This window comes from Anser anser, assembly GCF_964211835.1.
Source record: "Anser anser genome assembly, contig: HAP1_SCAFFOLD_213, whole genome shotgun sequence".
NCBI lineage: Eukaryota > Metazoa > Chordata > Aves > Anseriformes > Anatidae > Anser > Anser anser.
In genome coordinates, this window is record NW_028153731.1 from 2,797 (window position 1) to 74,337 (window position 71,541).

Sequence of the window (71,541 nt, forward strand, 5' to 3'; positions counted from 1 at the left end):
TACGCCTTTGAGAAACAAATCAGATGGCAAATAATCTGTTAAGAGCTGACTGCCTTCTTCCCCCCAGACAGCTGAGATGCACCTCTTTTTCCCTCTCCCAAGCACTTGCTGCTTTGCACTTCCTTTTCTTTCATTGGAGAGTCAGATAAATCGGTTGCTTTGCACTAGTATATGTTCCTTGGAAAGCCGCTTAAACTCTCTTCAAACACTGCACTACCTATAAATTGATTGCTTCCTCTAAGTGGCGCTTCTGCTCTAGCCGGATCCTCTAAATCCCATTTTACTGCTTCTGCTTACTAAGCAGGTGAGAGAAACTTTCATAACCGGTGAGCAGAGAAGAAGGAGCTGTAGTTCTGTATAAAGGAAATGTTTGGAAGTTTTGAAGATGTTTCCCCTGCTCAGCTGCCATCCCTATGTTAATCAATTGCCTGATCTTTTGCATTACAGCAGAAGTCTTGATTCAGTTATTAAGGAAAGTTATTTCTGAAAATACTCAGCCCCCTCTGTGCATGCCAAACCTTTAATGGCACTGTGCAATACGCACATTGCAGTGATAAATCAGGTTGTGGAATGAATGGCAACATAAATATTTGGCTCCAGATCCAAAATGTCATTTATTTGGCCATTTTATTTAGGGTAGCACCCCCCGCCCCTCCCATTCCTTCCACCTCCCTTCCCTCCCCTCCCCTCCCCTACACTCCCCTCCCCTCCCCTCCCCCCCCCTTACACTCCCCTGCCCTACACTCCCCTCCCCTACACTCCCCAATACTCCCCTACGCTCCCCTCCCCTATACTCCTCTCCCCTACACTCCCCTCCCCTACAATACCCTCCCCTACACTCCCCTATATTCCCCTATACTACCCCTCCCTACACTCCTCTCCCCTACGCTCCCCTATACTCCCCTACACGGCCCTCCCCTCCCCTGCCCTCCCCTCCCCTGCCCTGCCCTGCCCTCCCCTCCCCTCCCCTCCCCTCCCCTTCCCTCCCCTTCCCTCCCCTCTTGTCCTCTCTTCTCCTCCTCTCCTCTCTTCTTCTCCTCTCTTCCCCTTTCTTTCACAAACTTGAATGCCGAAGAGGGAGAACCGTCACTTCAAATCACTTCAGTCATTCTCGTAGCTTATATCACTGCCTGATTCATGGGAATCCATCAGCGGTAATCATAAGCGTTGCAGCTGCTGGGTCACTAGTCAAGCAAGAGTCTCAAACTGGGAATCGCTGACTTCTTTCTGTGGCTCAGACAGGTGACTTTCAATTCCACCCTGCCTTGGACACGTCCTCTTGCTGTGTCCCCACCTACAGTGCAGTTTTGCTTAGAAGCAGAAGCACGGTTTTGAAGTAGTTCCACTACTTCCATTTTCAATGATTTAGCTTGGCTAGCCAAGTGGCTTCTGTAAATAGAACACAGTCAAGAGATTTTGGTTAGAAACAACTAACTGAGCAGTTCCTTTCCACATGGGCAATGAATGTTTACCCTTTCCTAATGGAGACTACAGTGTAAGAGATAATGACAGATCATTCAGAGAGCTTTGAAATAGCCCTTGGGGATGCTTAGTCCAGAGGACCAGAGTAAATCCGTCTAAAATACACCATGGAATCACTCTGAATTACTTCCTAACAGAAGCATGTCCTTACTATGTCTGCTATGGCTTCAGCTGGTTTCAGTGTTCTTCTTCACCTAATACTTCAATTAAGAGTTCTAAAGGAAGACGGAAAGATGGAGAAATATCTAAATCACGGATGAAAAGTGCTTTGAGAACGTTGGTCATTAGCCCCATAAAGCATCAAAGTGCTGTCCTCTGAAGCAAATGCTTTATTCTCTTGATATCGAAGGAGGTAAATAAATCCAATGTTGTAACATTAAGGATTGGTTAGAAAAGTAAACCTTGAAAACAAGTAAAGGAGAAGACCAAGTAAGCAATTGCAGTGCCTGTGGGGTAACTGCAGGGTTAGGCAAAGAACTATTGTGCAATGCAATCTTGTTATAAAAGAAGTATTATGTGAATTTTTACTGTTTTATTTCTTGAGTGTTCTATTTGAAAGGGAGTGAATCTATCAGGATTAGCTGTTTAGTTTAGAAATGTAATGAAAATTGGCTTCTCTTTCCTTTTGAGTTCACCCCTTTTTATAGGATTTTATAATCGAGTAAGTAGGTATTTTTTTAAAACAGGGTAAAAGCGGGTAATTATGTGCACAATTATTTTTAAAATACAGTAACAATAGCAAGGATGAGATGAAGGGTATTTATACACTATTATACTGTCACGGTATGTGCCGTACATTAGTAACAGTCAGAGGATTCATGTTAGTGAACAAAAGATGTCTTTAAATAAGTAAATAAATAATTAAATAAATATGCATATAGGTAGATAGATTGACAGATAGATAGACAGACAGACAGGCACCTAAGAAACTGCTGTGAAGCTTCTTGCTCTCTTTTCTAAAAGTTAAAGTGAATACAGCATCAGGGTGTGTTAGAAACATTACAAGCATTACCTTCAATCCACCACAGGTACACACGAGAGGTCAGTCTGCAGGTTGTGAAGGCAAAGAAACTGCTCTGGTTTGATGTGAAGAACCAAGACGTAAGTTGCTGTCAGAGAAAAGATGCTGTCAAAGTGCGTCACGTCTACGCTAGAGCATCTCTGCCAGCATCTGTAGTGCATCTATATGCACCTATAGTGGAGCATCTCTACTTATCCAGTCTGGGTGATCTTAGGAGCATTCTGAAGCCCCAGAGGAGGGTCTGTTTGTCTTTTTTGCTTTTATAGCCAGTGAAAATTCTTATAATTTTACACAGAGTGGATGAAAAACACTGAGTGTACTTCCAATCTTCACAGCTTCTAAGCAAGTGGAGATGAGGTTGCGGAATAAGCAAATAAAGTGTTGATCTGGAAGCAGCCTAAAGATTGTCTTTAACCAGGGCCTTGCATTCTTCATTTTTATACCATTACTTGCCTTCAAGTGCACGATCATGATTTTATTAACTTTCTACCACTACAGAAATGCACCTGAGTCTTTCACAAAACTTACGGGTGGTAATTGGAAATATTCATCAGCATTCTCTATTTCCTTCTTCATCTCAATTCTCTTCTGGCCTGTGAAGCTTTTCAGATCAGAGATGAAGATCAGCTATAATACAGAGTTTTGGAGACTGCAAAGGAAAAGAAGAATCATACTGAAAACTCTTTTCAGCCTCACGTGCAATCATCAAAGAAAAGAATACCAAAAGGATACTGCTTTATCACGGTAAGCATAAATTTGAGCATAGGTCTCCTATAAGTGAAGCGAGGTTAAACAGGTTCCAAAGAAGGTGAAGGAGCACACCCAAAATCATTTCCATAAAACCGTGGTTTCAAACAAATGGTTTAAAGATTTAGATTTTCTTACAGGTGAAGAATGAAAATATAAAATAAAACAAAATAAAAAATTACCAGGACATACAGTTTTCTTCTAGCTTGCTTTGCTTCATTCAGAATCTGAGTCTTGGGTCACAATCAGGGAGCAGCATTGTACAGAAATGCCAAAGCCTCCCCAAGCTTGTTATATCTTCATCAACAGGGCTTTGATACTGCTGCCTCCTCAGCAACATCGGCAATTTAGTAGGAAAGTTGGTGTCCACCAGGCCAAATTAGGAAGAGGAAATCCCTCTTGCCACAACTTCACACTCACAGCAGAGTTGGCAGGACAGAGCGATGGACAGAGAAGTATCTATGAGAGTGTTAGAAAACAGACTTTAGAACAGATTTCCATCAACCCAGGAAAAATTACTTGCTCATCCCTTCAAACTAAACTCTAAGTAGAAGGAGGTGATCCCAAGCTGCATTCCTGACATCTATGCTGCAAAGTCATCCAATGTGACATGTTACTATACCAGCCTGTTAGGAAGACAAACAAGAGTTTTGAGTTTATGATGTTTGCTTAGAATTAAGCTCAAAGCGTTAGTCCTTTGATATGTTTTTGTCTGCAAGTGTTTTCACTGTTTCCCAGACAATGTCTCCAGCAAGCTAGCTGCTTGTTTCATTTGGCCAGATATTTGGCCATATCTGGCCAGATATTTGCCTTCTTAGTCAATAACCAAATCTGTCAAGTTAAGAACATGTAATTAATGAGAAGGAAATCCTTTTATTTTGATCTGAGTTCACTTTTTTGTTTTTTGTTTTTTTTTGGTTTTTTCTTTCTAGACCAAGAATGAATCACGGAGAACCAGCAAAACTGAGGTGAAAAATGAAATGAAAAATGTTAAGGTCAGGCAGCTTGCTCACTGCAAGTGCTAATCTGGAAGCAGATGGAGTGCATCTTCATACACCACATCCTGAGACGCTCAACAGGTCAGCCCATTTGATGAAGTACATTGCTGTCCTGAATTTTAATGTGACAGGGGTACTTTTAAGTCTCTTGTTTATGCTTTAGTACTTGAGGCGTATGGCAGGAGCACAGCACACTCTTATTTGTCCACCCTTATTTGTTGATGGTGTGTAGGAAAAAGAGAACGTGCAGAGGCCCTCACCCATACATTGCATCTGTCACTCTGTGCAGCTACATCACTGAGCAAAAGTACCAAACGTAATGCTTGTGAAAGGACTTTACACAAACTACAGAATACTAAAACGAAGCATTCACAATAAAAACACATTTTTTGCCTCAGCCAAGCATCAAACCACTTACAGAAGGGCATGGGCCCTCTCTGTGCACCTCAAGGTGGGATCCACAAATCCTCACGTGGTTTCATCACATCCAGCACGCTTCTCTGTCCCTCCTAGCTAAACTTGCACAGAGGCAGCTGCTCCCAAATTGCCATGGTGACATCACTCAGTTCTGTTTCTGAAGTCATCACCGTAGGCGCCTTGCAATGACAACAGAACACTCTCTGTTGCTAATGCGTATGTCTCAGAAACAATTAGAGAAGTGCCACTATCCCCAAGTTGACTTGAATTAGAGTAGTTCAAAAATGATTCTCTGCTACCATACATCCGTGGAAGGTGTGGGATAAATCTTGTCCTTCAGCAAGGATTACAGACAAAAGGAGCTTGATTGTGATACGTTCCCCTTACTTCCAGAGCTGTTGACTTTTTATTTCCGTGTAAGAAAAAAGAAGGTGAACTCAACAATTCTCTTCCTCCGAGTTGGGAATATGAAATAAGCCCAATTATCCAGGAAGCCTTAAAAAGGAAACTATATTTTTCCTTGTTAAACACCTTGTTTCTTCTGAAAAATTTTCCAGTACTTTGCAGCTGCGGTGGTTTTAATCGGGTGGGCAGCCGAGTTCCACCACGGCCACTCTCTCACTCCCCTTCCTCAAAGAGAAAGGGGGAGCAAATGCGATGCAAAGGGCTCAAGGGTTGAGATAAGGACGGGGAGATAGCCCCCTGCCCCTGCTCCACGTGGGGTCCCTCCCACGGGATGCCGTCCTTCCCGAACTGAGCCTGCGGGGGCTGCCCGCAGGCAGCAGCTCTTCAAGAACAGCTCCCACATGGCTCCGTACCACGGGGTCCATCCATCCCCCAGGAGCAAACTGCTCCAGCACGGGTCCCCCACGGGTGGGCGGCAGCTCCCCCCAGCCCCCCTGCTCCTGCATGGGCTCCTGTCCACGGGCTGCAGCTCCGGCCCGGGGCCTGCTCCTGCGGGGGCTCTCCATGGGCCGCAGCCTCCTCCAGGCCACATCCACCTGCTCCACCGGGGGCTCCTCCACGGGGGGGCTGCAGCGTGGAGATCTGCTCCGTGTGGGACCCATGGGCTGCAGGGGGACAGCCTGCTCCACCAGGGGCCTCTTCTCATGCTGCAGGGGACTTCTGCTCTGGCACCCGGAGCACCTGTCCCCCTCCTTCTTCGCTGATGTAAGTGCCTGCAAGGCTGTTTCTCACTCCTCTCTCTCTCCCTGTGAAGCAGCCTTTTTTGTTATTTTTTTCCCACTTCCTTAAATATGCTCTCACAGAGGTGCAAACAACATAGGTTATTGGCTCGGCTCTGGTCAGCAGCAGGGCCTTTATCTGACATGGGGCAGCTTCTAGATTCTTCTTACAGAAGCCACCCCTATGGCCCCCTGCTACCAAAACCTTGCCACATAAACCCACCAGAGCAACCCTTTTGGTGAAGAAATTTTTCCTAATAACCAACCTAAACCTCCCCTGGCGCAACTTAAGGGTTTTTGCTCTTGTCTTGTCACGTGGGGCTTGGGAGAAGAGAACCATTCCCACCTCCCTGTGTTAGTAATAGAAGAAGAAATAATACAATATTGTTTAATATGTTACATTTGCGATGTACTGTTCCGAGGCTGCGCTTGGAAGATACAAAATATATGTGTAAGGGTAACATGAGAGAATGCACCGATTCATGATGAGTTGTAAGGCGGATTAGAAGAATGCTCAATTTGCAAGACATCTGGATAACTGGGGCTTCTTGGACTCTGGGAACTGGATCAAACCAACCTTGCGGTTTGGACTGAGACCAAGGGCTCAGAGAGCATGCGTGAGAAGGAAAGGTTAAAAAGTTCAACTCTGATGAAGACATCTTACTTCATCCCGACGACCACCCGGACGACCACCAGAGAGTAGTACGCAAGCGCAGAAGGACTGATAAGATAACTAGCATACGAAGCGAGGCTAGGTGGAGCTAGGAAATGAATATGCATAGATGAGTTGTGAAACCTAATGCATATGTAATATCTTAGGGGATAAAAGAGAACTAAGAGAACAAATCAGACGAAGTTAGATTTGGGCAGGCATGCCCCTAACTTTCGGCGCCTAATAAAGCACCTTCATATAATCACTCTGTGGATCATGTGTTTTCATGAACGCTAACATTTTGGCGACCCAGATGGGACCTCGTGTTCACTGCTGAGGCGGCTCGCGAACTGATCACGCTCCAGCCGGCACCGAGGAGTTTCTCGGGGAGCCATCGGCCGCGACCGACCCCCGCTGCTCACAACGTACCTCTGAAAGGGTAAGAAAAAGGTGCTTTCTGGTAATCGGTACCGATCTGGTCTGGGAGCCTGCCGGTCAGACGCGGCGAAAGCCACGGACGGTTGGGCTAGGGAATTCCCGTGGTAAGCCTAGGCGCCGTCCGTCAGACAGTCACGAAAGCGCTGCAGGTTCGGCATCAGTGGTCTGGTTTTGCTGCAGGCTCAGCATCTGGTTCGGTTCGGTAAAAGCTATAGCTGATAATGGAAAAACTTAAAAGTATTCTGGGCGGTAATGCTTCAGTACCGCGATCCTCCCCTTTGGGCTGTTTACTAGCACACTGGAAGGAGGGGTGTTTCGGGCAGGAGTTACGAAAGGGTAAACTGGTTGATTACTGTAATGTTTGGTGGCCACAGTATGAACTAGAAGATCAAGAAAGTTGGCCAGAAAACGGAACCTTACAGTACAATGCTATCTTACAATTAATGTTATTTTGTGAGCGAGAGTGCAAGGGGCCTCTCTGTGTGATTGCGTGATTGTGTTGTGAGTGAGACGCAGCATCGCTGCGAAGCGAGTGCGGAGTTCCGATCCGCGGTTCCGTATTCTCCGCGAGGGGAGCGGCCGGAGACGAACGAAGGGCATGACAGACCGAAAAGAAGTGCTGTTTTATCCAAATGTTGATTGGTGGTGCCCAATATACGGGACCGACGGTGCATCTTGTAATCCTATTTCGTTCTTAAATGTTTTGAGTGTGACAAGGAGGAAGGTGGGAGCATTATCTAAGTAACAGTTTAAAAGTTTCGGTATATTCGCGGTGGTGTTTGGTCGGTTTCCCAAGTATCAGGGGAGGGGGGCTGACTGATTATCAAAGCGGTAGAACGGAGAGTCACTTCTTTGGTGGTTCGGGCTTGAGCCCTGGGAATTTGGTAAGAAGGGGGAGAGCGAATTTATTTAGGCCTCAATACCTTTTAAACCCCCGTCTTGATGGATACACAGGAGTGATTCCTTGTTTTGTGTAGGCTTACTAACAAAGTGCATGAGAAAAATTAGCATTCGGCTTGAAATTCGGCCTTGCTGAAATGTAAATTTTGTGGAAAAGGTGGTATTGTTTGTCTAGAAGACGGAAGGCTGAGTGCTTCAGGTGTTTTTCCGAAGTCCTGTGGATTTATGATTGGAACGGGGCTCATTAATAATCTGAAATAGTGAAGTTTGTATGTGGAGTCTAATCCTAGAGAATTGGGACATTTGAGAAGATTAGGAAAACACAGTAAAAACCTGCAATAAAAAGGTTTGCGTGGAAATTGTAACAAGGGACAGTAATTAATATAAATAAATAAAAGGGAATGGGAAATCAAGGAAATGGGTAATATCCAAAACAAAGACGTTTTAAAGAAAGCCTCCTTGGGTGTATATTGGCACATTGCAAGGATATTGTCGGAACGGGGAGTGGGGGGGGCGCGGAAAGCAAGAGGATTTCCACTAAGTATTGCAATCAATGGTGGCCACTATATAAACTAAATGGCCACTTTATGGGTCAATCGACTATAACAGTGTCTTGCAATTAATGTTGTTTGTGAGGAGAGAAGGAAAATAGGATGAAATGTTGTATACTGGTATGTTGTTTCAGCATCTTGGAGGGAAAAGGTATGGAATTAAGTTGGCCCCTGACTGAGCCTTTGGTGTTGGCATTAGAAAAGTACAGGCTGGAGGAAGATAAAGGAAGTGTTAAAAGGGTTGTTGAAGGTGTTAAAGGTTGCGTGGCATGTAGTATTTAACAGAGCTCTTTGAAGTTGAATGAGCAGGGGAAGAGGATGTAGGAATGTTAATAGTTCCGCCTCAACCCGAGGCTGAGATCTCGAAATCACGGTGTGAGCCCTCTGGGGCAGAGGGACCATGATGGGTCCGGGAGAGATTTGTCATGGAAACAGAAAAGCAGCTAACTCTTAAAACAACCTGAGTTCATGTGTGAGCTCAGATTGCCAACGGGACCGCTCAGGGAACTTTCAACCATTGCATTCCCCTGACCGACCCCCCCCTCCCCACTGAGACCCTTACCACCCCGGAAATTATGTAAATACCAAAATCTGTTTAAATTAGGAATTGAGAATCTGTTCCAACAAGGTCCAAAAGAAAACCCTATGGAATTTTTGAATTTTTGGACCAACTTTGAAATGCAATGGAAAAAAAAAAAAGACAGAAAATTTGGACCTGGCTTCAGAAAACAAACAGAGGCAATTGGCTAGCCTCTTTCTAGGGCAATCGGCCCCTGATATCAGAAAGAATTTGTCTTAGGCTGCAGGATAAACTTACAACAGTCAGAAATGACGGGGACCTGGGGCATCTACCCTAGCAGGTCCACTAGTTGAAATAAAGCTAGGAAACGAAGAGAGAGGCTTGAATTTTTTGTTGTTGTTGGTTACAGGAGCTTCTTTCTCTGTGTTAATTAGTCTGTAAATGTAATAGGAACAACATATTCAGTGTTAAATAGTTTAAAAGGACGATTAGGAACTAAGACAACTACAATAATTGGAGCCACAGGGAAGGAGGAGGAACGGCCATTCTTACAACCCCTTGATTTGCGTTTTGGGGGTAAGGAACTAAACTATGATTTTTTGTATGTACCAGAATGCCCGATTCCACTCTTGGGACGAGATCTATTAGCTAAATTAGATGCAACAATAACCTTTGAGGATGGAGAATTAATAATGAAGGTACCTGAGTCCAAAGTAGGACAAATCCTAATGATCAAAGATAAACCCTTTGTTAATATTCCAAGAGAAGTAGAAAATGCAGTTATACCAACAGTATGGGAAACAGATGTACCAGGGAAGTCGAAACTGGCACAACTGGTAAAGGTGGAATTATAGGAAAGAGCCAAACCTGTTCGAATCAAACAATATCCACTTAAGATAGAAGCTAGGCAGGGGACAGTGAAAATTATTGACAAATTTCTCAAATATCAGATTTTGGAAGAATGTAAATCGGAATACAATACTCCAATTTTTCCAGTAAAGAAGCGGAATGGCGAATATAGATTGGTACGAGATCTTAGAGCAATAAATGAAATAACAACGGACATTTACCCGGTAGTGGCTAATCCTTACACATTGTTAACATCTGTGAGAGAGATATATAAATGGTTTACTGTGATAGATTTAAAGGATGCCTTCTTTTGCATACCTCTTGATAAAGATAGTAGAAAATTATTTGCCTTCAAATGGGAAAACATATTGAAGTTTTTGTACCACATATGGTAACAACTGTTTTAGAACAAAAGGGGGGCCACTGGTTATCACCCAGCCGAATGATGAAATATCAGGCAATACTAACTGAACAAGATGACGTAACCTTGAAAACGACTAACCTGTTAAATTCAGCAGTATTTCTAGGAACTGTTCCAGAAGAAGGACCGTTGGAACACAACTGTGTGGAAATAATTGAACATACCCATGCGAGCCGCGAGGATTTGAAGGATGTACCCCTTGAAAGGTATGACTGGGAACTTCTTACTGATGGTAGTAGTTTTGTGGAGAACGGAACACGATATGCAGGGTATGCAGTAACAACCCTGAAGACAGTGATCGAAGCAAAACCTTTACCACCTGGAACATCAGCACAGCGAGCGGAACTGATAGCCCTGACTCGAGCACTGGAACTGAGTAAAGGGAAGATGGTAAATATTTGGACAGATTCAAAGTATGCTTTTGGAGTAGTCCATGTTCATGGAGCATTATGGAAAGAAAGAGGGCTGTTGTCCTCACAAGGAGCCAATATAAGATATCAAGAGGAGGTGTTAAATTTGATAAATGCGGTACAAAAACCAAACCAAGTGGCTATTATGCACTGTAAAGCTCATCAAGGAGGAACCTCAAAAATATCAGAAGGGAATCGGCTGGCAGATCGAGCAGCTCGACAAATTGCTCGGGAGGTGTGGAATGTAATGGCTTTGGTACCACTCAAGGTAGGCCCCACTTGTCTTAATCTTCCCAAGGAACCAAGATATTCACCAGAGGATGAGAAATTAGCAAATCTCCTAAAGGCCCGAAAGAACTCTGATGGATGGTATGTAACTGCTATGGGCCAGGTAGTAATACCCCCCTTGGTGATGCGAGAAATACTTCAGATGAGACATAATGAATGTCACTGGGGTGCAGAGGCAATGGTAACATTTTTAAAACGTAGCATCATCTCTACACACATGTTAACAATGGCAAAATCAGTAATGTCAAAGTGTGAGATTTGTCTGAAAAATAATCCAGTAGCAAGAAAACATGCTGAAATGGGAAGAGTTAGAGTAGGAATAGAACCAGGAGATTACTGGCAAGTTGATTTTGTAGAGTTACCTAGGACCGGGGGATATAGGTATTTGTTAGTAGGGGTTGACACCTTTTCCGGATGGCCGGAAGCCCTTCCCTGTCGCACCAATCAAGCTAAAGAGACAGTAAAATGGTTACTGCGGGAAATCATTCCGAGGTTTGGGGTACCATTAGGAATATCCTCGGATAGGGGTCCGCACTTTGTTTCATCTGTGGTTAAAGACGTAAGTCGACTATTAGGAATTTCTTGGAATTTACATACTGCATGGAGACCCCAATCTAGGGGACAGGTAGAAAGGATGAACCAAACTCTAAAGGGACAGATCAGTAAAATCTGCCAGGAAGCCAAAATACAATGGCCACAAGCTTTCCCTATAGCTTTACTGAGAATAAGGATAAAGCCAAGGAGTGGAATGTCAGTAAGCCCATACGAGATAATGTATGGAAAGCCTTATGAATCCCCAGAACCAAATCCTAACATGCATATAACAGGGAACCAGGATGTTTATAATTATGTATTGTCTCTTGGTAAAACTTTAGCTCAACTTCAAAGTGTTCTGGTGTGGAAGCGACCGTTGGCACTGGAAAATCCTATCCACGACATTCAGCCAGGTGACCGAGTGTACATTAAAAACTGGAATGAAGAACCCCTGAGAGAACGGTGGGCCGGACCTTATCAAGTATTATTGACTACTTTTACAGCTGTAAAGGTAGAAGGGGTGGATGCTTGGATTCATTATACTCGGGTGAAAAAGGTTCCCGAATTTTGGTCAGTGCGAGCAATCGGAGATACAAAACTACAGATGAGGCGCGTATAACCATACGATGTTGGGGTTCTTAACAACAGTATCGATAACAGTAATTGTTTTGTGTAAATACCTTGTAATTGAGTTCCTAGAAATACCAGAAAAATATAAGAAAGAGGAAATATTCAGAGGAGAAAATGTTACTTTGGAATGTGGAATGCACAACGATAAACCAATAACAATTAGCTCTCTACAGGTGGTGTGGGGAAAAATAAATGACTCCAGACAGAGCCAGGAAATATACGTAGACACAACCAGGGACAATACAGGACTGAAGGCTGGATGGAAGGGGAAGGCGTACGTAAGTAAACCCATAGAATTGGGCCAACAACTGAGAGGAGCTACCACCTGAACCCTGTTTAGTGTTACTAAAGTCAACAAAGGAAACTACCGGTGCATGGTAACACGTGAAAATAGCACAGATTACGGGATAAGAGAAATATTGGTATATCTGAAATTGGATAAAGGAATATTGGTAGCCCACTGAAAAGGATCTAGAAGAAAAAGAGAGGGCCAGGTGCCATGGACACAAGTGGTACAGATCCCACACAGGCAACCATCAGAGAATTTACTGGTAGGATTGATTAAAGATTTTGCCATAATGAAAGGAACTGATAGAATTACTGCTTGTATGCCCATTCCAAAAGCAACAGGGGACCCGCTTGAGTGGGGTATAACCACCTCCCACTGCCCCAAGTAAAAGGAAATGAAACAATTCAATGTAAAGAAGTGAAAGTTTTAGAGAGGATAAATGTTACACAATACTACAGGAAACTGAGCCCCCCAACATCGAGGTCTGAATGTGAAAAGAAGAACTATCATTTCATAACGATAGGCAGATTTAAGAATGTGGGACAGTGTCATTACGACGAACTACGTGTAGTAGAAGGAGTTAGAGAAAAGATTGTTTGGGAATGTCAAGAGAAAAATAAGCCAAAAGGAATGAAAGGGTGGGATAGTGATTGGACAGTAAGTTTATTGCAGAAATTCCAGTATGGAGGGAATACATCATGGTGTATTAAATGGCAGGGAAAGCAGAATGGAACTGATCAGTTTTATACAGTAAGCCGGGTTGATAGGAGTGGTAGACAAGAGTCAACAAAGGTAGCTTGGTGGACTTGTGAGAAGAAATATACTTGCGACAGCAATAATGAAGATGTTGAGCACTTACTTCCGGTATTGATAGCTCTTAGGGCAGGATGTGCTTGCCGAGGAATTAAGTACAATTCGGAAAGAAATAGCCAGGCTAGTCAAGTCGCAGTGGATTGTAGCTATAGTACCATACAAAGTCCAGGACAATTTGTATGGGCAGCCAGTAATGGAACTTGGACTACACACCCACCGATAGATGGGGAAGTAAAAGAAATAACTCTAGGACTCCCTCCCCACACTGCGTCCAATATGGAAAAAGTCTCCTTTTAAGGGAAAGTTGGAAACCCTACAAATTAGTAGGGCAAAAAGAAGTTTAGAAGAAGGGGCAGATGAAGATATATGGCATGAACCCTCGGATGGAGTAAAATTCAATTGGGCATTAGAATCTCTATTTGCAAAGGTAGCTACTTATCGAAATAGGGAAATGATTTATAAACTTACAGGACAAGTGAGTAGGCGCACGAGAGCCACGAAAGAAGGCTTTAGAGACCTTAATATCCAACTACAAGCTACAGCTAAAATGGTGCTACAGAATCGATTAGCATTAGATACACTGTTATTAAAGGAACATGGAGTATGTGGATTTCTAAAAGATCGTATTGATCATTGCTGCATCCACATTCCAAATGTGACTATTGATGTAGAACATGACATAGAACAACTGGCTCGAGTGGAACAAGATGCAGAACAGGAAGAGAAAGATATGACAACAAGCTGGTTGGATAACATTTTTAGTGGATGGAATATTAGTAATTGGGTTAAGTCCTTACTGGAGACAATAATTATATTGGTGATTGTAGGGGTACTAATTTGGTTAACATTTATAATGCTGAAAAGTCTGGTTCTAAGGAAGACAACCTGGAACCGGACAGTGATGCAAACTATTGCTCGGCAAATGGAACCACATCCTCAATATCCTCCACCGGCATCTAACAACTTTGGATTTCAGAGAAAGAATCTGAGGAACCCAGGAGGTGAAATGGAATGAAAACCGAATAGACAAGATCAGTTTCAGATCAAGTGAACCCAACCAGAAGGGTGAACGTAACATAAAGCAGAAGTGGTGGACTTATGAAATGTTGTGACAATCCTAATCTTTGTAATTTCCTTGATTCTTAATGATGTAATTTTCCGTGATTATATTATTGGTGAGCACTGAGTGTAAAATATTTTAGTTAGTTAGTGAAAGCATTTGCCCTCCTCGAAAGGAGTGAAATGCTTTCAAAGGGGGGAAATGTTAGTAATAGAAGAAGAAATAATACAATATTGTTTAATATGTTACATTTGCGATGTACTGTTCCGAGGCTGCGCTTGGAAGATACAAAATATATGTGCAAGGGTAACATGAGAATGCACCAATTCATGCTGAGGAGTAAGGAGGATTAAAAGAACGCTCAGTTTGCAAGACATCTGGATAACTGGGGCCTCTTGGACCCTGGGAACTGGATCAAACCAACCTTGCGGTTTGGACTGAGACCGAGGGCTCAGAGAGCATGCGTGAAAAGGAAAGGTTAAAAAGTTCAACTCTGATGAAGACATCTTACTTCATCCCGACGACCACCCGGACGACCACCAGAGAGTAATACGCAAGCGCAGAAGGACTGATAAGATAACTAGCATACGAAGCAAGGCTAGGCGGAGCTAGGAAATGAATATGCATAGATGAGTTGTGAAACCTAATGCATATGTAATATCTTAGGGGATAAAAGAGAACTAAGAGAACAAATCAGACGAAGTTAGATTTGGGCAGGCATGCCCCTAACTTCCGGCGCCTAATAAAGCACCTTCATATAATCACTTTGTGGATTATGTGTCTTCATGAACGCTAACATCCCCAGCCTCAAAAACTGCATTGCCCACGACCCCCAGGCAGCTGACCCCCTCTGCAGTTGCAGCACAGGTGGAAATGGGCGCATGGCTGGAGAGATGCACCTCTGCTCTGCTGGAGCTCTGGCTGCAGAAGACATGCCCCATGCCTTGGACCCATGGGCGTGAGGGCAGAGGGTTTTCTGGGTGGGAGAGGAGGCAAGGGGGCATGTTCAGAGGAAGGGGTCTGCACTGAATGGAAAAAATATGGAGTTTTCTGATGAATTCTCCCTCTGACAAGATTTCTGATTAACTTTCCCCTCATTCCTTGATCATATCCCTGATGCCTGAAGGTTTTATTTCTGGGAGTTGTTTCCCTGTCTCATGTCTTATTCCTGTTTCTGCTCACAGCCTCAACCAAATCTGTGTGCAGTAATCGTTGCCCTTCAGAAACCTGCCTGTATGCAAGAGACTGCCTAGGTGCATGTGCATCTTTGCAGGTGCAAAAGGACCTGTCAGAAAGCCCTGCTGGGTTCAGCAAAGTTGATGCTGTCGCTTTCAATATGAAGAGGAGAGGCTGAAGGTACATTTGGGGCAGCTCACAAACATACTGATCCTCAGAGTTACAGTTCAGGAGTCTCAGCAATGTGCTCAAACTCACAGCTCCTCTTCCACTTCTTCCTGCTTCCCCTCCTGTCCAGTAGAGTAGGCAATTGAAAAGAGGGCAGAAAATCCCTATTTTGACCTTGTTTGCTTAGAAAAAATTGCTTGGGAAATGCCCTTGTCGTACAATGGAGCTGTGAGCAGGCTGCCCCAGGCAGCAGCCTCCCGCCAGCAGCAGGACCCTGCCCTGCCGGGGGGGCTCCTTCCACCCGCAGCTTCTCCGCGCAGCGCCCTGGGCAGCTCCCCGGGCAGGCTGAGTGCTGAGCCTGGCAGGCGGCAGAGGCCCTGCCCCGGCACACAGCCCCTGGGGCACAGCAGGGACCCTGCTCTGCACCACAGCCCCGGGCACCCCTGCCTGCACCCCAGGATTCACAGCCTGCAGCTGGCCTGCAACAAGGGAGCCCTCGGAGGCCTGCACGTTCACCCTGCAGCAGGGAACCTTAGCAATGGAGCTTGTGCTTCTCCACACTAAAGAAATACCAAGTGCAACCAGCCAGATCTTCTGTGGGAAGTTCTGGGTCTGGAAATCTTCCCTGATACTCCTGTGCACTGCACTGCAGAAGGAGGCTTACCCTGTTATGTGCTATGAAGATTTCTCCTCCTCTCAGCTCTCAGTATTCTCATATTCCACTCAGCCGGTAACCTCCCTCTCCCTTCTCTCCCCTACCCGTGCCAGCTGCAGGCAGTGCCCCCAGCCCTGCTGCGCTGGGCAGAGGAGCTGCTCCTGGGCAGAGCTGGCTCTCTGCAGCGCTGCCCGCTTGCCAGGAGCTCCCCTTGGGCCCAGGAGCCCGGCCCAGCTCAGCAGCAGAGGCCCAGCCCAAGGCCTCCCTTGCTCTGCCCCCCACCAGGCTCCCTGCCCATGGCCCTGGGGCTGCAGGGGAACCTGCTGGGAAACAGCCTGAAGGGATCCCTGGGGTTCCGTCCCTCACCTGGCACACACACTTCTTCACACCTGGGTCATTTCCCCTAGCAGAAAACCACTCCTCGAAAGGAGTGAAATGCTTTCAAAGGGGGGAAATGTTAGTAATAGAAGAAGAAATAATACAATATTGTTTAATATGTTACATTTGCGATGTACTGTTCCGAGGCTGCGCTTGGAAGAAAGGTGCAAGGGTACATATGAGATATGTGCAAGGGTAACATGAGAATGCACCAATTCATGATGAGGAGTAAGGAGGATTAAAAGAATGCTCAATTTGCAAGACATCTGGATAACTGGGGCTTCTTGGACCCTGGGAACTGGATCAAACCAACCTTGCGGTTTGGACTGAGACCAAGGGCTCAGAGAGCATGCGTGAGAAGGAAAGGTTAGAAAGTTCAACTCTGATAAGACATCTTACTTCATCCCGACGACCACCCGGACGACCACCAGAGAGTAGTACGCAAGCGCAGAAGGACTGATAAGATAACTAGCATACGAAGCGAGGCTAGGCGGAGTTAGGAAATGAATATGCATAGATGAGTTGTGAAACCTAATGCATATGTAGTATCTTAGGAGATAAAAGAGAACTAAGAGAACAAATCAAACGAAGTTAGATTTGGGCAGGCTTGCCCCTAACTTCCGGCGCCTAATAAAGCACCTTCATGTAATCACTTTGTGGATTATGTGTTTTCATGAACGCTAACAATAAGACATCTTACTTCATCCCGACGACCACCCGAGAGTAATACGCAAGCGCAGAAGGACTGATAAGATACGAAGCATACGAAGCGGGGCTAGGCGGAGCTAGGAAATGAATATGCATAGATGAGTTGTGAAACCTAATGCATATGTAATATTTTAGGAGATAAAAGAGAACTGAGTGAACAAATCGGACAAAGTTAGATTTGGGCAGGCTTGCCCCTAACTTGCGGCGCCTAATAAAGCACCTTCGTATAATCACTTTGTGGATTATGTGTTTTCATGAACGCTAACATGCCCACCTCCCTGCCCTCTGCCCAGCGCAGTCCAGCAGCTCAGGCTGGGCTGGCCCCAGGGCAGTGTCCGGAGCAGGCTGCTGCAGGGCTCTGGGCACTGCCACCACAGCCCCAGCCCCTCTGAAGGGCACAGCAGCTCCTGGGGGCACAGAGGGCTCAGCCCCACAGATGGGACATCCAAGGCACAAGACAGCCCCCGGGAGGCCCGCAGCCCCTCCGTGCCATCCCTGGGGGTCTTCAGGCAGCTCCTCCTGCCCCAGGGCCAGGGCAGCCGGGCCCAAGCTGCTGCAGCCAGAAAGGGTTTGCTGGTCCCGTTACTTCCTCATCAGCTGCGATCCGGTCTCAGACAAAGAAGAGGCTGTAGCTGCATTTAGTTTGCTTAAATATGCCGAGAGCCTGGGGATAGCTTCTGCCGAGAGGCAAAACCCCTCTCTCAACAGAAGGGACGAGGAACAAAGCCTTCATCCTGTTAGCCTGATCTCACAGTGATACCCAGGCACAAAGCTGCAACAAGTAGCATTCCAGGAGCATCCGGCCCTATTGCTTCTTGTGCAACTGAATGGCCGCCTTCCTGAGCCTGTCGGGCTTCTCGGGCGTTCGACACCGCAAAGAAAAGGGAAGACGAGGTGGTGAGGCACAGGGAGCGAGCAAAGGCAGGGGCGGGCAGGGGCGCCCCGGGCACACAGGCCAGGTCCCCCCCTCAGGCCCCGAGACGCCCCCAGCCCGCCCACGACTCCTAAGATGGCGGCGCCCGCCCTGCCTGGTCAGGCGGTTGCACGGTTGCCATGGCAGCGAGCCCCAGCCAGCCGGCAGGGGGTGGGGCTCCGTTTGCCTGGCGGCTCTGGCAGCCAATCGGAGCCCGGGCTGAGGAGAGGCGAGCCCTGAGGGAGGAGCGGGAGGGAGGAGCGGGAAGCACTGAGGGGAGGCAGAGGCTGTGAGGGGTGGCTCCCAGAGCCCCGGCAGCGTGAGGGCAGCCGCTGCCCGGCCCTGCGTCGTGCCGTGGCGTGTTGTGTACCTTGGGGCGGTTCCCCTGGCCTGGGGACAGGCCGTGGGCAGCCCCAGTCAGGGGGAGACTGGCCCTTTAGCCCCGGCTGGGGTCTCGGAGCTCTTCTCGAGGACTGTTTCCTGGGAGAGCCTCGACGGTTCCTGGGATGGCGGAACCTCAGGCAGCACCGAGCGATTCTCGGAGAGGACCCCGATCCCCGGCCTGAAGAGCCCCTGAGCGAAGACCGCTGCTTTTTAAGTACAAGGGCAGTCTTTCAGAAATTGTTGGCCCCTGCCCGTGAGACACCGTGGAAGCTGCGCAGGGCTGTGGTGCCCGACAGGTAGGTACCTATCAGGTCCAGCAGTGGTACCCTCTTCCCTTACAAATGGTCTAGTGAAGGAGGAGCATAATGCTGTGCGCTGGGGCAACAGAACATTTGCTAAAGCATTTAAAGAAGTCATTTATACGCAGGACTATGGTGGAGACTATTAGGTCGGTCACCAAAAGGTGTGACATATGTTGGAGAAATAATCCGATAAACATGCAAAACTCCACTGCTGAGGGGCAGGCGCCTGGAGAGTATTGGCAGATAGACTTTACCGGACTGCCTAGAAAAGGGGGGCTGAAGTATTTGTTAGTCAAATTTGTTAGGTGTGGCCTGCAGCTCCCACAGGCCTCTCAGGAATGTCCCAGGAATGCGTGCGTGGTGTTTTTCTGGGGTGCTTGTGTATGCCTGCATGTGTCATCGCCTGGGTGAGGTGCTTGCCAAGAGGTTGTGAGCTGGCTGGCCTGGAGCCTGAGGTGTCTTTTCCTTGCTTTCCAGGGACTGAGGCTATCTGGGATGCTGTATGCGACTACATTCCGAAAGAGCTGAAGCGGGATAAGGTGGGCCGGTGTCGTGGGCCCTGCATGAGGCAATCCCTGCCCGAGCAGCATGGCGGTGCACTGAGACTGCCCAGGGTGCCCGGAGCAGCTTCTTGGCCAGCTGGGAGAGAAACCAAGGCCAGATGTGCTCTGCCTCTCAGGTGTTTGGCACACCCTAGGGCTTCCCTCTTCCCTGCGGTCTGAGTGGGGAGGGCGAGCAGAGAGAGGGGGGAATATCCTGGGTCCGTGCCTAGGACAATTGCTGGGAATCAGTGCCAGGTCTAATCCGTGTGCTGGAAACCTCTGGGCGCTTCTCTAGCCAAGGGATGTTGGCAAATGCTGTGAGGGGGGAGACGAAAGAAACTGAGGATGCGGCTCTTTTGCAAAGCTTTCCAAAGTGCCCCACCTTGCCCCATTGTCCCTCAGGAGTGGGCAGGGCACAGAGCAGTGTCCCCCTGCTCTGACAGCCATCCCTTTTCCCGTCTCTCAAGAACTCCCTCATCGGCCTTTCTGTCTTTTCTGTGTGCAGGGCGTTTGGGTTGCGGGACTCGGGACCTTTGGTGTTGTCCGAGAGCAGTTCCATGGCAAAGAAGGGCTGCTCTTGGTTCGAAGACCTTTCTTCCAGCTGGACATCGATGAGTTGTGGCTGGAGGAGATCTACTGTCCCACTGAGCTCCTCCCTGGTGAGAAGGCAGCAGCCCCCCTCTTCCTGCCCCATGTCCGGAACGGTTTGTTCTCCCTGCTCTTTGGAAAGGCCTGGGAGAAGTAGAGGATTGTCTCCAACGGTCAGGGTACAGCTTGAGTTCCCCCAAAAGAAACCGTGCCCCAGGAGCTCTTTCTCTTAGCGACCCTTTCTCTGGGAACTTGTTCTGAATGTTGCAAGCAACTTGGGCTTGCCGTGTCGCTGAGGATGTTGCTTCTCCTTGCAGATGGTGTCAAGATTGAGCCGCTGAAGTACGTGCAGCTATCGCGAGCCACCTCCTTCCCGCTGCACGTGGCGAAGAACTGCGTGCAAGAGACCATCCTCTTGTACTGCTTCCTCGTGAGGAACAAGGAGCACGTCCCCTTTGCCGTCAGGGACATTGGAGTTCTGCCACGCGAAGATGGTTTTCTGTGCGTGAAGTCTTATCTAGACTGCGTCAAACGTCCGGAGAGCGCCGCGGGCCTGGTTGCACTGCTCCACAGCGTAAGTTGGTGAGGTTTTGGGGGCTACTTCCATTTCTTTGGGAATCCTAGCAAAGGGTGAGCAACCTGACTGCTATTGGCCAGCCCGGACATGGCAGGCCAGTCAAATGCCTTTCCCCACGCTTGCCCCCTTAGCTGCTCTCTCCACGAGCAAAGAGAGTTTCTTCTGAGCGTCTGGATGCTTGCCCCTGCAAAAAGCCTGGCAGTGTTACTGTACAGCCTCCATATTCTGCCATTCTTGTGCCCGTGCTGCCGCGATTCCCGTCAGAGAGAATTGCCTGCATGTGGAGGGGAATTTAGGCTACCTTCTGTGGTGCTGCGGGAAGACTGACAACAAACCCCATGCATGGACATGACGGAAAAGGGATGCCATGCCTTGTGCGACACCAGGAGGATTACTGCCAGCAAGCTGCAACGGGTAGGAGGCCAGCCTTCTTCAAGCCCGTGTCATCGTTTGTTTTCCAGGTTTCATCTGACTGTGAGGAGAAGGCCGGAGGCCAAAGTTTCCACCACCTCGCAGGAGGAAGCTGCAGGAGAGCGCAGGATCAGAAGAGGTAAGGGAACAGGTCCCTGCTGTCTGGGGGTGGTCCCTGTCCCGTGCTGGCTGACTTGAACCAGGTTAAAAGGCAGTGCCCACGCAGCTGCTCGGAAGAGCTTCCTCCTTTCCTAGTTTCAGAGTGCCATCCTGGCAACCTGCTGCAGAGGAGGAAGTAGCTTTCCCTCCCCATCCTGACAAGCTGGGAGCCAGGCACAAGGCAGCAAGATGTGGAGAAGAAGCCTTCTACCAGGTGAGACCCCTGGGGGAAAGGAGGAAGGAGCCCCTTGCAGCCACACTGGAGAGATGTCCCCTTTGGACCCACCAGCCGCAGGGTGGCTCCTGACACACGTCCCAGCGGAGGCCGCTCTCTCAACGGATGGCAAGCGTGCAGCACGTTTGCCTGAGACTGGCACACCAGCTTCATTTTCCAGCAGGGCCCCGATCCTTGGGGGAGCTGAACGCAGAGCCTTGTTGCAGAAGCTCTTCTCCCTTCAGGAGCCCCCCCACATTGCAGCAGAGCCCATCTTCTTGTCTGTGGGAGCAAACGTCCCCTGCCTTCATTCTAACATGTCTCACCGTGTCTTAGGATTGCCGTGGCCCCATCTCCCCTGCTGTTTCTTCCAGCCTAAGGAGCTGTGATACCAGATGGAAAAGTTTCTTTCAGGCATTTTTTTCAAACGCTATCCCAAACGTTGTGGCAGGCACAAGAGAGTGCTGAGGTAGGGAGATGGCATGACTGGCCTCCTTACCTGACGGCTTTCTCCAATGGCTCCGCTGGCTCCCCAGCGATAACCTGTTTTCCACCCATAAGCGCACCGTGTTTCAGGGCCACAGAGGAGAAGCTGAAGTAAAGCCCGGGTGGGCCATAATGGTGTCTCTCGGATCCTGTCCTTGCACAAGACACCGCTCCCCTCCTTCTTCCACCAAAAAGGGCCTGGATACGGGCATCCCGAGCCTTCCTGAAGGCAGGTGGTGCCACAGCTTCGCGTTTGGCTCTCTCTGTCTCCGCTGAAGTGAACACGGCCAGTCCAATATGCCCACTCGCTGCGGAAGTGCCGTCTGCTGCAGAGGCTGACGCAGCTTGCGAGCGCGGACTGGAGACCGAATTCCCCTGGGCTCATGCAGCCTCCTCCCGGCGTCTGTTTGCAGCGTGCTCCCCCCGTGTCCAGGCAGCTCCCCCGGGACGAAGAAGGCAGACAGGCAGGAAACAGCTCCTCAAGCCAAGTCCACCACCACTGCGCTCCCTGCTCCTGAAGCCTCCAGGAGAGCGCTGCAGGTACCTGCTCTGCCTTGCTGCAATGACTGTGCTGTTTGGGCCTGTACAAAAGCCTCTGTGTGGAGCGATCCCGAGCAGGTCCCTTGGGATGCGTTCGTCTTCACATTTGTTACCTCCTTCATCTCTTCCTCAGGAGACGGAAGGTGGCGTCCCGCACACCTTCCCTGCCTCTTACTGCCTCCCGTGTTGCCATGAGCCACTTCATTTTGACCAGGGGCCATGGAAAAGGAGCAAGGCCTTTCTGAGTCGTTGATGGCAGAGGGCTTTGGTCACCGCGGGCTGTTCAGCTGTGTTTGTCACGAGTTGAGGAGCCTGGCCTAGCTTCAGGGCCCCTCATCCTTGAGGGTCGAAGCACTGCTGACAGACCGGCTGAGGCGAGGGGGCAGGAGTGTGGGTTAGGCCTGAGGGACAGCTGAGACCAATCCTGTCTGCTGTTGTGTTTGTTTTGTTGTTTTTTTTGTTTTTTTTTTTTTTCCCTCCAGGATGTCTGGAACCTGTCTTCACAGTGGGACCAAACAGACAGCTCATGGCCCACGTACCAAAAGCTACAAGAGCAAGCCCAGGCAGCCATGGCTGCATGGGAAGCCTGGTCTGAGGGGGAGGACCAACAGATACCCCAGGTACTGGCAGTGATCAACACCGCTGAGAACAGCGGCGATCCTCTCTGCCCGGGCTCCGAGGGCGGCAGGTCCCAGGGTGGTGGGAGCAGGACGGGCACGAGGCCGCAGGTCAGGGCTTTTGCTGCTCCTCCCTGTGAGGGAGAGGTTGTCAGCAGAAAGTGAGGGATAAAAGCAGCAGCCAGACGTGGGCTGGCAGCGCTGAGTCGCCTGGTTCGCAGGTCCTGCTGCAGGGTCCTTTCAAGAGGTCCTCTGGGAAAGAGCAGCTGTACGTCCAGTCCTGTTTGATGAGAGGGACTTCTCCTTGCAGCGATTCAACAGCCAACATGCTCGGACTCCCCATCCTCCAGCCCAGCCCAGGAGCAAGGTCAGGAAGAGGTGGAGGAAGGCTGAGAACCCTGCCCCAGCAGAGGAGTTGGGAGCAGCAGGCAAGCTGGAGAGACTCCAGCCTGAGTAAGTGTGTGCCGGCTCCGTTCCCGTCGTGGGGCACTGGAGTAGCTCTTGAGTGATGTCAGGACATGTCCAGGAGCCTGGTCCCCGAGTCCTGGGGTTGCCTGTGACACCCTTTGATTCCTCCTAAAGCGGGCATGACCTTGGTTACCGCCAAGGCCTAAAACTCACCACAGGTTGAAAGGGTGGGTGCACGTGGCACCGCATGGGTGCAGGGTCTGGATTGTAATGGGTAAAGCCTTGTTTGTTCATTAAATATTGCTGATGGGAAGGTTTTCAATGGTTAACTGCTTATACCCCCAATGTCCTGTTGAAGGAAAAAAACAAGTATAGGAATTTCCTGTTAAGTTAACAATTGCAGTAGAAACCAGCTCCAAAAAAGGGCAAAATGGCATTCCCCCTCACATGAGAACACACATATCAGCAGCAAAGTCACGACCCCGACGCAGAGGAAGACAACGATCTTCATCCCCACGACCACCAGAGGACTGACAAAGACCCCGTAGCAACAGGCCTCGCAGTCGTAAGAAGACACCAGGATGTGCCACTAAACCCGGAACTACTAGGCTATAAATGGAGACTCTGGCGGGCTTAGGTGCGCGCCGTTGGCGGAGCAGGAGACTCCCCGGCCGCCCAGCGCTGTTTTACTTATCGCTGCTTGCTGAGTTGCTCAAATAAATAGAAATTCGATCTACCTTACCCACGATGTGTCGGGAATGATTTCTACCAAAACTAATGTATAACATGGATGAGGGGAGAGGCAGAAGGGGTGTCTGACAGAGGCTGAGGAATCCCGTTCTCCTGTTGTTGCAGCCGCCTTTCCCCACGAGCACTCCAAGTTTTGGAAAGGTTGGAGCCGCATCGCCATCAACAAAGTGTATTCAGAAATGTTGCGGAGGCAAACCGGCTGCGGCAAGAGCAGCAGCAGCAGCAGCTCCCCCGGTAAGTATCTCCAAAAAGGGATGGTGCTTCCCGCTGCTGCAAGGCCCATCCTTCCCCTGGGGGCAGCACTGGGAGAAAGAGGGCACGTCTCCGACACCCCTCCCGAGACGGACGCAGGCTTTGGAGACTCTGGAGACTTTGGGACTGGAGCTCCCTGACACCTGACGGGGAGCGGCTGGGCACCCAGAACAGGCTTTCCCATGTGGGATGTGAAAGTCCTGTCTGAAAACAGAGGGGTCCCCTGGATGGCTGCCTCTCCCCTTTCCAAAGCCGAGAGGCTGTCCTTCCTTTGGAGAGCGCTGACGCCAGGACACCTTGCCCTGAGGGGGAATACCTGTGCAGAATACCCAGGGTCCTCCGCTCCACCTGACCCAGCCCCAGGCTGGTGAGCTGCACCCCTGGGGACCCTGTCGTGAGCTCGGGCACGAGGCATCTGTCTCACTTCTCGGCAGCCTTGAAGCTTCCTGGGAAGCAGACCCCTACGTGCACGGCCCGAGCTAAGCCTGCAGTATTTCTCTGTGTTCAGCCTGTACACAACCTGCTCATCCTCTTTTTTCTTTTGACTCCCTAGCGCTAGATGCTGGTACCGCAGTGGAGGGGAAGGTGCTGGGAATGGCGACGGCGGCAGCAGCGGAGCTCTGAGCAAAGGGGCTGGGAAGCTCTCCCGCTTTCCACCCCTGAATGGAAAATAAAGAGCACCGGGGCTCTTCCCAAACAGACTGCTTGTGTCACTTCATCCACCCTAGACTTGAGTACGCATAAGCTGGATCTCTGCTTTGAAAGAGGAATGTGGGTTGAAAGGAGAGCTCTTTCCAAGGCTCCCATTGCTATGCCTGCGCTGTCTTAAGTGTGGCTTCCCGTCATGATGCTCATCGCTGCCAGTTGCGCGCATTTCCAGTGCGGAAGTCTGTGTCTCAGCCCACGTCCCCATAGCTCCCTCCTAGCTAGGGGAGCTCCGTGGCAGACCTGGAGGGGAGGCCCATGGGGACGAGGAGCAGGCAGAGGCATGGGGAATCTGAGGGCATGTGAAAGGACTCTCAGGGCCAGGTGTGCGGGTGTGTATGTGCTTGTGAACCCCGAGAGTGCCGTGTGTGTGCCTGCAGCAGTGACCTGCTGTCTCTGCCAGCCCCAGGGCAGGAGGGGACTCGGCTGTCTGTGCCTGTGTGTTACGTGAGGCCTGTGTGTGGGTGCTGTTGCAAGCAGCGCCTTGTCTGTGGTTGTCTGTGTGGCCGGCTGTATCAGTGTCCTCCCTGAGTGTCCCTGGCACAGGTGCTCAGCTTCGTTACTGCTTGAACCTGCAAAGGGGAAACTGGCGGCGGTGTCCCTGAGCCTGGGCGCAGACCGGCCTGGGCGGAGACCAACCCCCTGGGCTGGGGACCCTGGGCACTGGGCTGGGTTCCAGCGGCCGTGCAGGACCATGCTGGGTGGTATCGGTCTGTACTGGATCATGAAGAATGCTATCAGAGCAATCCTGGCTTCACTCCATTGTTTTAGTTATTGCTGAGAAGGGCTTGCACAGTTTTAAGGCCTTTTCCGTTTTTTTTTTTATTTTTTTTTTCACATTGCCCTGCCAGTGAGGAGGCTGTGGTTGCAAAAAAGCTGGGAGGCAACACAGCCAGGACATCTGAGGCAAACTGGCCAAAGGGCTATTCCCTAGCATATAGAATCATAGACCGGTTTGGGATGGAAGGAATCTTAAAGATCATCAAGTTCCAACCCCCCTGCCATGGGCAGGAACACCTCCCACCAGACGAGGTTGCTCAATGCCCCATCTGTCCTAGCCTTGGACACTTCCAGGAATGGGGCATCCACAGCTTCTTTGGGCGACCTCTTCCAGTGTCTCCTCACCCTCACAGTAAAAATCTCTTCCTTACCTGAGTCTATCCTCAGCCTGTCTTCATAGGAGAGGTACTCCATACCTCTGATGATCATTTTTGTGGCTCTGCTCTGGACCAAGTGCAGGTCCGGGTCTCTCTTGTGCTGGGAGCCCTGCTATTCCATCCCCCGGACTCTGGAGGGCAGAGCAGAGGGGGAGAATCACCTCTCTCGCCCTGCTGGCCACTCTGCTTTTGATGCAGCCCAGGATACAGTTGGATTTCTGGGTTGCAAGTGCATATTGCTGGCTCCTGTTGAGCTTCTCATCGACCAGTACCCCCACGTCCTTCTCCACAGGGCTGCTTTCAAGGTATTTCTCACCTAGTCTGTACTGGTGTTTCAGAGAGCCCCTCTGCTCATGCATTAGATTGGGAGGCTGGGCATCTGGTTTGGATTGTTGGAAGCCCTAACTTCAAGAAGAATTCAAATGGAGCGTTGGACATGTAGAACAGTAAAGAGGCATTTTCTCCTGCTTCTGTGGTAGGCAATGGGCATAGCTGAAACACATCTGAAACAAAACTATTACCAGCTCGTACCGTTCCAGACAGACCCTTGATGATATATGGGTCAACCCCTGTGCTGCCAATTGTACAGACCTCCGAGTATTATTTTTTCAAAGGCAGTTAAACTTAATAAGCAATGACTTTTACTGGAACACTGAAGAAAGTCTATTCATCGAAGGCTGCATCTATATTAGGTGTGGAGATGGAGCAAGAATGTAGTTTTGCAACAAATGAATATTACAGCAAGGAGTATTTGTTATTGGTGCTCTGTGAGTGAATGAATGAAGTGGCCCTGTGGCTGCCACACCTTCTGTGATGATGGTAGCAAGGGAGACCCATGTTCCTGCTGGAGCTCTTTCTAGACTGTGAATTTATCCAAACTGTGTTGTGTTCCCTTGGAGGTATAGCAACAAGCAATGTAGTCCAATTGGAGAAGATCAGTAGATCAAAGCAGCTAAGGCTAAAGGCCTTACATATTCATCATGTGGTTCCAGCATCTAGGAGCTTTGGACTAGATTCGTTTGGAGCCATTGGACAAAAACGCCTGCAAACTTTGATTCAAATCTATCCGAAGAACAGGTGATTAGTTTGGGTTTTTATATCCCCTTTCGGGGTTGCAATACATTGATCTTGCACCTGAAACAGATCTTTAATTTCTGTTTCTTTAGAGAGAACATTCATTCATGTAGCACTAATCCTCTGTGAAACTGCAACTGGATGGAGTAAATGTGATTACTGGAGTTTTATTGTAAAACTACATTCTTGCTCCATCCCAGCATCTAACAGAGATGCAGCCTTTGAGGAATAGATTTTCCTTAGTGTTCTAAGAAGAGCTGCATCCGAAGGAACTGGGGTTCTCCTAGGACCACTACAGAAATACTTCTGCTCTCCATAGCTTGTCCAGCACGGGTAGTGTTGGTCAGAGCACAGTTGCCTCTGACACTTGGTGCATGACACTTAAGATAGACTCACAGTTGACACTGAGGTCAATCTGAAAATGAGAATCATGTTGGAGATGAGAAGAAGGTGACAGAGATGTACTTAGGGTAAATGAGTAATTTCTGTGCCCGTTTCCTCCAAGCTGAATAAGAACAAAGTGAATTAATTTGACAGTTGTCAGTAACTTAGATCACGATAGATTTTATTTCCTAATTGTTCTGACAGTACATTCTCGTGTCCGCTGTGGGTCTGTTCCGCTTCCTAGAGCAGGCAAGCTGGATTCTGCATTTGTCAGCAGAATTTTACATAAACTTTTCCTGAGTGCAGTCTACATGGATAGAATATAAACCGTGTTTAACTTCCTCCATCCAGCCAAATGAATAAGTATTTTATGTTAAAGGACTAAGCATCTTTTTTTTTTTTTTTTTTTTTTTCTGGGTGGGGTGGGGGCTGTGGGAAGGGGGGGTCTTTTTTCTAGACCTTACAAAATAGATCATGGCAACGTTCTATTGTAAAATATGAAAACAGTTATCTTAAGAAACAAAGATGTATAGCAGCTAAGTGTAGTAACCAGTGAAAAGCGTTTTGCCAGTCGAACTTGAACCAAAAGAGATGGGAGAATTCTGCAGAAAGCAAATAAAGACAGGGAATCAGGGTGCCTGATGGAAAGCCAGCAAAAGAGTGAGCGCTTTTTTCATCTGCTGTAATAAAAATGATAAGAAAATCTGTTTAATATAAAACAAATTCAATTCAGATGATCAAGCTGGGGACTGGTCTGCGTGAGAATGATACAGAATCTGTGTTAGCTGTTTTAAAGAAAAAGTTAAATAAGTCTGGGTTGCTGTGATATCATTGACGCTGTCTGAAGAAAGTTATTGACCAGGAGGTTTCTTAAGTTTTTCACGGGTGTCTTAGGAGGAAAAGAAATGAAAAACGGAGGGAAGTGAGAGCAGGAAGGCTTATACAGTGTCGAAAAACTGAACATCCCGGGATAAATGCTTAGTTCTACGGAGAATGTATACTAATGCTTAGTTCTACCAGAGCAACTGGCCAAAAGGAAAAGGCTTTTTTTTTTTTTTTTTTTTTTTTTTTTTTTTTTTTTTCCAGTGCTCAAGATTGGAATTGGGGAAAAAATGATGGGAATCCATCCGTTTTTCTACTTACCCAATTTGCTTAGGCCCTTCTTAGGAAGGGACGTGCCGGAAAAATTGGATGCAAAAGTTTCTTTGGAACAAGGGAAAATGGAAATCAAAGTAACATCTTAAGCTCTGAAGTCTATCTATCCGCGGCGAGTCCAGAGAAAGCTCCAGATAGGACTCCCTGCAACTGTTGGTGCGCAAGTTAGGTGGAGCTATCCCCCTTGTGCCCGGCGTGGGTGCGCAGCGCCGAATAAACAGACCTGCTTTATAACCATTGTGAGGTTCTAGATAGAGTCTGACTTCCGCAAGTCAGTAGCTGACCAATGCTGTAGAGCTCAGAACAGATGTCATCAACAGACTTCAAGTGACTGATCAGGGAATTTGATTAGCTAATATGACTGATTAGCTCTAACTACCAGGACTAAAAGTTTGGTATTTCTGGAGAAGATCGTGTAGACGAAGGAGTGCTCAAATGATGATGTACTAGTTTTGAAGTCTACAAGTATATTCTACCAAACTTTTTAAGAATAAATTCCATGCTAGGCCAATTGTAATGAAATTTTTCTATTATTTCTACAAAGCTGTCTCAGTTTGAAACCTTGAGACAGTTCAGTGTTGGGTAGTCATCTGTCTCAAAATGCTGAGAAGATGGGGCTGCATTCATTTGCAAACTGGCTGTCCTAAAGGCCTTAAACTTTGCATTATGTTGAGGCAGTGGTGATCTCAGCCTTCTTGTATTTCTCTGAGTAATGTAGCTCCCAAAAGAGATCCCAAGGTCCAGAAAAGACATGGAAATAATTGGTGGCTTGTAAGGAAAAATCACATTCCATCACACAGCACCACCAGAGCTGTCTGTAGAGTTTAGAAGTCAGCTGAAGTTATTTATGTTTCATCTGAAGGGAGTAAGAAAAGAGCAGTTAATATAAAAGAATGCATGTCTGACAATCATACAAGCGGATGGGAGCCTGTTTTATCTGGGTGTCCTGGTTCCAGTTAGGACAGAGTTAATTTTTCCTCATTCTAGCTGGTAGGGTGCTATGTTTTGGATTAGGATGAGAAGAGCGCTGATAACATGCTGATGTTTTAATTGTTGCAGAGCAGTGTTTACACCAGGCCAAGGACTTTTCGGCTTCTCGCTCTGTCCTGCCAGCGAGCAGGCTGGGGGTGCAGCAGGAGCTGGGAGGGGACAGAGCCAGGACAGCTGACCCAAACTGGCCAAAGGGGTATTCCATACCATCTGACGTCATGCTGAACAATATATAGGGGTGGCTGGCCGGGGTGGGGGGCCGGCTGCTCGGGGAAAGGCTGGGCATCGGTCAGCGGGTGGTGAGCAATTGCATTGTGCATCACTTGTTTTCTTACACATTATTATTATTAATACTATTATCATTATCACTATTATTATTATTATTGTTATTATTATATTCCTGTCTTAATAAACTGTCTTTATCTCAACTCACCGGCTTCACTTTCCCGTTTCTCTCCCCCATCCCAGAGAGGGAGGGGGGAGGGTGAGCGAACGGCTGTGTGGTGTTTAGCTGCCAGCCGGGTTAAACCACAACACTGGGTCTGTGCATTTTGTATCTGTATGCTGTTGAGGAGATTGTCAGAATTCTGATTAGAGAATAAGGAACCTACAGAAAGTGCAGTACGCAAATGCTGGAGAGCACGGGTCAAAGTTTTACGCTTCCTGGGACTGCCTAGCATATTAAGAGGTCTAGGGAAGAAATGGCTGTGGTTCGACATTAATAGCACATTGACAAGTGTGATTTAAACCTATCCACATCTAAATCAGTCAGCCCTACTGAAATCTTCAAATACTTAAGAGGTAACCCGTAGCCAATGGTGTCAAAAAGTGCTGTGAGATTTGAGAAAGTAACCTGCATTTCTCTCCCATAACAGTTTTGTCCTTGTGTGAGAAGCGAGTGAGGGATTTTGCTGCCCTTGTGTCTTTTGTTTAACCTCTATCAGCACCACAGGTAGTAAACTGCCACTGTCTTAACTAAATGTTACGCCTTTGAGAAACAAATCAGATGGCAAATAATCTGTTAAGAGCTGACTGCCTTCTTCCCCCCAGACAGCTGAGATGCACCTCTTTTTCCCTCTCCCAAGCACTTGCTGCTTTGCACTTCCTTTTCTTTCATTGGAGAGTCAGATAAATCGGTTGCTTTGCACTAGTATATGTTCCTTGGAAAGCCGCTTAAACTCTCTTCAAACACTGCACTACCTATAAATTGATTGCTTCCTCTAAGTGGCGCTTCTGCTCTAGCCGGATCCTCTAAATCCCATTTTACTGCTTCTGCTTACTAAGCAGGTGAGAGAAACTTTCATAACCGGTGAGCAGAGAAGAAGGAGCTGTAGTTCTGTATAAAGGAAATGTTTGGAAGTTTTGAAGATGTTTCCCCTGCTCAGCTGCCATCCCTATGTTAATCAATTGCCTGATCTTTTGCATTACAGCAGAAGTCTTGATTCAGTTATTAAGGAAAGTTATTTCTGAAAATACTCAGCCCCCTCTGTGCATGCCAAACCTTTAATGGCACTGTGCAATACGCACATTGCAGTGATAAATCAGGTTGTGGAATGAATGGCAACATAAATATTTGGCTCCAGATCCAAAATGTCATTTATTTGGCCATTTTATTTAGGGTAGCACCCCCCGCCCCTCCCATTCCTTCCACCTCCCTTCCCTCCCCTCCCCTCCCCTCCCCCCCCCTTACACTCCCCTGCCCTACACTCCCCTCCCCTACACTCCCCAATACTCCCCTACGCTCCCCTCCCCTATACTCCTCTCCCCTACACTCCCCTCCCCTACAATACCCTCCCCTACACTCCCCTATATTCCCCTATACTACCCCTCCCTACACTCCTCTCCCCTATGCTCCCCTATACTCCCCTACACGGCCCTCCCCTCCCCTGCCCTGCCCTCCCCTCCCCTCCCCTGCCCTGCCCTGCCCTGCCCTGCCCTGCCCTCCCCTCCCCTCCCCTGCCCTCCCCTTCCCTCCCCTCTTGTCCTCTCTTCTCCTCCTCTCCTCTCTTCTTCTCCTCTCTTCCCCTTTCTTTCACAAACTTGAATGCCGAAGAGGGAGAACCGTCACTTCAAATCGCTTCAGTCATTCTCGTAGCTTATATCACTGCCTGATTCATGGGAATCCATCAGCGGTAATCATTAGCGTTGCAGCTGCTGGGTCACTAGTCAAGCAAGAGTCTCAAACTGGGAATCGCTGACTTCTTTCTGTGGCTCAGACAGGTGACTTTCAATTCCACCCTGCCTTGGACACGTCCTCTTGCTGTGTCCCCACCTACAGTGCAGTTTTGCTTAGAAGCAGAAGCACGGTTTTGAAGTAGTTCCACTACTTCCATTTTCAATGATTTAGCTTGGCTAGCCAAGTGGCTTCTGTAAATAGAACACAATCAAGAGATTTTGGTTAGAAACGACTAACTGAGCAGTTCCTTTCCACATGGGCAATGAATGTTTACCCTTTCCTAATGGAGACTACAGTGTAGGAGATAATGACAGATCATTCAGAGAGCTTTGAAATAGCCCTTGGGGATGCTTAGTCCAGAGGACCAGAGTAAATCCGTCTAAAATACACCATGGAATCACTCTGAGTTACTTCCTAACAGAAGCATGTCCTTACTATGTCTGCTATGGCTTCAGCTGGTTTCAGTGTTCTTCTTCACCTAATACTTCAATTAAGAGTTCTAAAGGAAGACGGAAAGATGGAGAAATATCTAAATCACGGATGAAAAGTGCTTTGAGAACGTTGGCCATTAGCCCCATAAAGCATCAAAGTGCTGTCCTCTGAAGCAAATGCTTTATTCTCTTGATATCGAAGGAGGTAAATAAATCCAATGTTGTAACATTAAGGATTGGTTAGAAAAGTAAACCTTGAAAACAAGTAAAGGAGAAGACCAAGTAAGCAATTGCAGTGCCTGTGGGGTAACTGCAGGGTTAGGCAAAGAACTATTGTGCAATGCAATCTTGTTATAAAAGAAGTATTATGTGAATTTTTACTGTTTTATTTCTTGAGTGTTCTATTTGAAAGGGAGTGAATCTATCAGGATTAGCTGTTTAGTTTAGAAATGTAATGAAAATTGGCTTCTCTTTCCTTTTGAGTTCACCCCTTTTTATAGGATTTTATAATCGAGTAAGTAGGTATTTTTTTAAAACAGGGTAAAAGCGGGTAATTATGTGCACAATTATTTTTAAAATACAGTAACAATAGCAAGGATGAGATGAAGGGTATTTATACACTATTATACTGTCACGGTATGTGCCGTACATTAGTAACAGTCAGAGGATTCATGTTAGTGAACAAAAGATGTCTTTAAATAAGTAAATAAATAATTAAATAAATATGCATATAGGTAGATAGATTGACAGATAGATAGACAGACAGACGGGCACCTAAGAAACTGCTGTGAAGCTTCTTGCTCTCTTTTCTAAAAGTTAAAGTGAATACAGCATCAGGGTGTGTTAGAAACATTACAAGCATTACCTTCAATCCACCACAGGTACACACGAGAGGTCAGTCTGCAGGTTGTGAAGGCAAAGAAACTGCTCTGGTTTGATGTGAAGAACCAAGACGTAAGTTGCTGTCAGAGAAAAGATGCTGTCAAAGTGCGTCACGTCTACGCTAGAGCATCTCTGCCAGCATCTGTAGTGCATCTATATGCACCTATAGTGGAGCATCTCTACTTATCCAGTCTGGGTGATCTTAGGAGCATTCTGAAGCCCCAGAGGAGGGTCTGTTTGTCTTTTTTGCTTTTATAGCCAGTGAAAATTCTTATAATTTTACACAGAGTGGATGAAAAACACTGAGTGTACTTCCAATCTTCACAGCTTCTAAGCAAGTGGAGATGAGGTTGTGGAATAAGCAAATAAAGTGTTGATCTGGAAGCAGCCTAAAGATTGTCTTTAACCAGGGCCTTGCATTCTTCATTTTTATACCATTACTTGCCTTCAAGTGCATGATCATGATTTTATTAACTTTCTACCACTACAGAAATGCACCTGAGTCTTTCACAAAACTTACGGGTGGTAACTGGAAATATTCATCAGCATTCTCTATTTCCTTCTTCATCTCAATTCTCTTCTGGCCTGTGAAGCTTTTCAGATCAGAGATGAAGATCAGCTATAATACAGAGTTTTGGAGACTGCAAAGGAAAAGAAGAATCATACTGAAAACTCTTTTCAGCCTCACGTGCAATCATCAAAGAAAAGAATACCAAAAGGATACTGCTTTATCACGGTAAGCATAAATTTGAGCATAGGTCTCCTATAAGTGAAGCGAGGTTAAACAGGTTCCAAAGAAGGTGAAGGAGCACACCCAAAATCATTTCCATAAAACCGTGGTTTCAAACAAATGGTTTAAAGATTTAGATTTTCTTACAGGTGAAGAATGAAAATATAAAATAAAACAAAATAAAAAATTACCAGGACATACAGTTTTCTTCTAGCTTGCTTTGCTTCATTCAGAATCTGAGTCTTGGGTCACAATCAGGGAGCAGCATTGTACAGAAATGCCAAAGCCTCCCCAAGCTTGTTATATCTTCATCAACAGGGCTTTGATACTGCTGCCTCCTCAGCAACATCGGCAATTTAGTAGGAAAGTTGGTGTCCACCAGGTCAAATTAGGAAGAGGAAATCCCTCTTGCCACAACTTCACACTCACAGCAGAGTTGGCAGGACAGAGCGATGGACAGAGAAGTATCTATGAGAGTGTTAGAAAACAGACTTTAGAACAGATTTCCATCAACCCAGGAAAAATTACTTGCTCATCCCTTCAAACTAAACTCTAAGTAGAAGGAGGTGATCCCAAGCTGCATTCCTGACATCTATGCTGCAAAGTCATCCAATGTGACATGTTACTATACCAGCCTGTTAGGAAGACAAACAAGAGTTTTGAGTTTATGATGTTTGTTTAGAATTAAGCTCAAAGCGTTAGTCCTTTGATATGTTTTTGTCTGCAAGTGTTTTCACTGTTTCCCAGACAATGTCTCCAGCAAGCTAGCTGCTTGTTTCATTTGGCCAGATATTTGGCCATATCTGGCCAGATATTTGCCTTCTTAGTCAATAACCAAATCTGTCAAGTTAAGAACATGTAATTAATGAGAAGGAAATCCTTTTATTTTGATCTGAGTTCACTTTTTTGTTTTTTGGTTTTTTTTGGTTTTTTCTTTCTAGACCAAGAATGAATCACGGAGAACCAGCAAAACTGAGGTGAAAAATGAAATGAAAAATGTTAAGGTCAGGCAGCTTGCTCACTGCAAGTGCTAATCTGGAAGCAGATGGAGTGCATCTTCATACACCACATCCTGAGACGCTCAACAGGTCAGCCCATTTGATGAAGTACATTGCTGTCCTGAATTTTAATGTGACAGGGGTACTTTTAAGTCTCTTGTTTATGCTTTAGTACTTGAGGCGTATGGCAGGAGCACAGCACACTCTTATTTGTCCACCCTTATTTGTTGATGGTGTGTAGGAAAAAGAGAACGTGCAGAGGCCCTCACCCATACATTGCATCTGTCACTCTGTGCAGCTACATCACTGAGCAAAAGTACCAAACATAATGCTTGTGAAAGGACTTTACACAAACTACAGAATACTAAAACGAAGCATTCACAATAAAAACACATTTTTTGCCTCAGCCAAGCATCAAACCACTTACAGAAGGGCATGGGCCCTCTCTGTGCACCTCAAGGTGGGATCCACAAATCCTCACGTGGTTTCATCACATCCAGCACGCTTCTCTGTCCCTCCTAGCTAAACTTGCACAGAGGCAGCTGCTCCCAAATTGCCATGGTGACATCACTCAGTTCTGTTTCTGAAGTCATCACCGTAGGCGCCTTGCAATGACAACAGAACACTCTCTGTTGCTAATGCGTATGTCTCAGAAACAATTAGAGAAGTGCCACTATCCCCAAGTTGACTTGAATTAGAGTAGTTCAAAAATGATTCTCTGCTACCATACATCCGTGGAAGGTGTGGGATAAATCTTGTCCTTCAGCAAGGATTACAGACAAAAGGAGCTTGATTGTGATACGTTCCCCTTACTTCCAGAGCTGTTGACTTTTTATTTCCGTGTAAGAAAAAAGAAGGTGAACTCAACAATTCTCTTCCTCCGAGTTGGGAATATGAAATAAGCCCAATTATCCAGGAAGCCTTAAAAAGGAAACTATATTTTTCCTTGTTAAACACCTTGTTTCTTCTGAAAAATTTTCCAGTACTTTGCAGCTGCGGTGGTTTTAATCGGGTGGGCAGCCGAGTTCCACCACGGCCACTCTCTCACTCCCCTTCCTCAAAGAGAAAGGGGGAGCAAATGCGATGCAAAGGGCTCAAGGGTTGAGATAAGGACGGGGAGATAGCCCCCTGCCCCTGCTCCCCGTGGGGTCCCTCCCACGGGATGCCGTCCTTCCCGAACTGAGCCTGCGGGGGCTGCCCGCAGGCAGCAGCTCTTCAAGAACAGCTCCCACATGGCTCCGTACCACGGGGTCCATCCATCCCCCAGGAGCAAACTGCTCCAGCACGGGTCCCCCACGGGTGGGCGGCAGCTCCCCCCAGCCCCCCTGCTCCTGCATGGGCTCCTGTCCACGGGCTGCAGCTCCGGCCCGGGGCCTGCTCCTGCGGGGGCTCTCCATGGGCCGCAGCCTCCTCCAGGCCACATCCACCTGCTCCACCGGGGGCTCCTCCACGGGGGGGCTGCAGCGTGGAGATCTGCTCCGTGTGGGACCCATGGGCTGCAGGGGGACAGCCTGCTCCACCAGGGGCCTCTTCTCATGCTGCAGGGGACTTCTGCTCTGGCACCCGGAGCACCTGTCCCCCTCCTTCTTCGCTGATGTAAGTGCCTGCAAGGCTGTTTCTCACTCCTCTCTCTCTCCCTGTGAAGCAGCCTTTTTTGTTATTTTTTTCCCACTTCCTTAAATATGCTCTCACAGAGGTGCAAACAACATAGGTTATTGGCTCGGCTCTGGTCAGCAGCAGGGCCTTTATCTGACATGGGGCAGCTTCTAGATTCTTCTTACAGAAGCCACCCCTATGGCCCCCTGCTACCAAAACCTTGCCACATAAACCCACCAGAGCAACCCTTTTGGTGAAGAAATTTTTCCTAATAACCAACCTAAACCTCCCCTGGCGCAACTTAAGGGTTTTTGCTCTTGTCTTGTCACGTGGGGCTTGGGAGAAGAGAACCATTCCCACCTCCCTGTGTTAGTAATAGAAGAAGAAATAATACAATATTGTTTAATATGTTACATTTGCGATGTACTGTTCCGAGGCTGCGCTTGGAAGATACAAAATATATGTGTAAGGGTAACATGAGAGAATGCACCGATTCATGATGAGTTGTAAGGCGGATTAGAAGAATGCTCAATTTGCAAGACATCTGGATAACTGGGGCTTCTTGGGCTCTGGGAACTGGATCAAACCAACCTTGCGGTTTGGACTGAGACCAAGGGCTCAGAGAGCATGCGTGAGAAGGAAAGGTTAAAAAGTTCAACTCTGATGAAGACATCTTACTTCATCCCGACGACCACCCGGACGACCACCAGAGATTAGTACGCAAGCGCAGAAGGACTGATAAGATAACTAGCATACGAAGCGAGGCTAGGTGGAGCTACGAAATGAATATGCATAGATGAGTTGTGAAACCTAATGCATATGTAGTATCTTAGGAGATAAAAGAGAACTAAGAGAACAAATCAGACGAAGTTAGATTTGGGCAGGCATGCCCCTAACTTTCGGCGCCTAATAAAGCACCTTCATATAATCACTCTGTGGATCATGTGTTTTCATGAACGCTAACATTTTGGCGACCCAGATGGGACCTCGTGTTCACTGCTGAGGCGGCTCGCGAACTGATCATGCTCCAGCCGGCACCGAGGAGTTTCTCGGGGAGCCATCGGCCGCGACCGACCCCCGCTGCTCACAACGTACCTCTGAAAGGGTAAGAAAAAGGTGCTTTCTGGTAATCGGTACCGATCTGGTCTGGGAGCCTGCCGGTCAGACGCGGCGAAAGCCACGGACGGTTGGGCTAGGGAATTCCCGTGGTAAGCCTAGGCGCCGTCCGTCAGACAGTCGCGAAAGCGCTGCAGGTTCGGCATCAGTGGTCTGGTTTTGCTGCAGGCTCAGCATCTGGTTCGGTTCGGTAAAAGCTATAGCTGATAATGGAAAAACTTAAAAGTATTCTGGGTGGTAATGCTTCAGTACCGCGATCCTCCCCTTTGGGCTGTTTACTAGCACACTGGAAGGAGGGGTGTTTCGGGCAGGAGTTACGAAAGGGTAAACTGGTTGATTACTGTAATGTTTGGTGGCCACAGTATGAACTAGAAGATCAAGAAAGTTGGCCAGAAAACGGAACCTTACAGTACAATACTATCTTACAATTAATGTTATTTTGTGAGCAAGAAGTGCAAGGGGCCTCTCTGTGTGATTGCGTGATTGTGTTGTGAGTGAGACGCAGCATCGCTGCGAAGCGAGTGCGGAGTTCCGATCCGCGGTTCCGTATTCTCCGCGAGGGGAGCAGCCGGAGACGAACGAAGCGCATGACAGACCGAAAAGAAGTGCTGCTTTATCCAAATGTTGATTGGTGGTGCCCAATATACGGGCCCGACGGTGCATCTTGTAATCCTATTTCGTTCTTAAATGTTTTGAGTGTGACAAGGAGGAAGGTGGGAGCATTATCTAAGTAACAGTTTCAAAGTTTCGGTATATTTGCGGTGGTGTTTGGTCGGTTTCCCAAGTATCAGGGGAAGGGGGCTGACTGATTATCAAAGCGGTAGAATGGAGAGCCACTTCTTTGGTGGTTCGGGCCTGAGCCCTGGGAATTTGGTAAGAAGGGGGAGAGCGAATTTATTTAGGCCTCAATACCTTTTAAACCCCCGTCTTGATGGATACACAGGAGTGATTCCTTGTTTTGTGTAGGCTTACTAACAAAGTGCATGAGAAAAATTAGCATTCGGCTTGAAATTCGGCCTTGTTGAAATGTAAATTTTGTGGAAAAGGTGGTATTGTTTGTCTAGAAGACGGAAGGCTGAGTGCTTCAGGTGTTTTTCCGAAGTCCTGTGGATTTATGATTGGAACGGGGCTCATTAATAATCTGAAATAGTGAAGTTTGTATGTGGAGTCTAATCCTAGAGAATTGGGACATTTGAGAAGATTAGGAAAACACAGTAAAAACCTGCAATAAAAAGGTTTGCGTGGAAATTGTAACAAGGGACAGTAATTAATATAAATAAATAAAAGGGAATGGGAAATCAAGGAAATGGGTAATATCCAAAACAAAGACGTTTTAAAGAAAGCCTCCTTGGGTGTATATTGGCACATTGCAAGGATATTGTCGGAACGGGGAGTGGGGGGGGCGCGGAAAGCAAGAGGATTTCCACTAAGTATTGCAATCAATGGTGGCCACTGTATAAACTAAATGGCCACTTTATGGGTCAATCGACTATAACAGTGTCTTGCAATTAATGTTGTTTGTGAGGAGAGAAGGAAAATAGGATGAAATGTTGTATACTGGTATGTTGTTTCAGCATCTTGGAGGGAAAAGGTATGGAATTAAGTTGGCCCCTGACTGAGCCTTTGGTGTTGGCATTAGAAAAGTACAGGCTGGAGGAAGATAAAGGAAGTGTTAAAAGGGTTGTTGAAGGTGTTAAAGGTTGTGTGGCATGTAGTATTTAACAGAGCTCTTTGAAGTTGAATGAGCAGGGGAAGAGGATGTAGGAATGTTAATAGTTCCGCCTCAACCCGAGGCTGAGATCTCGAAATCACGGTGTGAGCCCTCTGGGGCAGAGGGACCATGATGGGTCCGGGAGAGATTTGTCATGGAAACAGAAAAGCAGCTAACTCTTAAAACAACCTGAGTTCATGTGTGAGCTCAGATTGCCAACGGGACCGCTCAGGGAACTTTCAACCATTGCATTCCCCTGACCGACCCCCCCCCTCCCCACTGAGACCCTTACCACCCCGGAAATTATGTAAATACCAAAATCTGTTTAAATTAGGAATTGAGAATCTGTTCCAACAAGGTCCAAAAGAAAACCCTATGGAATTTTTGAATTTTTGGACCAACTTTGAAATGCAATGGAAAAAAAAAAAAAGACAGAAAATTTGGACCTGGCTTCAGAAAACAAACAGAGGCAATTGGCTAGCCTCTTTCTAGGGCAATCGGCCCCTGATATCAGAAAGAATTTGTCTTAGGCTGCAGGATAAACTTACAACAGTCAGAAATGACGGGGACCTGGGGCATCTACCCTAGCAGGTCCACTAGTTGAAATAAAGCTAGGAAACGAAGAGAGAGGCTTGAATTTTTTGTTGTTGTTGGTTACAGGAGCTTCTTTCTCTGTGTTAATTAGTCTGTAAATGTAATAGGAACAACATATTCAGTGTTAAATAGTTTAAAAGGACGATTAGGAACTAAGACAACTACAATAATTGGAGCCACAGGGAAGGAGGAGGAACGGCCATTCTTACAACCCCTTGATTTGCGTTTTGGGGGTAAGGAACTAAACTATGATTTTTTGTATGTACCAGAATGCCCGATTCCACTCTTGGGACGAGATCTATTAGCTAAATTAGATGCAACAATAACCTTTGAGGATGGAGAATTAATAATGAAGGTACCTGAGTCCAAAGTAGGACAAATCCTAATGATCAAAGATAAACCCTTTGTTAATATTCCAAGAGAAGTAGAAAATGCAGTTATACCAACAGTATGGGAAACAGATGTACCAGGGAAGTCGAAACTGGCACAACTGGTAAAGGTGGAATTATAGGAAAGAGCCAAACCTGTTCGAATCAAACAATATCCACTTAAGATAGAAGCTAGGCAGGGGACAGTGAAAATTATTGACAAATTTCTCAAATATCAGATTTTGGAAGAATGTAAATCGGAATACAATACTCCAATTTTTCCAGTAAAGAAGCGGAATGGCGAATATAGATTGGTACGAGATCTTAGAGCAATAAATGAAATAACAAAGGACATTTACCCGGTAGTGGTTAATCCTTACACATTGTTAACATCTGTGAGAGAGATATATAAATGGTTTACTGTGATAGATTTAAAGGATGCCTTCTTTTGCATACCTCTTGATAAAGATAGTAGAAAATTATTTGCCTTCAAATGGGAAAACATATTGAAGTTTTTGTACCACATATGGTAACAACTGTTTTAGAACAAAAGGGGGGCCACTGGTTATCACCCAGCCGAATGATGAAATATCAGGCAATACTAACTGAACAAGATGACGTAACCTTGAAAACAACTAACCTGTTAAATTCAGCAGTATTTCTAGGAACTGTTCCAGAAGAAGGACCGTTGGAACACAACTGTGTGGAAATAATTGAACATACCCATGCGAGCCGCGAGGATTTGAAGGATGTACCCCTTGAAAGGTATGACTGGGAACTTCTTACTGATGGTAGTAGTTTTGTGGAGAATGGAACACGATATGCAGGGTATGCAGTAACAACCCTGAAGACAGTGATCGAAGCAAAACCTTTACCACCTGGAACATCAGCACAGCGAGCGGAACTGATAGCCCTGACTCGAGCACTGGAACTGAGTAAAGGGAAGATGGTAAATATTTGGACAGATTCAAAGTATGCTTTTGGAGTAGTCCATGTTCATGGAGCATTATGGAAAGAAAGAGGGCTGTTGTCCTCACAAGGAGCCAATATAAGATATCAAGAGGAGGTGTTAAATTTGATAAATGCGGTACAAAAACCAAAACAAGTGGCTATTATGCACTGTAAAGCTCATCAAGGAGGAACCTCAAAAATATCAGAAGGGAATCGGCTGGCAGATCGAGCAGCTCGACAAATTGCTCGGGAGGTGTGGAATGTAATGGCTTTGGTACCACTCAAGGTAGGCCCACTTGTCTTAATCTTCCCAAGGAACCAAGATATTCACCAGAGGATGAGAAATTAGCAAATCTCCTAAAGGCCCGAAAGAACTCTGATGGATGGTATGTAACTGCTATGGGCCAGGTAGTAATACCCCCCTTGGTGATGCGAGAAATACTTCAGACGAGACATAATGAATGTCACTGGGGTGCAGAGGCAATGGTAACATTTTTAAAACGTAGCATCATCTCTACACACATGTTAACAATGGCAAAATCAGTAATGTCAAAGTGTGAGATTTGTCTGAAAAATAATCCAGTAGCAAGAAAACATGCTGAAATGGGAAGAGTTAGAGTAGGAATAGAACCAGGAGATTACTGGCAAGTTGATTTTGTAGAGTTACCTAGGACCGGGGGATATAGGTATTTGTTAGTAGGGGTTGACACCTTTTCCGGATGGCCGGAAGCCCTTCCCTGTCGCACCAATCAAGCTAAAGAGACAGTAAAATGGTTACTGCGGGAAATCATTCCGAGGTTTGGGGTACCATTAGGAATATCCTCGGATAGGGACCGCACTTTGTTTCATCTGTGGTTAAAGACGTAAGTCGACTATTAGGAATTTCTTGGAATTTACATACTGCATGGAGACCCCAATCTAGGGGACAGGTAGAAAGGATGAACCAAACTCTAAAGGGACAGATCAGTAAAATCTGCCAGGAAGCCAAAATACAATGGCCACAAGCTTTCCCTATAGCTTTACTGAGAATAAGGATAAAGCCAAGGAGTGGAATGTCAGTAAGCCCATACGAGATAATGTATGGAAAGCCTTATGAATCCCCAGAACCAAATCCTAACATGCATATAACAGGGAACCAGGATGTTTATAATTATGTATTGTCTCTTGGTAAAACTTTAGCTCAACTTCAAAGTGTTCTGGTGTGGAAGCGACCGTTGGCACTGGAAAATCCTATCCACGACATTCAGCCAGGTGACCGAGTGTACATTAAAAACTGGAATGAAGAACCCCTGAGAGAACGGTGGGCCGGACCTTATCAAGTATTATTGACTACTTTTACAGCTGTAAAGGTAGAAGGGGTGGATGCTTGGATTCATTATACTCGGGTGAAAAAGGTTCCCGAATTTTGGTCAGTGCGAGCAATCGGAGATACAAAACTACAGATGAGGCGCGTATAACCATACGATGTTGGGGTTCTTAACAACAGTAACGATAACAGTAATTGTTTTGTGTAAATACCTTGTAATTGAGTTCCTAGAAATACCAGAAAAATATAAGAAAGAGGAAATATTCAGAGGAGAAAATGTTACTTTGGAATGTGGAATGCACAACGATAAACCAATAACAATTAGCTCTCTACAGGTGGTGTGGGGAAAAATAAATGACTCCAGACAGAGCCAGGAAATATACGTAGACACAACCAGGGACAATACAGGACTGAAGGCTGGATGGAAGGGGAAGGCGTACGTAAGTAAACCCATAGAATTGGGCCAACAACTGAGAGGAGCTACCACCTGAACCCTGTTTAGTGTTACTAAAGTCAACAAAGGAAACTACCGGTGCATGGTAACACGTGAAAATAGCACAGATTACGGGATAAGAGAAATATTGGTATATCCGAAATTGGATAAAGGAATATTGGTAGCCCACTGAAAAGGATCTAGAAGAAAAAGAGAGGGCCAGGTGCCATGGACACAAGTGGTACAGATCCCACACAGGCAACCATCAGAGAATTTACTGGTAGGATTGATTAAAGATTTTGCCATAATGAAAGGAACTGATAGAATTACTGCTTGTATGCCCATTCCAAAAGCAACAGGGGACCCGCTTGAGTGGGGTATAACCACCTCCCACTGCCCCAAGTAAAAGGAAATGAAACAATTCAATGTAAAGAAGTGAAAGTTTTAGAGAGGATAAATGTTACACAATACTATAGGAAACTGAGCCCCCCAACATCGAGGTCTGAATGTGAAAAGAAGAACTATCATTTCATAACGATAGGCAGATTTAAGAATGTGGGACAGTGTCATTACGACGAACTACGTGTAGTAGAAGGAGTTAGAGAAAAGATTGTTTGGGAATGTCAAGAGAAAAATAAGCCAAAAGGAATGAAAGGGTGGGATAGTGATTGGACAGTAAGTTTATTGCAGAAATTCCAGTATGGAGGGAATACATCATGGTGTATTAAATGGCAGGGAAAGCAGAATGGAACTGATCAGTTTTATACAGTAAGCCGGGTTGATAGGAGTGGTAGACAAGAGTCAACAAAGGTAGCTTGGTGGACTTGTGAGAAGAAATATACTTGCGACAGTAATAATGAAGATGTTGAGCACTTACTTCCGGTATTGATAGCTCTTAGGGCAGGATGTGCTTGCCGAGGAATTAAGTACAATTCGGAAAGAAATAGCCAGGCTAGTCAAGTCGCAGTGGATTGTAGCTATAGTACCATACAAAGTCCAGGACAATTTGTATGGGCAGCCAGTAATGGAACTTGGACTACACACCCACCGATAGATGGGGAAGTAAAAGAAATAACTCTAGGACTCCCTCCCCACACTGCGTCCAATATGGAAGAAGTCTCCTTTTAAGGGAAAGTTGGAAACCCTACAAATTAGTAGGGCAAAAAGAAGTTTAGAAGAAGGGGCAGATGAAGATATATGGCATGAACCCTCGGATGGAGTAAAATTCAATTGGGCATTAGAATCTCTATTTGCAAAGGTAGCTACTTATCGAAATAGGGAAATGATTTATAAACTTACAGGACAAGTGAGTAGGCGCACGAGAGCCACGAAAGAAGGCTTTAGAGACCTTAATATCCAACTACAAGCTACAGCTAAAATGGTGCTACAGAATCGATTAGCATTAGATACACTGTTATTAAAGGAACATGGAGTATGTGGATTTCTAAAAGATCGTATTGATCATTGCTGCATCCACATTCCAAATGTGACTATTGATGTAGAACATGACATAGAACAACTGGCTCGAGTGGAACAAGATGCAGAACAGGAAGAGAAAGATATGACAACAAGCTGGTTGGATAAAACTTTTAGTGGATGGAATATTAGTAATTGGGTTAAGTCCTTACTGGAGACAATAATTATATTGGTGATTGTAGGGGTACTAATTTGGTTAACATTTATAATGCTGAAAAGTCTGGTTCTAAGGAAGACAACCTGGAACCGGACAGTGATGCAAACTATTGCTCGGCAAATGGAACCACATCCTCAATATCCTCCACCGGCATCTAACAACTTTGGATTTCAGAGAAAGAATCTGAGGAACCCAGGAGGTGAAATGGAATGAAAACCGAATAGACAAGATCAGTTTCAGATCAAGTGAACCCAACCAGAAGGGTGAACGTAACATAAAGCAGAAGTGGTGGACTTATGAAATGTTGTGACAATCCTAATCTTTGTAATTTCCTTGATTCTTAATGATGTAATTTTCCGTGATTATATTATTGGTGAGCACTGAGTGTAAAATATTTTAGTTAGTTAGTGAAAGCATTTGCCCTCCTCGAAAGGAGTGAAAAGCTTTCAAAGGGGGGAAATGTTAGTAATAGAAGAAGAAATAATACAATATTGTTTAATATGTTACATTTGCGATGTACTGTTCCGAGGCTGCGCTTGGAAGATACAAAATATATGTGCAAGGGTAACATGAGAATGCACCAATTCATGATGAGGAGTAAGGAGGATTAAAAGAACGCTCAGTTTGCAAGACATCTGGATAACTGGGGCCTCTTGGACCCTGGGAACTGGATCAAACCAACCTTGCGGTCTGGACTGAGACCGAGGGCTCAGAGAGCATGCTTGAAAAGGAAAGGTTAAAAAGTTCAACTCTGATGAAGACATCTTACTTCATCCCGACGACCACCCGGACGACCACCAGAGAGTAATACGCAAGCGCAGAAGGACTGATAAGATAACTAGCATACGAAGCGAGGCTAGGCGGAGCTAGGAAATGAATATGCATAGATGAGTTGTGAAACCTAATGCATATGTAATATCTTAGGGGATAAAAGAGAACTAAGAGAACAAATCAGACGAAGTTAGATTTGGGCAGGCATGCCCCTAACTTCCGGCGCCTAATAAAGCACCTTCATGTAATCACTTTGTGGATTATGTGTCTTCATGAACGCTAACATCCCCAGCCTCAAAAACTGCATTGCCCACGACCCCCAGGCAGCTGACCCCCTCTGCAGTTGCAGCACAGGTGGAAATGGGCGCATGGCTGGAGAGATGCACCTCTGCTCTGCTGGAGCTCTGGCTGCAGAAGACATGCCCCATGCCTTGGACCCATGGGCGTGAGGGCAGAGGGTTTTCTGGGTGGGAGAGGAGGCAAGGGGGCATGTTCAGAGGAAGGGGTCTGCACTGAATGGAAAAAATATGGAGTTTTCTGATGAATTCTCCCTCTGACAAGATTTCTGATTAACTTTCCCCTCATTCCTTGATCATATCCCTGATGCCTGAAGGTTTTATTTCTGGGAGTTGTTTCCCTGTCTCATGTCTTATTCCTGTTTCTGCTCACAGCCTCAACCAAATCTGTGTGCAGTAATCGTTGCCCTTCAGAAACCTGCCTGTATGCAAGAGACTGCCTAGGTGCATGTGCATCTTTGCAGGTGCAAAAGGACCTGTCAGAAAGCCCTGCTGGGTTCAGCAAAGTTGATGCTGTCGCTTTCAATATGAAGAGGAGAGGCTGAAGGTACATTTGGGGCAGCTCACAAACATACTGATCCTCAGAGTTACAGTTCAGGAGTCTCAGCAATGTGCTCAAACTCACAGCTCCTCTTCCACTTCTTCCTGCTTCCCCTCCTGTCCAGTAGAGTAGGCAATTGAAAAGAGGGCAGAAAATCCCTATTTTGACCTTGTTTGCTTAGAAAAAATTGCTTGGGAAATGCCCTTGTCGTACAATGGAGCTGTGAGCAGGCTGCCCCAGGCAGCAGCCTCCCGCCAGCAGCAGGACCCTGCCCTGCCGGGGGGGCTCCTTCCACCCGCAGCTTCTCCGCGCAGCGCCCTGGGCAGCTCCCCGGGCAGGCTGAGTGCTGAGCCTGGCAGGCGGCAGAGGCCCTGCCCCGGCACACAGCCCCTGGGGCACAGCAGGGACCCTGCTCTGCACCACAGCCCCGGGCACCCCTGCCTGCACCCCAGGATTCACAGCCTGCAGCTGGCCTGCAACAAGGGAGCCCTCGGAGGCCTGCACGTTCACCCTGCAGCAGGGAACCTTAGCAATGGAGCTTGTGCTTCTCCACACTAAAGAAATACCAAGTGCAACCAGCCAGATCTTCTGTGGGAAGTTCTGGGTCTGGAAATCTTCCCTGATACTCCTGTGCACTGCACTGCAGAAGGAGGCTTACCCTGTTATGTGCTATGAAGATTTCTCCTCCTCTCAGCTCTCAGTATTCTCATATTCCACTCAGCCGGTAACCTCCCTCTCCCTTCTCTCCCCTACCCGTGCCAGCTGCAGGCAGTGCCCCCAGCCCTGCTGCGCTGGGCAGAGGAGCTGCTCCTGGGCAGAGCTGGCTCTCTGCAGCGCTGCGCGCTTGCCAGGAGCTCCCCTTGGGCCCAGGAGCCCGGCCCAGCTCAGCAGCAGAGGCCCAGCCCAAGGCCTCCCTTGCTCTGCCCCCCACCAGGCTCCCTGCCCATGGCCCTGGGGCTGCAGGGGAACCTGCTGGGAAACAGCCTGAAGGGATCCCTGGGGTTCCCTCCCTCACCTGGCACACACACTTCTTCACACCTGGGTCATTTCCCCTAGCAGAAAACCACTCCTCGAAAGGAGTGAAATGCTTTCAAAGGGGGGAAATGTTAGTAATAGAAGAAGAAATAATACAATATTGTTTAATATGTTACATTTGCGATGTACTGTTCCGAGGCTGCGCTTGGAAGAAAGGTGCAAGGGTACATATGAGATATGTGCAAGGGTAACATGAGAATGCACCAATTCATGATGAGGAGTAAGGAGGATTAAAAGAATGCTCAATTTGCAAGACATCTGGATAACTGGGGCTTCTTGGACCCTGGGAACTGGATCAAACCAACCTTGCGGTTTGGACTGAGACCAAGAGCTCAGAGAGCATGCGTGAGAAGGAAAGGTTAAAAAGTTCAACTCTGATAAGACATCTTACTTCATCCCGACGACCACCCGGACGACCACCAGAGAGTAGTACGCAAGCGCAGAAGGACTGATAAGATAACTAGCATACGAAGCGAGGCTAGGCGGAGTTAGGAAATGAATATGCATAGATGAGTTGTGAAACCTAATGCATATGTAATATTTTAGGAGATAAAAGAGAACTGAGTGAACAAATCGGACAAAGTTAGATTTGGGCAGGCTTGCCCCTAACTTGCGGCGCCTAATAAAGCACCTTCGTATAATCACTTTGTGGATTATGTGTTTTCATGAACGCTAACATGCCCACCTCCCTGCCCTCTGCCCAGCGCAGTCCAGCAGCTCAGGCTGGGCTGGCCCCAGGGCAGTGTCCGGAGCAGGCTGCTGCAGGGCTCTGGGCACTGCCACCACAGCCCCAGCCCCTCTGAAGGGCACAGCAGCTCCTGGGGGCACAGAGGGCTCAGCCCCACAGATGGGACATCCAAGGCACAAGACAGCCCCCGGGAGGCCCGCAGCCCCTCCGTGCCATCCCTGGGGGTCTTCAGGCAGCTCCTCCTGCCCCAGGGCCAGGGCAGCCGGGCCCAAGCTGCTGCAGCCAGAAAGGGTTTGCTGGTCCCGTTACTTCCTCATCAGCTGCGATCCGGTCTCAGACAAAGAAGAGGCTGTAGCTGCATTTAGTTTGCTTAAATATGCCGAGAGCCTGGGGATAGCTTCTGCCGAGAGGCAAAACCCCTCTCTCAACAGAAGGGACGAGGAACAAAGCCTTCATCCTGTTAGCCTGATCTCACAGTGATACCCAGGCACAAAGCTGCAACAAGTAGCATTCCAGGAGCATCCGGCCCTATTGCTTCTTGTGCAAGTGACTGGCCGCCTTCCTGAGCCTGTCGGGCTTCTCGGGCGTTCGACACCGCAAAGAAAAGGGAAGACGAGGTGGTGAGGCACAGGGAGCGAGCAAAGGCAGGGGCGGGCAGGGGCGGGCAGGGGCGCCCCGGGCACACAGGCCAGGTCCCCCCCTCAGGCCCCGAGACGCCCCCAGCCCGCCCACGACTCCTAAGATGGCGGCGCCCGCCCTGCCTGGTCAGGCGGTTGCACGGTTGCCATGGCAGCGAGCCCCAGCCAGCCGGCAGGGGGTGGGGCTCCGTTTGCCTGGCGGCTCTGGCAGCCAATCGGAGCCCGGGCTGAGGAGAGGCGAGCCCTGAGGGAGGAGCGGGAGGGAGGAGCGGGAAGCACTGAGGGGAGGCAGAGGCTGTGAGGGGTGGCTCCCAGAGCCCCGGCAGCGTGAGGGCAGCCGCTGCCCGGCCCTGCGTCGTGCCGTGGCGTGTTGTGTACCTTGGGGCGGTTCCCCTGGCCTGGGGACAGGCCGTGGGCAGCCCCAGTCAGGGGGAGACTGGCCCTTTAGCCCCGGCTGGGGTCTCGGAGCTCTTCTCGAGGACTGTTTCCTGGGAGAGCCTCGACGGTTCCTGGGATGGCGGAACCTCAGGCAGCACCGAGCGATTCTCGGAGAGGACCCCGATCCCCGGCCTGAAGAGCCCCTGAGCGAAGACCGCTGCTTTTTAAGTACAAGGGCAGTCTTTCAGAAATTGTTGGCCCCTGCCCGTGAGACACCGTGGAAGCTGCGCAGGGCTGTGGTGCCCGACAGGTAGGTACCTATCAGGTCCAGCAGTGGTACCCTCTTCCCTTACAAATGGTCTAGTGAAGGAGGAGCATAATGCTGTGCGCTGGGGCAACAGAACATTTGCTAAAGCATTTAAAGAAGTCATTTATACGCAGGACTATGGTGGAGACTATTAGGTCGGTCACCGAAAGGTGTGACATATGTTGGAGAAATAATCCAATAAACATGCAAAACTCCACTGCTGAGGGGCAGGCGCCTGGAGAGTATTGGCAGATAGACTTTACCGGACTGCCTAGAAAAGGGGGGCTGAAGTATTTGTTAGTCAAATTTGTTAGGTGTGGCCTGCAGCTCCCACAGGCCTCTCAGGAATGTCCCAGGAATGCGTGCGTGGTGTTTTTCTGGGGTGCTTGTGTATGCCTGCATGTGTCATCGCCTGGGTGAGGTGCTTGCCAAGAGGTTGTGAGCTGGCTGGCCTGGAGCCTGAGGTGTCTTTTCCTTGCTTTCCAGGGACTGAGGCTATCTGGGATGCTGTATGCGACTACATTCCGAAAGAGCTGAAGCGGGATAAGGTGGGCCGGTGTCGTGGGCCCTGCATGAGGCAATCCCTGCCCGAGCAGCATGGCGGTGCACTGAGACCGCCCAGGGTGCCCGGAGCAGCTTCTTGGCCAGCTGGGAGAGAAACCAAGGCCAGATGTGCTCTGCCTCTCAGGTGTTTGGCACACCCTAGGGCTTCCCTCTTCCCTGCGGTCTGAGTGGGGAGGGCGAGCAGAGAGAGGGGGGAATATCCTGGGTCCGTGCCTAGGACAATTGCTGGGAATCAGTGCCAGGTCTAATCCGTGTGCTGGAAACCTCTGGGCGCTTCTCTAGCCAAGGGATGTTGGCAAATGCTGTGAGGGGGGAGACGAAAGAAACTGAGGATGCGGCTCTTTTGCAAAGCTTTCCAAAGTGCCCCACCTTGCCCCATTGTCCCTCAGGAGTGGGCAGGGCACAGAGCAGTGTCCCCCTGCTCTGACAGCCATCCCTTTTCCCGTCTCTCAAGAACTCCCTCATCGGCCTTTCTGTCTTTTCTGTGTGCAGGGCGTTTGGGTTGCGGGACTCGGGACCTTTGGTGTTGTCCGAGAGCAGTTCCATGGCAAAGAAGGGCTGCTCTTGGTTCGAAGACCTTTCTTCCAGCTGGACATCGATGAGTTGTGGCTGGAGGAGATCTACTGTCCCACTGAGCTCCTCCCTGGTGAGAAGGCAGCAGCCCCCCTCTTCCCGCCCCATGTCCGGAACGGTTTGTTCTCCCTGCTCTTTGGAAAGGCCTGGGAGAAGTAGAGGATTGTCTCCAACGGTCAGGGTACAGCTTGAGTTCCCCCAAAAGAAACCGTGCCCCAGGAGCTCTTTCTCTTAGCGACCCTTTCTCTGGGAACTTGTTCTGAATGTTGCAAGCAACTTGGGCTTGCCGTGTCGCTGAGGATGTTGCTTCTCCTTGCAGATGGTGTCAAGATTGAGCCGCTGAAGTACGTGCAGCTATCGCGAGCCACCTCCTTCCCGCTGCACGTGGCGAAGAACTGCGTGCAAGAGACCATCCTCTTGTACTGCTTCCTCGTGAGGAACAAGGAGCACGTCCCCTTTGCCGTCAGGGACATTGGAGTTCTGCCACGCGAAGATGGTTTTCTGTGCGTGAAGTCTTATCTAGACTGCGTCAAACGTCTGGAGAGCGCCGCGGGCCTGGTTGCACTGCTCCACAGCGTAAGTTGGTGAGGTTTTGGGGGCTACTTCCATTTCTTTGGGAATCCTAGCAAAGGGTGAGCAATCTGACTGCTATTGGCCAGCCCGGACATGGCAGGCCAGTCAAATGCCTTTCCCCACGCTTGCCCCCTTAGCTGCTCTCTCCACGAGCAAAGAGAGTTTCTTCTGAGCGTCTGGATGCTTGCCCCTGCAAAAAGCCTGGCAGTGTTACTGTACAGCCTCCATATTCTGCCATTCTTGTGCCCGTGCTGCCGCGATTCCCGTCAGAGAGAATTGCCTGCATGTGGAGGGGAATTTAGGCTACCTTCTGTGGTGCTGCGGGAAGACTGACAACAAACCCCATGCATGGACATGACGGAAAAGGGATGCCATGCCTTGTGCGACACCAGGAGGATTACTGCCAGCAAGCTGCAACGGGTAGGAGGCCAGCCTTCTTCAAGCCCGTGTCATCGTTTGTTTTCCAGGTTTCATCTGACTGTGAGGAGAAGGCCGGAGGCCAAAGTTTCCGCCACCTCGCAGGAGGAAGCTGCAGGAGAGCGCAGGATCAGAAGAGGTAAGGGAACAGGTCCCTGCTGTCTGGGGGTGGTCCCTGTCCCGTGCTGGCTGACTTGAACCAGGTTAAAAGGCAGTGCCCACGCAGCTGCTCGGAAGAGCTTCCTCCTTTCCTAGTTTCAGAGTGCCATCCTGGCAACCTGCTGCAGAGGAGGAAGTAGCTTTCCCTCCCCATCCTGACAAGCTGGGAGCCAGGCACAAGGCAGCAAGATGCGGAGAAGAAGCCTTCTACCAGGTGAGACCCCTGGGGGAAAGGAGGAAGGAGCCCCTTGCAGCCACACTGGAGAGATGTCCCCTTTGGACCCACCAGCCGCAGGGTGGCTCCTGACACACGTCCCAGCGGAGGCCGCTCTCTCAACGGATGGCAAGCGTGCAGCACGTTTGCCTGAGACTGGCACACCAGCTTCATTTTCCAGCAGGGCCCCGATCCTTGGGGGAGCTGAACGCAGAGCCTTGTTGCAGAAGCTCTTCTCCCTTCAGGAGCCCCCCCACATTGCAGCAGAGCCCATCTTCTTGTCTGTGGGAGCAAACGTCCCCTGCCTTCATTCTAACATGTCTCACCGTGTCTTAGGATTGCCGTGGCCCCATCTCCCCTGCTGTTTCTTCCAGCCTAAGGAGCTGTGATACCAGATGGAAAAGTTTCTTTCAGGCATTTTTTTCAAACGCTATCCCAAACGTTGTGGCAGGCACAAGAGAGTGCTGAGGTAGGGAGATGGCATGACTGGCCTCCTTACCTGACGGCTTTCTCCAATGGCTCCGCTGGCTCCCCAGCGATAACCTGTTTTCCACCCATAAGCGCACCGTGTTTCAGGGCCACAGAGGAGAAGCTGAAGTAAAGCCCGGGTGGGCCATAATGGTGTCTCTCGGATCCTGTCCTTGCACAAGACACCGCTCCCCTCCTTCTTCCACCAAAAAGGGCCTGGATACGGGCATCCCGAGCCTTCCTGAAGGCAGGTGGTGCCACAGCTTCGCGTTTGGCTCTCTCTGTCTCCGCTGAAGTGAACACGGCCAGTCCAATATGCCCGCTCGCTGCGGAAGTGCCGTCTGCTGCAGAGGCTGACGCAGCTTGCGAGCGCGGACTGGAGACCGAATTTCCCTGGGCTCATGCAGCCTCCTCCCGGTGTCTGTTTGCAGTGTGCTCCCCCCGTGTCCAGGCAGCTCCCCCGGGACGAAGAAGGCAGACAGGCAGGAAACAGCTCCTCAAGCCAAGTCCACCACCACTGCGCTCCCTGCTCCTGAAGCCTCCAGGAGAGCGCTGCAGGTACCTGCTCTGCCTTGCTGCAATGACTGTGCTGTTTGGGCCTGTACAAAAGCCTCTGTGTGGAGCGATCCCGAGCAGGTCCCTTGGGATGCGTTCGTCTTCACATTTGTTACCTCCTTCATCTCTTCCTCAGGAGACGGAAGGTGGCGTCCCGCACACCTTCCCTGCCTCTTACTGCCTCCCGTGTTGCCATGAGCCACTTCGTTTTGACCAGGGGCCATGGAAAAGGAGCAAGGCCTTTCTGAGTCGTTGATGGCAGAGGGCTTTGGTCACCGCGGGCTGTTCAGCTGTGTTTGTCACGAGTTGAGGAGCCTGGCCTAGCTTCAGGGCCCCTCATCCTTGAGGGTCGAAGCACTGCTGACAGACCGGCTGAGGCGAGGGGGCAGGAGTGTGGGTTAGGCCTGAGGGACAGCTGAGACCAATCCTGTCTGCTGTTGTGTTTGTTTTGTTGTTTTTTTTGTTTTTTTTTTTTTCCTCCAGGAGGTCTGGAACCTGTCTTCACAGTGGGACCAAACAGACAGCTCATGGCCCACGTACCAAAAGCTACAAGAGCAAGCCCAGGCAGACATGGCTGCATGGGAAGCCTGGTCTGAGGGGGAGGACCAACAGATACCCCAGGTACTGGCAGTGATCAACACCGCTGAGAACAGCGGCGATCCTCTCTGCCCGGGCTCCGAGGGCGGCAGGTCCCAGGGTGGTGGGAGCAGGACGGGCACGAGGCCGCAGGTCAGGGCTTTTGCTGCTCCTCCCTGTGAGGGAGAGGTTGTCAGCAGAAAGTGAGGGATAAAAGCAGCAGCCAGACGTGGGCTGGCAGCGCCGAGTCGCCTGGTTCGCAGGTCCTGCTGCAGGGTCCTTTCAAGAGGTCCTCTGGGAAAGAGCAGCTGTACGTCCAGTCCTGTTTGATGAGAGGGACTTCTCCTTGCAGCGATTCAACAGCCAACATGCTCGGACTCCCCATCCTCCAGCCCAGCCCAGGAGCAAGGTCAGGAAGAGGTGGAGGAAGGCTGAGAACCCTGCCCCAGCAGAGGAGTTGGGAGCAGCAGGCAAGCTGGAGAGACTCCAGCCTGAGTAAGTGTGTGCCGGCTCCGTTCCCGTCGTGGGGCACTGGAGTAGCTCTTGAGTGATGTCAGGACATGTCCAGGAGCCTGGTCCCTGAGTCCTGGGGTTGCCTGTGACACCCTTTGATTCCTCCTAAAGCGGGCGTGACCTTGGTTACCGCCAAGGCCTAAAACTCACCACAGGTTGAAAGGGTGGGTGCACGTGGCACCGCATGGGTGCAGGGTCTGGATTGTAATGGGTAAAGCCTTGTTTGTTCATTAAATATTGCTGATGGGAAGGTTTTCAATGGTTAACTGCTTATACCCCCAATGTCCTGTTGAAGGAAAAAAACAAGTGTAGGAATTTCCTGTTAAGTTAACAATTGCAGTAGAAACCAGCTCCAAAAAAGGGCAAAATGGCATTCCCCCTCACATGAGAACACACATATCAGCAGCAAAGTCACGACCCCGACGCAGAGGAAGACAACGATCTTCATCCCCACGACCACCAGAGGACTGACGAAGACCCCCTAGCAACAGGCCTCGCAGTCGTAAGAAGACACCAGGATGTGCCACTAAACCCGGAACTACTAGGCTATAAATGGAGACTCTGGCGGGCTTAGGTGCGCGCCGTTGGCGGAGCAGGAGACTCCCCGGCCGCCCAGCGCTGTTTTACTTATCGCTGCTTGCTGAGTTGCTCAAATAAATAGAAATTCGATCTACCTTACCCACGATGTGTCGGGAATGATTTCTACCAAAACTAATGTATAACATGGATGAGGGGAGAGGCAGAAGGGGTGTCTGACAGAGGCTGAGGGATCCCTTTCTCCTGTTGTTGCAGCCGCCTTTCCCCACGAGCACTCCAAGTTTTGGAAAGGTTGGAGCCGCATCGCCATCAACAAAGTGTATTCAGAAATGTTGCGGAGGCAAACCGGCTGCGGCAAGAGCAGCAGCAGCAGCAGCTCCCCTGGTAAGTATCTCCAAAAAGGGATGGTGCTTCCCGCTGCTGCAAGGCCCATCCTTCCCCTGGGGGCAGCACTGGGAGAAAGAGGGCACGTCTCCGACACCCCTCCCGAGACGGACGCAGGCTTTGGAGACTCTGGAGACTTTGGGACTGGAGCTCCCTGACACCTGACGGGGAGCGGCTGGGCACCCAGAACAGGCTTTCCCATGTGGGATGTGAAAGTCCTGTCTGAAAACAGAGGGGTCCCCTGGATGGCTGCCTCTCCCCTTTCCAAAGCCGAGAGGCTGTCCTTCCTTTGGAGAGCGCTGACGCCAGGACACCTTGCCCTGAGGGGGAATACCTGTGCAGAATACCCAGGGTCCTCCGCTCCACCTGACCCAGCCCCAGGCTGGTGAGCTGCACCCCTGGGGACCCTGTCGTGAGCTCGGGCACGAGGCATCTGTCTCACTTCTCGGCAGCCTTGAAGCTTCCTGGGAAGCAGACCCCTACGTGCACGGCCCGAGCTAAGCCTGCAGTATTTCTCTGTGTTCAGCCTGTACACAACCTGCTCATCCTCTTTTTTCTTTTGACTCCCTAGCGCTAGATGCTGGTACCGCAGTGGAGGGGAAGGTGCTGGGAATGGCGACGGCGGCAGCAGCGGAGCTCTGAGCAAAGGGGCTGGGAAGTTCTCCGGCTTTCCACCCCTGAATGGAAAATAAAGAGCACTGGGGCTCTTCCCAAACAGACTGCTTGTGTCACTTCATCCACCCTAGACTTGAGTACGCATAAGCTGGATCTCTGCTTTGAAAGAGGAATGTGGGTTGAAAGGAGAGCTCTTTCCAAGGCTCCCATTGCTATGCCTGCGCTGTCTTAAGTGTGGCTTCCCGTCATGATGCTCATCGCTGCCAGTTGCGCGCATTTCCAGTGCAGAAGTCTGTGTCTCAGCCCACGTCCCCATAGCTCCCTCCTAGCTAGGGGAGCTCCGTGGCAGACCTGGAGGGGAGGCCCATGGGGACGAGGAGCAGGCAGAGGCATGGGGAATCTGAGGGCATGTGAAAGGACTCTCAGGGCCAGGTGTGCGGGTGTGTATGTGCTTGTGAACCCCGAGAGTGCCGTGTGTGTGCCTGCAGCAGTGACCTGCTGTCTCTGCCAGCCCCAGGGCAGGAGGGGACTCGGCTGTCTGTGCCTGTGTGTTACGTGAGGCCTGTGTGTGGGTGCTCTTGCAAGCAGCGCCTTGTCTGTGGTTGTCTGTGTGGCCGGCTGTATCAGTGTCCTCCCTGGGTGTCCCTGGCACAGGTGCTCAGCTTCGTTACTGCTTGAACCTGCAAAGGGGAAACTGGCGGCGGTGTCCCTGAGCCTGGGCGCAGACCGGCCTGGGCGGAGACCAACCCCCTGGGCTGGGGACCCTGGGCACTGGGCTGGGTTCCAGCGGCCGTGCAGGACCATGCTGGGTGGTATCGGTCTGTACTGGATCATGAAGAATGCTATCAGAGCAATCCTGGCTTCACTCCATTGTTTTAGTTATTGCTGAGAAGGGCTTGCACAGTTTTAAGGCCTTTTCCGTTTTTTTTTTTATTTTTTTTTTCACATTGCCCTGCCAGTGGGGAGGCTGTGGTTGCAAAAAAGCTGGGAGGCAACACAGCCAGGACATCTGAGGCAAACTGGCCAAAGGGCTATTCCCTAGCATATAGAATCATAGACCGGTTTGGGATGGAAGGAATCTTAAAGATCATCAAGTTCCAACCCCCCTGCCATGGGCAGGAACACCTCCCACCAGACGAGGTTGCTCAATGCCCCATCTGTCCTAGCCTTGGACACTTCCAGGAATGGGGCATCCACAGCTTCTTTGGGCGACCTCTTCCAGTGTCTCCTCACCCTCACAGTAAAAATCTCTTCCTTACCTGAGTCTATCCTCAGCCTGTCTTCACAGGAGAGGTACTCCATACCTCTGATGATCATTTTTGTGGCTCTGCTCTGGACCAAGTGCAGGTCCGGGTCTCTCTTGTGCTGGGAGCCCTGCTATTCCATCCCCCGGACTCTGGAGGGCAGAGCAGAGGGGGAGAATCACCTCTCTCGCCCTGCTGGCCACTCTGCTTTTGATGCAGCCCAGGATACAGTTGGATTTCTGGGTTGCAAGTGCATATTGCTGGCTCCTGTTGAGCTTCTCATCGAGCAGTACCCCCACGTCCTTCTCCACAGGGCTGCTTTCAAGGTATTTCTCACCTAGTCTGTACTGGTGTTTCAGAGAGCCCCTCTGCTCATGCATTAGATTGGGAGGCTGGGCATCTGGTTTGGATTGTTGGAAGCCCTAACTTCAAGAAGAATTCAAATTGAGCGTTGGACATGTAGAACAGTAAAGAGGCATTTTCTCCTGCTTCTGTGGTAGGCAATGGGCATAGCTGAAACACATCTGAAACAAAACTATTACCAGCTCGTACCGTTCCAGACAGACCCTTGATGATATATGGGTCAACCCCTGTGCTGCCAATTGTACAGACCTCCGAGTATTATTTTTTCAAAGGCAGTTAAACTTAATAAGCAATGACTTTTACTGGAACACTGAAGAAAGTCTATTCATCGAAGGCTGCATCTATATTAGGTGTGGAGATGGAGCAAGAATGTAGTTTTGCAACAAATGAATATTACAGCAAGGAGTATTTGTTATTGGTGCTCTGTGAGTGAATGAATGAAGTGGCCCTGTGGCTGCCACACCTTCTGTGATGATGGTAGCAAGGGAGACCCATGTTCCTGCTGGAGCTCTTTCTAGACTGTGAATTTATCCAAACCGTGTTGTGTTCCCTTGGAGGTATAGCAACAAGCAATGTAGTCCAATTGGAGAAGATCAGTAGATCAAAGCAGCTAAGGCTAAAGGCCTTACATATTCATCATGTGGTTCCAGCATCTAGGAGCTTTGGACTAGATTCGTTTGGAGCCATTGGACAAAAACGCCTGCAAACTTTGATTCAAATCTATCCGAAGAACAGGTGATTAGTTTGGGTTTTTATATCCCCTTTCGGGGTTGCAATACATTGATCTTGCACCTGAAACAGATCTTTAATTTCTGTTTCTTTAGAGAGAACATTCATTCATGTAGCACTAATCCTCTGTGAAACTGCAACTGGATGGAGTAAATGTGATTACTGGAGTTTTATTGTAAAACTACATTCTTGCTCCATCCCAGCATCTAACAGAGATGCAGCCTTTGAGGAATAGATTTTCCTTAGTGTTCTAAGAAGAGCTGCATCCGAAGGAACTGGGGTTCTCCTAGGACCACTACAGAAATACTTCTGCTCTCCATAGCTTGTCCAGCACGGGTAGTGTTGGTCAGAGCACAGTTGCCTCTGACACTTGGTGCATGACACTTAACATAGACTCACAGTTGACACTGAGGTCAATCTGAAAATGAGAATCGTGTTGGAGATGAGAAGAAGGTGACAGAGATGTACTTAGGGTAAATGAGTAATTTCTGTGCCCGTTTCCTCCAAGCTGAATAAGAACAAAGTGAATTAATTTGACAGTTGTCAGTAACTTAGATCACGATAGATTTTATTTCCTAATTGTTCTGACAGTACATTCTCGTGTCCGCTGTGGGTCTGTTCCGCTTCCTAGAGCAGGCAAGCTGGATTCTGCATTTGTCAGCAGAATTTTACATAAACTTTTCCTGAGTGCAGTCTACATGGATAGAATATAAACCGTGTTTAACTTCCTCCATCCAGCCAAATGAATAAGTATTTTATGTTAAAGGACTAAGCATCTTTTTTTTTTTTTTTTTTTTTTCTGGGTGGGGTGGGGGCTGTGGGAAGGGGGGGTCTTTTTTCTAGACCTTACAAAATAGATCATGGCAACGTTCTATTGTAAAATACGAAAACAGTTATCTTAAGAAACAAAGATGTATAGCAGCTAAGTGTAGTAACCAGTGAAAAGCGTTTTGCCAGTCGAACTTGAACCAAAAGAGATGGGAGAATTCTGCAGAAAGCAAATAAAGACAGGGAATCAGGGTGCCTCAGTCAATCAGATGTGATGGAAAGCCAGCAAAAGAGTGAGCGCTTTTTTCATCTGCTGTAATAAAAATGATAAGAAAATCTGTTTAATATAAAACAAATTCAATTCAGATGATCAAGCTGGGGACTGGTCTGCGTGAGAATGATACAGAATCTGTGTTAGCTGTTTTAAAGAAAAAGTTAAATAAGTCTGGGTTGCTGTGATATCATTGACGCTGTCTGAAGAAAGTTATTGACCAGGAGGTTTCTTAAGTTTTTCACGGGTGTCTTAGGAGGAAAAGAAATGAAAAACGGAGGGAAGTGAGAGCAGGAAGGCTTATACAGTGTCGAAAAACTGAACATCCCGGGATAAATGCTTAGTTCTACGGAGAATGTATACTAATGCTTAGTTCTACCAGAGCAACTGGTCAAAAGGAAAAGGCTTTTTTTTTTTTTTTTTTTTTTTTTCAGTGCTCAAGATTGGAATTGGGGAAAAAATGATGGGAATCCATCCGTTTTTCTACTTACCCAATTTGCTTAGGCCCTTCTTAGGAAGGGACGTGCCGGAAAAATTGGATGCAAAAGTTTCTTTGGAACAAGGGAAAATGGAAATCAAAGTAACATCTTAAGCTCTGAAGTCTATCTATCCGCGGCGAGTCCAGAGAAAGCTCCAGATAGGACTCCCTGCAACTGTTGGTGCGCAAGTTAGGTGGAGCTATCCCCCTTGTGCCCGGCGTGGGTGCGCAGCGCCGAATAAACAGACCTGCTTTATAACCATTGTGAGGTTCTAGATAGAGTCTGACTTCCGCAAGTCAGTAGCTGACCAATGCTGTAGAGCTCAGAACAGATGTCATCAACAGACTTCAAGTGACTGATCAGGGAATTTGATTAGCTAATATGACTGATTAGCTCTAACTACCAGGACTAAAAGTTTGGTATTTCTGGAGAAGATCGTGTAGACGAAGGAGTGCTCAAATGATGATGTACTAGTTTTGAAGTCTACAAGTATATTCTACCAAACTTTTTAAGAATAAATTCCATGCTAGGCCAATTGTAATGAAATTTTTCTATTATTTCTACAAAGCTGTCTCAGTTTGAAACCTTGAGACAGTTCAGTGTTGGGTAGTCGTCTGTCTCAAAATGCTGAGAAGATGGGGCTGCATTCATTTGCAAACTGGCTGTCCTAAAGGCCTTAAACTTTGCATTATGTTGAGGCAGTGGTGATCTCAGCCTTCTTGTATTTCTCTGAGTCATGTAGCTCCCAAAAGAGATCCCAAGGTCCAGAAAAGACATGGAAATAATTGGTGGCTTGTAAGGAAAAATCACATTCCATCACACAGCACCACCAGAGCTGTCTGTAGAGTTTAGAAGTCAGCTGAAGTTATTTATGTTTCATCTGAAGGGAGTAAGAAAAGAGCAGTTAATATAAAAGAATGCATGTCTGACAATCATACAAGCGGATGGGAGCCTGTTTTATCTGGGTGTCCTGGTTCCAGTTAGGACAGAGTTAATTTTTCCTCATTCTAGCTGGTAGGGTGCTATGTTTTGGATTAGGATGAGAAGAGCGCTGATAACATGCTGATGTTTTAATTGTTGCAGAGCAGTGTTTACACCAGGCCAAGGACTTTTCGGCTTCTCGCTCTGTCCTGCCAGCGAGCAGGCTGGGGGTGCAGCAGGAGCTGGGAGGGGACAGAGCCAGGACAGCTGACCCAAACTGGCCAAAGGGGTATTCCATACCATCTGACGTCATGCTGAACAATATATAGGGGTGGCTGGCCGGGGTGGGGGGCCGGCTGCTCGGGGAAAGGCTGGGCATCGGTCAGCGGGTGGTGAGCAATTGCATTGTGCATCACTTGTTTTCTTACACATTATTATTATTAATACTATTATCATTATCACTATTATTATTATTATTGTTATTATTATATTCCTGTCTTAATAAACTGTCTTTATCTCAACTCACCGGCTTCACTTTCCCGTTTCTCTCCCCCATCCCAGAGAGGGAGGGGGGAGGGTGAGCGAACGGCTGTGTGGTGTTTAGCTGCCAGCCGGGTTAAACCACAACACTGGGTCTGTGCATTTTGTATCTGTATGCTGTTGAGGAGATTGTCAGAATTCTGATTAGAGAATAAGGAACCTACAGAAAGTGCAGTACGCAAATGCTGGAGAGCACGGGTCAAAGTTTTACGCTTCCTGGGACTGCCTAGCATATTAAGAGGTCTAGGGAAGAAATGGCTGTGGTTCGACATTAATAGCACATTGACAAGTGTGATTTAAACCTATCCACATCTAAATCAGTCAGCCCTACTGAAATCTTCAAATACTTAAGAGGTAACCCGTAGCCAATGGTGTCAAAAAGTGCTGTGAGATTTGAGAAAGTAACCTGCATTTCTCTCCCATAACAGTTTTGTCCTTGTGTGAGAAGCGAGTGAGGGATTTTGCTGCCCTTGTGTCTTTTGTTTAACCTCTATCAGCACCACAGGTAGTAAACTGCCACTGTCTTAACTAAATGTTACGCCTTTGAGAAACAAATCAGATGGCAAATAATCTGTTAAGAGCTGACTGCCTTCTTCCCCCCAGACAGCTGAGATGCACCTCTTTTTCCCTCTCCCAAGCATTTGCTGCTTTGCACTTCCTTTTCTTTCATTGGAGAGTCAGATAAATCGGTTGCTTTGCACTAGTATATGTTCCTTGGAAAGCCGCTTAAACTCTCTTCAAACACTGCACTACCTATAAATTGATTGCTTCCTCTAAGTGGCGCTTCTGCTCTAGCCGGATCCTCTAAATCCCATTTTACTGCTTCTGCTTACTAAGCAGGTGAGAGAAACTTTCATAACCGGTGAGCAGAGAAGAAGGAGCTGTAGTTCTGTATAAAGGAAATGTTTGGAAGTTTTGAAGATGTTTCCCCTGCTCAGCTGCCATCCCTATGTTAATCAATTGCCTGATCTTTTGCATTACAGCAGAAGTCTTGATTCAGTTATTAAGGAAAGTTATTTCTGAAAATACTCAGCCCCCTCTGTGCATGCCAAACCTTTAATGGCACTGTGCAATACGCACATTGCAGTGATAAATCAGGTTGTGGAATGAATGGCAACATAAATATTTGGCTCCAGATCCAAAATGTCATTTATTTGGCCATTTTATTTAGGGTAGCACCCCCCGCCCCTCCCATTCCTTCCACCTCCCTTCCCTTCCCTCCCCTCCCCTCCCCTCCCCCCCCCTCCCTTACACTCCCCTGCCCTACACTCCCCTCCCCTACACTCCCCAATACTCCCCTACGCTCCCCTCCCCTATACTCCTCTCCCCTACACTCCCCTCCCCTACAATACCCTCCCCTACACTCCCCTCCCCAGCACTCCCCTCCCCAGCACTCCCCTATATTCCCCTATACTACCCCTCCCTACACTCCTCTCCCCTACACTCCCCTATATTCCCCTACACTCCCCTATACTCCCCTACACGGCCCTCCCCTCCCCTGCCCTGCCCTGCCCTCCCCTGCCCTGTCCTCTCCTTCCCTGCCCTCCCCTCCCCTCCCCTGCCCTGCCCTGCCCTGCCCTCCCCTCCCCTCCCCTGCCCTCCCCTTCCCTCCCCTCTTGTCCTCTCTTCTCCTCCTCTCCTCTCTTCTTCTCCTCTCTTCCCCTTTCTTTCACAAACTTGAATGCCGAAGAGGGAGAACCGTCACTTCAAATCGCTTCAGTCATTCTCGTAGCTTATATCACTGCCTGATTCATGGGAATCCATCAGCGGTAATCATAAGCGTTGCAGCTGCTGGGTCACTAGTCAAGCAAGAGTCTCAAACTGGGAATCGCTGACTTCTTTCTGTGGCTCAGACAGGTGACTTTCAATTCCACCCTGCCTTGGACACGTCCTCTTGCTGTGTCCCCACCTACAGTGCAGTTTTGCTTAGAAGCAGAAGCACGGTTTTGAAGTAGTTCCACTACTTCCATTTTCAATGATTTAGCTTGGCTAGCCAAGTGGCTTCTGTAAATAGAACACAGTCAAGAGATTTTGGTTAGAAACAACTAACTGAGCAGTTCCTTTCCACATGGGCAATGAATGTTTACCCTTTCCTAATGGAGACTACAGTGTAAGAGATAATGACAGATCATTCAGAGAGCTTTGAAATAGCCCTTGGGGATGCTTAGTCCAGAGGACCAGAGTAAATCCGTCTAAAATACACCATGGAATCACTCTGAGTTACTTCCTAACAGAAGCATGTCCTTACTATGTCTGCTATGGCTTCAGCTGGTTTCAGTGTTCTTCTTCACCTAATACTTCAATTAAGAGTTCTAAAGGAAGACGGAAAGATGGAGAAATATCTAAATCACGGATGAAAAGTGCTTTGAGAACGTTGGCCATTAGCCCCATAAAGCATCAAAGTGCTGTCCTCTGAAGCAAATGCTTTATTCTCTTGATATCGAAGGAGGTAAATAAATCCAATGTTGTAACATTAAGGATTGGTTAGAAAAGTAAACCTTGAAAACAAGTAAAGGAGAAGACCAAGTAAGCAATTGCAGTGCCTGTGGGGTAACTGCAGGGTTAGGCAAAGAACTATTGTGCAATGCAATCTTGTTATAAAAGAAGTATTATGTGAATTTTTACTGTTTTATTTCTTGAGTGTTCTATTTGAAAGGGAGTGAATCTATCAGGATTAGCTGTTTAGTTTAGAAATGTAATGAAAATTGGCTTCTCTTTCCTTTTGAGTTCACCCCTTTTTATAGGATTTTATAATCGAGTAAGTAGGTATTTTTTTAAAACAGGGTAAAAGCGGGTAATTATGTGCACAATTATTTTTAAAATACAGTAACAATAGCAAGGATGAGATGAAGGGTATTTATACACTATTATACTGTCACGGTATGTGCCGTACATTAGTAACAGTCAGAGGATTCATGTTAGTGAACAAAAGATGTCTTTAAATAAGTAAATAAATAATTAAATAAATATGCATATAGGTAGATAGATTGACAGATAGATAGACAGACAGACAGGCACCTAAGAAACTGCTGTGAAGCTTCTTGCTCTCTTTTCTAAAAGTTAAAGTGAATACAGCATCAGGGTGTGTTAGAAACATTACAAGCATTACCTTCAATCCACCACAGGTACACACGAGAGGTCAGTCTGCAGGTTGTGAAGGCAAAGAAACTGCTCTGGTTTGATGTGAAGAACCAAGACGTAAGTTGCTGTCAGAGAAAAGATGCTGTCAAAGTGCGTCACGTCTACGCTAGAGCATCTCTGCCAGCATCTGTAGTGCATCTATATGCACCTATAGTGGAGCATCTCTACTTATCCAGTCTGCATGATCTTAGGAGCATTCTGAAGCCCCAGAGGAGGGTCTGTTTGTCTTTTTTGCTTTTATAGCCAGTGAAAATTCTTATAATTTTACACAGAGTGGATGAAAAACACTGAGTGTACTTCCAATCTTCACAGCTTCTAAGCAAGTGGAGATGAGGTTGTGGAATAAGCAAATAAAGTGTTGATCTGGAAGCAGCCTAAAGATTGTCTTTAACCAGGGCCTTGCATTCTTCATTTTTATACCATTACTTGCCTTCAAGTGCATGATCATGATTTTATTAACTTTCTACCACTACAGAAATGCACCTGAGTCTTTCACAAAACTTACGGGTGGTAATTGGAAATATTCATCAGCATTCTCTATTTCCTTCTTCATCTCAATTCTCTTCTGGCCTGTGAAGCTTTTCAGATCAGAGATGAAGATCAGCTATAATACAGAGTTTTGGAGACTGCAAAGGAAAAGAAGAATCATACTGAAAACTCTTTTCAGCCTCACGTGCAATCATCAAAGAAAAGAATACCAAAAGGATACTGCTTTATCACGGTAAGCATAAATTTGAGCATAGGTCTCCTATAAGTGAAGCGAGGTTAAACAGGTTCCAAAGAAGGTGAAGGAGCACACCCAAAATCATTTCCATAAAACCGTGGTTTCAAACAAATGGTTTAAAGATTTAGATTTTCTTACAGGTGAAGAATGAAAATATAAAATAAAACAAAATAAAAAATTACCAGGACATACAGTTTTCTTCTAGCTTGCTTTGCTTCATTCAGAATCTGAGTCTTGGGTCACAATCAGGGAGCAGCATTGTACAGAAATGCCAAAGCCTCCCCAAGCTTGTTATATCTTCATCAACAGGGCTTTGATACTGCTGCCTCCTCAGCAACATCGGCAATTTAGTAGGAAAGTTGGTGTCCACCAGGTCAAATTAGGAAGAGGAAATCCCTCTTGCCACAACTTCACACTCACAGCAGAGTTGGCAGGACAGAGCGATGGACAGAGAAGTACCTATGAGAGTGTTAGAAAACAGACTTTAGAACAGATTTCCATCAACCCAGGAAAAATTACTTGCTCATCCCTTCAAACTAAACTCTAAGTAGAAGGAGGTGATCCCAAGCTGCATTCCTGACATCTATGCTGCAAAGTCATCCAATGTGACATGTTACTATACCAGCCTGTTAGGAAGACAAACAAGAGTTTTGAGTTTATGATGTTTGCTTAGAATTAAGCTCAAAGCGTTAGTCCTTTGATATGTTTTTGTCTGCAAGTGTTTTCACTGTTTCCCAGACAATGTCTCCAGCAAGCTAGCTGCTTGTTTCATTTGGCCAGATATTTGGCCATATCTGGCCAGATATTTGCCTTCTTAGTCAATAACCAAATCTGTCAAGTTAAGAACATGTAATTAATGAGAAGGAAATCCTTTTATTTTGATCTGAGTTCACTTTTTTGTTTTTTTGTTTTGTTTTGTTTTTTTCTTTCTAGACCAAGAATGAATCACGGAGAACCAGCAAAACTGAGGTGAAAAATGAAATGAAAAATGTTAAGGTCAGGCAGCTTGCTCACTGCAAGTGCTAATCTGGAAGCAGATGGAGTGCATCTTCATACACCACATCCTGAGACGCTCAACAGGTCAGCCCATTTGATGAAGTACATTGCTGTCCTGAATTTTAATGTGACAGGGGTACTTTTAAGTCTCTTGTTTATGCTTTAGTACTTGAGGCGTATGGCAGGAGCACAGCACACTCTTATTTGTCCACCCTTATTTGTTGATGGTGTGTAGGAAAAAGAGAACGTGCAGAGGCCCTCACCCATACATTGCATCTGTCACTCTGTGCAGCTACATCACTGAGCAAAAGTACCAAACGTAATGCTTGTGAAAGGACTTTACACAAACTACAGAATACTAAAACGAAGCATTCACAATAAAAACACATTTTTTGCCTCAGCCAAGCATCAAACCACTTACAGAAGGGCATGGGCCCTCTCTGTGCACCTCAAGGTGGGATCCACAAATCCTCACGTGGTTTCATCACATCCAGCACGCTTCTCTGTCCCTCCTAGCTAAACTTGCACAGAGGCAGCTGCTCCCAAATTGCCATGGTGACATCACTCAGTTCTGTTTCTGAAGTCATCACCGTAGGCGCCTTGCAATGACAACAGAACACTCTCTGTTGCTAATGCGTATGTCTCAGAAACAATTAGAGAAGTGCCACTATCCCCAAGTTGACTTGAATTAGAGTAGTTCAAAAATGATTCTCTGCTACCATACATCCGTGGAAGGTGTGGGATAAATCTTGTCCTTCAGCAAGGATTACAGACAAAAGGAGCTTGATTGTGATACGTTCCCCTTACTTCCAGAGCTGTTGACTTTTTATTTCCGTGTAAGAAAAAAGAAGGTGAACTCAACAATTCTCTTCCTCCGAGTTGGGAATATGAAATAAGCCCAATTATCCAGGAAGCCTTAAAAAGGAAACTATATTTTTCCTTGTTAAACACCTTGTTTCTTCTGAAAAATTTTCCAGTACTTTGCAGCTGCGGTGGTTTTAATCGGGTGGGCAGCCGAGTTCCACCACGGCCACTCTCTCACTCCCCTTCCTCAAAGAGAAAGGGGGAGCAAATGCGATGCAAAGGGCTCAAGGGTTGAGATAAGGACGGGGAGATAGCCCCCTGCCCCTGCTCCACGTGGGGTCCCTCCCACGGGATGCCGTCCTTCCCGAACTGAGCCTGCGGGGGCTGCCCGCAGGCAGCAGCTCTTCAAGAACAGCTCCCACATGGCTCCGTACCACGGGGTCCATCCATCCCCCAGGAGCAAACTGCTCCAGCACGGGTCCCCCACGGGTGGGCGGCAGCTCCCCCCAGCCCCCCTGCTCCTGCATGGGCTCCTGTCCACGGGCTGCAGCTCCGGCCCGGGGCCTGCTCCTGCGGGGGCTCTCCATGGGCCGCAGCCTCCTCCAGGCCACATCCACCTGCTCCACCGGGGGCTCCTCCACGGGGGGGCTGCAGCGTGGAGATCTGCTCCGTGTGGGACCCATGGGCTGCAGGGGGACAGCCTGCTCCACCAGGGGCCTCTTCTCATGCTGCAGGGGACTTCTGCTCTGGCACCCGGAGCACCTGTCCCCCTCCTTCTTCGCTGATGTAAGTGCCTGCAAGGCTGTTTCTCACTCCTCTCTCTCTCCCTGTGAAGCAGCCTTTTTTGTTATTTTTTTCCCACTTCCTTAAATATGCTCTCACAGAGGTGCAAACAACATAGGTTATTGGCTCGGCTCTGGTCAGCAGCAGGGCCTTTAGCTGACATGGGGCAGCTTCTAGATTCTTCTTACAGAAGCCACCCCTATGGCCCCCTGCTACCAAAACCTTGCCACATAAACCCACCAGAGCAACCCTTTTGGTGAAGAAATTTTTCCTAATAACCAACCTAAACCTCCCCTGGCGCAACTTAAGGGTTTTTGCTCTTGTCTTGTCACGTGGGGCTTGGGAGAAGAGAACCATTCCCACCTCCCTGTGTTAGTAATAGAAGAAGAAATAATACAATATTGTTTAATATGTTACATTTGCGATGTACTGTTCCGAGGCTGCGCTTGGAAGATACAAAATATATGTGTAAGGGTAACATGAGAGAATGCACCGATTCATGATGAGTTGTAAGGCGGATTAGAAGAATGCTCAATTTGCAAGACATCTGGATAACTGGGGCTTCTTGGACTCTGGGAACTGGATCAAACCAACCTTGCGGTTTGGACTGAGACCAAGGGCTCAGAGAGCATGCGTGAAAAGGAAAGGTTAAAAAGTTCAACTCTGATGAAGACATCTTACTTCATCCCGACGACCACCCGGACGACCATCAGAGATTAGTACGCAAGGAGGTTTTAAATTTGATAAATGCGGTACAAAAACCAAACCAAGTGGCTATTATGCACTGTAAAGCTCATCAAGGAGGAACCTCAAAAATATCAGAAGGGAATCGGCTGGCAGATCGAGCAGCTCGACAAATTGCTCGGGAGGTGTGGAATGTAATGGCTTTGGTACCACTCAAGGTAGGCCCCGCTTGTCTTAATCTTCCCAAGGAACCAAGATATTCACCAGAGGATGAGAAATTAGCAAATCTCCTAAAGGCCCGAAAGAACTCTGATGGATGGTATGTAACTGCTATGGGCCAGGTAGTAATACCCCCCTTGGTGATGCGAGAAATACTTCAGACGAGACATAATGAATGTCACTGGGGTGCAGAGGCAATGGTAACATTTTTAAAACGTAGCATCATCTCTACACACATGTTAACAATGGCAAAATCAGTAATGTCAAAGTGTGAGATTTGTCTGAAAAATAATCCAGTAGCAAGAAAACATGCTGAAATGGGAAGAGTTAGAGTAGGAATAGAACCAGGAAATTACTGGCAAGTTGATTTTGTAGAGTTACCTAGGACCGGGGGATATAGGTATTTGTTAGTAGGGGTTGACACCTTTTCCGGATGGCCGGAAGCCCTTCCCTGTCGCACCAATCAAGCTAAAGAGACAGTAAAATGGTTACTGCGGGAAATCATTCCGAGGTTTGGGGTACCATTAGGAATATCCTCGGATAGGGGGCCGCACTTTGTTTCATCTGTGGTTAAAGACGTAAGTCGACTATTAGGAATTTCTTGGAATTTACATACTGCATGGAGACCCCAATCTAGTGGACAGGTAGAAAGGACGAACCAAACTCTAAAGGGACAGATCAGTAAAATCTGCCAGGAAGCCAAAATACAATGGCCACAAGCTTTCCCTATAGCTTTACTGAGAATAAGGATAAAGCCAAGGAGTGGAATGTCAGTAAGCCCATACGAGATAATGTATGGAAAGCCTTATGAATCCCCAGAACCAAATCCTAACATGCATATAACAGGGAACCAGGATGTTTATAATTATGTATTGTCTCTTGGTAAAACTTTAGCTCAACTTCAAAGTGTTCTGGTGTGGAAGCGACCGTTGGCACTGGAAAATCCTATCCACGACATTCAGCCAGGTGACCGAGTGTACATTAAAAACTGGAATGAAGAACCCCTGAGAGAACGGTGGGCCGGACCTTATCAAGTATTATTGACTACTTTTACAGCTGTAAAGGTAGAAGGGGTGGATGCTTGGATTCATTATACTCGGGTGAAAAAGGTTCCCGAATTTTGGTCAGTGCGAGCAATCGGAGATACAAAACTACAGATGAGGCGCGTATAACCATACGATGTTGGGGTTCTTAACAACAGTAACGATAACAGTAATTGTTTTGTGTAAATACCTTGTAATTGAGTTCCTAGAAATACCAGAAAAATATAAGAAAGAGGAAATATTCAGAGGAGAAAATGTTACTTTGGAATGTGGAATGCACAACGATAAACCAATAACAATTAGCTCTCTACAGGTGGTGTGGGGAAAAATAAATGACTCCAGACAGAGCCAGGAAATATACGTAGACACAACCAGGGACAATACAGGACTGAAGGCTGGATGGAAGGGGAAGGCGTACGTAAGTAAACCCATAGAATTGGGCCAACAACTGAGAGGAGCTACCACCTGAACCCTGTTTAGTGTTACTAAAGTCAACAAAGGAAACTACCGGTGCATGGTAACACGTGAAAATAGCACAGATTACGGGATAAGAGAAATATTGGTATATCCGAAATTGGATAAAGGAATATTGGTAGCCCACTGAAAAGGATCTAGAAGAAAAAGAGAGGGCCAGGTGCCATGGACACAAGTGGTACAGATCCCACACAGGCAACCATCAGAGAATTTACTGGTAGGATTGATTAAAGATTTTGCCATAATGAAAGGAACTGATAGAATTACTGCTTGTATGCCCATTCCAAAAGCAACAGGGGACCCGCTTGAGTGGGGTATAACCACCTCCCACTGCCCCAAGTAAAAGGAAATGAAACAATTCAATGTAAAGAAGTGAAAGTTTTAGAGAGGATAAATGTTACACAATACTATAGGAAACTGAGCCCCCCAACATCGAGGTCTGAATGTGAAAAGAAGAACTATCATTTCATAACGATAGGCAGATTTAAGAATGTGGGACAGTGTCATTACGACGAACTACGTGTAGTAGAAGGAGTTAGAGAAAAGATTGTTTGGGAATGTCAAGAGAAAAATAAGCCAAAAGGAATGAAAGGGTGGGATAGTGATTGGACAGTAAGTTTATTGCAGAAATTCCAGTATGGAGGGAATACATCATGGTGTATTAAATGGCAGGGAAAGCAGAATGGAACTGATCAGTTTTATACAGTAAGCCGGGTTGATAGGAGTGGTAGACAAGAGTCAACAAAGGTAGCTTGGTGGACTTGTGAGAAGAAATATACTTGCGACAGTAATAATGAAGATGTTGAGCACTTACTTCCGGTATTGATAGCTCTTAGGGCAGGATGTGCTTGCCGAGGAATTAAGTACAATTCGGAAAGAAATAGCCAGGCTAGTCAAGTCGCAGTGGATTGTAGCTATAGTACCATACAAAGTCCAGGACAATTTGTATGGGCAGCCAGTAATGGAACTTGGACTACACACCCACCGATAGATGGGGAAGTAAAAGAAATAACTCTAGGACTCCCTCCCCACACTGCGTCCAATATGGAAAAAGTCTCCTTTTAAGGGAAAGTTGGAAACCCTACAAATTAGTAGGGCAAAAAGAAGTTTAGAAGAAGGGGCAGATGAAGATATATGGCATGAACCCTCGGATGGAGTAAAATTCAATTGGGCATTAGAATCTCTATTTGCAAAGGTAGCTACTTATCGAAATAGGGAAATGGTTTATAAACTTACAGGACAAGTGAGTAGGCGCACGAGAGCCACGAAAGAAGGCTTTAGAGACCTTAATATCCAACTACAAGCTACAGCTAAAATGGTGCTACAGAATCGATTAGCATTAGATACACTGTTATTAAAGGAACATGGAGTATGTGGATTTCTAAAAGATCGTATTGATCATTGCTGCATCCACATTCCAAATGTGACTATTGATGTAGAACATGACATAGAACAACTGGCTCGAGTGGAACAAGATGCAGAACAGGAAGAGAAAGATATGACAACAAGCTGGTTGGATAAAACTTTTAGTGGATGGAATATTAGTAATTGGGTTAAGTCCTTACTGGAGACAATAATTATATTGGTGATTGTAGGGGTACTAATTTGGTTAACATTTATAATGCTGAAAAGTCTGGTTCTAAGGAAGACAACCTGGAACCGGACAGTGATGCAAACTATTGCTCGGCAAATGGAACCACATCCTCAATATCCTCCACCGGCATCTAACAACTT

The 71,541-nt window shown here is 47.6% G+C and overlaps 2 protein-coding genes across 2 annotated transcripts; both read left to right on the forward strand.

Annotated features, from left to right (window-relative positions):
* Nucleotides 1-19,935: 19,935 nt before the first annotated feature.
* Nucleotides 19,936-22,383, forward strand: LOC310890686 (uncharacterized protein; the record flags this gene model as incomplete). The annotated part of the gene is made up of 5 exons (XM_083852994.1): nucleotides 19,936-20,089; nucleotides 20,336-20,592; nucleotides 21,057-21,145; nucleotides 21,262-21,379; nucleotides 22,279-22,383. Coding segments are annotated over 5 exons (723 nt in total), but the record flags the coding sequence as incomplete, so codon positions are not given.
* Nucleotides 22,384-22,427: 44 nt separating this feature from the next.
* Nucleotides 22,428-55,701, forward strand: LOC310890684 (uncharacterized protein; the record flags this gene model as incomplete). Its single annotated transcript, XM_083852992.1, has 9 exons — nucleotides 22,428-22,448; nucleotides 50,533-50,686; nucleotides 50,933-51,189; nucleotides 51,654-51,742; nucleotides 52,876-53,002; nucleotides 53,483-53,620; nucleotides 53,928-54,070; nucleotides 54,881-55,009; nucleotides 55,581-55,701. The coding sequence occupies 9 exons, from the start codon at nucleotides 22,428-22,430 to the stop codon at nucleotides 55,699-55,701; spliced, it is 1,179 nt and encodes a 392-aa protein (XP_083709118.1).
* Nucleotides 55,702-71,541: the final 15,840 nt, after the last annotated feature.